Genomic DNA, 60948 nt, shown 5'->3' on the forward strand with positions numbered 1-60948 from the left:
CCCGGGGCTCCGCCGTGCCCCCGGGGCTGTGCCGTGCCCCCGGGGCTGTGCCGTGTCCCCGGGGCTGTGCCTTGTCCCCTGGGCTGTGCCGTGCCCCCGGGGCTGTGCCTTGTCCCCGGGGCTGTGCGGTGTCCCCGGGGCTGTGCCGTGCCCCCGGGGCTGTGCCGTGTCCCCGGGGCTGTGCCTTGTCCCCGGGGCTGTGCCGTGTCCCCGGGGCTCTGCCGTGCCCCCGGGGCTCTGCCGTGTCCCCGGGGCTGTGCCTTGTCCCCGGGGCTGTGCCTTGTCCCCTGGGCTGTGCCGTGCCCCCGGGGCTGTGCCGTGCTCCCGGGGCTGTGCCTTGTCCCCGGGGCTGTGCCGTGTCCCCGGGGCTGTGCCGTGCCCCCGGGGCTGTGCCTTGTCCCCTGGGCTGTGCCGTGGCCCCGGGGCTGTGCCGTGCTCCCGGGGCTGTGCCTTGTCCCCGGGGCTGTGCCGTGTCCCCGGGGCTGTGCCGTGCCCCCGGGGCTGTGCCTTGTCCCCTGGGCTGTGCCGTGCCCCCGGGGCTGTGCCGTGCTCCCGGGGCTGTGCCTTGTCCCCGGGGCTGTGCCGTGTCCCCGGGGCTGTGCCGTGTCCCCGGGGCTGTGCCTTGTCCCCTGGGCTGTGCGGTGTCCCCGGGGCTGTGCCGTGCCCCCGGGGCTGTGCCTTGTCCCCGGGGCTGTGCCTTGTCCCCTGGGCTGTGCGGTGTCCCCGGGGCTGTGCCGTGCCCCCGGGGCTGTGCCTTGTCCCCGGGGCTGTGCCTTGTCCCCTGGGCTGTGCCGTGCCCCCGGGGCTGTGCGGTGTCCCCGGGGCTGTGCCGTGCCCCCGGGGCTGTGCCTTGTCCCCGGGGCTGTGCCTTGTCCCCTGGGCTGTGCCGTGCCCCCGGGGCTGTGCCGTGCCCCCGGGGCTGTGCGGTGCCCCCGGGGCTGTGCCGTGTCCCCGGGGCTGTGCGGTGCCCCCGGGGCTGTGCCGTGCCCCCTGGGCTGTGCCGTGTCCCCGGGGCTGTGCCGTGCCCCCTGGGCTGTGCCGTGTCCCCGGGGCTGTGCCGTGCCCCCGGGGCTGTGCGGTGTCCCCGGGGCTGTGCCGTGCCCCCGGGGCTGTGCCGTGCCCCCGGGGCTCCGCCGTGCCCCCGGGGCTGCGCCGTCCCGCGGCCGCGGAACAGCCTGAGCTGGCGTGTGCGGGAGGCCAGGTTTATTGGCGGGGCAGGAGGCAGGGAAGCAGAGGACACAGAGGAAATGGCCACGGAGGCTCTGCTTCCGCGCAGGCGATCGGCGCTGGCAGGCAGCAGGCAGCGAGGGGAGGTTGCTGCGGCAGCCCCCGCGGCCGGCGCTCTCCCGGCTCCCCCGAGCCTGCAGGAGCTCATCCTCCGCCGCTCTGCTGCTTCAGCTCGAGAAATACTTCTGCAGCACCTTGGTCAGGAGCCCTGTCTCCTGCAAGAGAAGGCACAGGGGTGAGACGCTGGCTCCCTGCCTGCTGCCGGGGGGCAGGAGGTGAGGCACAGAACCGTTCGGGCTGCAAGAGACCTTTCAGTTCCAGCCCAACCCTGCAGCAGCACTGCCGGGTCCCCGGGTCCCTCAGCACCACACCACCTCCAGGCCTCTTAGAAGTATTTGCAGAGGGCTGGAGGCAGATCTTGTCCCCCAGAGCCAGGACCTAGCCAAAGGCTGCCTGCTCCAGCCTGCCATCACACTGATGACAACAGCACAAGGCCCACTGGTGGCACCTCAGGGACACCCCAACACACATCCTTCCCCCCTGACTGCGGGCTGCAAAGCCTCCTGCAGCCTCCTGCTGCATTTCAGAGCTGATTGCTTCTCCTCTTGAAAGGGCAAGGTGAGAGTGTGGATGTGAGGTGTGTGTGGGAAGGGATTCTCCCCCTCTGCTCCACTCTGCTGAGACCACAGCTGCAGCTCTGGGGCCAGCTCTGGAGCCTCTGTGCCAGGAAGGCTCTGGAGGGGCTGGAAGGTGTCCAGAGAAGGGCCAGGAGGAGGAGCAGAGGGCTGGAGCTGCTCTGCTCTGGAGACAGCCTGAGAGAGTTGGGGTTGTGCAGGCTGGAGAGGAGAAGGCTCCCAGAAGACCTTCTTGTGCCCTTCCAGGAGCTGCAGGGGGCTGCAGGAAAGCTGGGGAGGGACTTTGGAGGGTGTCAGGGAGGGATAGGGGTCTGGGACACCTCTGAGGGGGGCAGGAATCAGGCTTGGGGCAGGGAGGCAGCAATGGGCACTGGCAGCCCAGAAGCAGCCCAGCCGAGCTGCCCTTGGCCTTCTGGGCTGCCTGTGCCCATTGACAGAGGTGGAGGGAGAGGATCCAGAGGTGGAAGCCAGGCTGGATGTGGCTGTGAGCAACCTGCTGTGGTGTGAGGTGTCCCAGCCCATGGCAGGGGGGCTGGAGCTGGCTGAGCCTTGGGGTCCCTTCCAGCCCTGACAGTTACTCCATGACTCTGTGTGCAGCAGCTGACCCAGCCCCAACCCAAAGTGTCCCCCAGGCAGGCAGTGACTGCAAGCTAACTGCAACCCTCCAGCTGCTTCCTGGCAAAAAGAGTTTCAGTGCCCAGCCCCTGCCATGAAACACTCAGCCACCACCCATGGAGCTTTTTCTCCTGCCCACCAAGCTGCTGTGGAGCTCTGGCAGGGGCTGCTTTGCTGTGCTGTGGCAGTGGGGCCAGGTGGTGCCAGGGGACAGCAAACGGTGCCTGCCCCAGCGGTGGCACAGCCTCCCTGCCTCAGCTCTCCCCCTCTGGCTGCTGCCCTGGGGCTTGGATGTGGTGCCTCCAGGGTGCTTCCAGGGAGGCCTTGGGGCAGCAGGTGAGAAGGAAAAAGAAGCAGGAGCCTGGCTCCTGCCTCCCATCCTGTGCTCCAACAGCTGGAGCACAGCTGGCAGAGGCAAACGTCACCAGGCCTTCAGGAAGGAGAGCAGCCCGAGGGGGCAGAGGACGATGAAGCAGAGCAGGGAAGAGCTACAGAGGGACCTGAGGGGGGTGCTGAGTTCTTCCCAGAGGTCTCAGCTGGCCTGCAGGAGGGCTCTCCCCTCACCCCTGCAGCCACTGCACTCCACACACATGGTCTCACCCTGCCCACCTCCCGTGGCCAGGCTGCCACACAGCCAAGAAGATGCCAAGGGGGAAGCCGAGAGCCAGGCTGCTCCTGCCACAGGTGGTGCAAGAGGCAAAAGAGAAGCTCCTGTGTGCAGCCCTCTCCTGCTGGCTGGGACCTCTGCCACCACAGGCAGGGAGCAGCACCCCGGCCCCTGCTCTGCACCCTCCTGCCTGCTCCACTTGGAGGGGGGGGCAAGCAAAAGGACTAAGCCCTGGGGTTTAGGTAAGGCTCAGAGGAAGAGCCCCGAAAGGAAGAGCCCCTTGGGGAATGACCAGGAACACACTCAGGGAAGGCAAAGCCCAGGGAAAGCCAAGGTCTCTCGGTGCTTCTCCTGCCATGAAGCACAGCAGCAGCAGAGGAACAGGAGGAGAGCATTTCTGACCCTGCCTTGCTGGCCAGCTGCTTAGAAGCATGGAAGAGTCAGGCCTGGAAGGGCCCTCAAGGACCATCTGGTTGCAGCCCCTCTGCCATGGGCTCACACCAGAGCAGGTTGCTCATGGTCCCAAGACAGGGAGAGGCATCTCTGCTTTCCAAAGCAAGCTGAGGTGGCTGTGCCAGGAGCTGAGCAGGGCAGGACAGCAGCCCAGAGAGCAGAGCTACTGACCAGCTCCTCGGGCAGCCAAGGAGCCTGGCCCTGGCTGGCTGCTCAGCTCAGGTGTCCCAAAGGTGTCATGCTGAGGGAGGAAGCTGGCAGGGTGGCAGGAATTTGCCACTGGCACTGTGTCAGCCACAGAAGCCCTACAGAGGCAGCGCTCAGGGGCACCTGGGAGAGGCAGTCCTGCAGTGCCAGCCAGCAGCTGAGGCCAGCATGCCCTGGGGGGCAAGGTTGGGGGCAAGGGAGCAGGAATGCTGGAGTGGAGCCTACTGAGGTGCTCAGAGGTGGAGGACAGAACGCCCACCTGCCACCCAGCGAGGGCTCCACTGCCACCAGGAGGCTGGCTGGCACACCAGGGCACTGGCCAAGGAGAGGAGAGAGGCTTCAGGAGAAGGAGGTGAGGGGTAGGAGCCAGCTGCACCTCAGGCACCTAAGCTGTGACGCCACAGGTGGGCATCCCACAGCAGCTGAGTGGGACAGCAGCTGCAGCACCCTTCAGGAGGGGCTCATCCTGCTTAGACCTTTGCCTACTGCCTGCAGTGGCCAGAAGGGGCAAGCCCCCAGGGCAGCCTGTGTGAGGCTGCAGCCAGGCAGAGCCACAGGAGGGGCAGCTTTCCTGCCAGGCCTTGGGGGAGCTCCAAGGCAAAGGCCACAGCAGGGAGGCTGAGGCCCTGCTGCTGCACACTGGGATGCAGTGGAGCTCCTGCCTGCTCCCCCAGCCCTGCTGTGCAGGACCAGCCCATACCTCCCCTCTGCAAGGTGCCCCTTGGGAAGGGGAGAGCCTGAGCACAGTGACACAGCCCCAAGAAGTGGGCAGCAGCAGCCCAGACCCCTCTGCAGGACAGACTCCTTCCCCTTCCTGCACAGAGCTGCAGCCCTCCTGGCCCCTACAGCAGCCAGAGAGGAGGAAAGGGCTCTCTGTGCCTGCAGTGGCTGGCAAGGGGACATTGCCTCATAGCAGACACAGCTCCCAGCCACTCTCTCCTGTGTCTGGCTGAGGAGAGCTCAATCATTACCAAGCCCTTGGCTGGAGATCACCACTGCCCCAGCCCCACCACAGCATCCCCTGCCCGAGCCCTTGGCACAGCCACTGCCCAGCTAGGCATAAGCACAGGGACACTTCCCCTCTGCCCCTTCCTGGCTGATCTCAAGAAGCTGCTCAAGGGAGGCTGGAGAGGAGCAGGAGGGGGCTGCAGCAGTGCAGGTGCTGCCACCTCCAGCAAGGTGGCTGTGGCAGGTTGGCAGCTCCACACCCCCCCGCTGCCAGCATCTCCCTGCAGCTCAGCCAACATTCACCTGGTCACTGAGGTCATATTTGCCTTGGTCCTCGTTCAGGAGCCTCTCCTGCAGGAGGATTCTCAGGAGCTCCCTGGTGAGCAGCTCCATCATGTCCTCCAGCAAGGCTCTGAGAGAGGGCCCAAAGACCACCGCAGGCTCCTCGGGGGGCTCCAGGTGGGGGGAGCTGCTGACACTCTTCTTGCCCATGAAGTGCCCTGCAACACAAGGCCCCTGGGGGTCTGCTCCAGCGCCCTGCAGGGAGGCAGGGCTCTGGGCACTGCCCCTGCTGCTGCCCCACAGCAGCCTGAGTCACCAAGAGGCACCCAGCAGACCCAGCAGCCAGAGCAGCTGAGGGCAGCACAGCAAGGACAGAGCCCTGGGGTCCTCCTGCCACACTGTGCATGGGCACAGGCTGCCCGGGGGGGCACACAGGCTGCCCGGGGGGTGCTGGGAGCCCCAGCCCTGCAGACATTCAAAAGCATCCTGGCTGTGTCCCTGGGCAGCCTGCCCCAGCTGGAGCTGTCCCTGCTGAGAGCAGGGCTTGGACGAGATGACCTCTGGGGATCCCTTCCAACCCGATGCAAGGCCTGAGGCTGGGAAACTTCTCCCTCCTGCTGATGGGATCCTGGGATGAGGGGCTGGGATCTGAGGGTGAGGGGCTGGGATCCCCGGGGGGTGAGGGGCTGGGATCTCAAGTGGGGTGAGGGGCTGGGATCTCGGGAGCCCCGGAGATGGCTGCCTGCCTCCTGCACTGATCTTCCCTAAGGAGCCATGTGCCCGGTGGAGCGATGAAGGGCGCCGGGGGCTGCCCGCGGGCACAGGGGACAGAGGGAACGGCGGTGTGCGCCCAGTTCCGCACGGCTCCGCTCCGTGCAGCTCCGTTCGGCACCGCACGGCTCCGCACGGCTCCGCTCCGTGCAGCTCCGCTCGGCACCGCACGGCTCCGCTCCGTGCAGCTCCGCTCGGCACCGCACGGCTCCGCACGGCTCCGCTCCGTGCAGCTCCGCTCGGCTCTGCTCCGCGCAGCTCCGCACGGCTCCGCTCCGCTCCGTGCAGCTCCGCTCGGCTCCGCACGGTTCAGCTCCGCTCCGTGCAGCTCTGCTCGGCTCCGCACGGTTCAGCTCTGCTCCGTGCAGCTCCGCTCGGCATCGCACGGCTCCGCTCCGCTCCGCGCAGCTCCGCCCGGCATCGCACGGTTCAGCTCCGCTCCGTGCAGCTCCGCCCGGCATCGCACGGTTCAGCTCCGCTCCGTGCAGCTCCGCTCGGCATCGCACGGTTCAGCTCTGCTCCGTGCAGCTCCGCTCGGCACCGCACGGTTCAGCTCTGCTCCGTGCAGCTCCGCTCGGCACCGCACGGCTCCGCACGGCTCCGCTCCGCTCCGTGCAGCTCCGCAGGGCTCCGCACGGCTCCGCGCAGCCCGCCCACCGCCACCCCGCGCCCCGCCAGCGCCGCTGCCCCACCGGTACCTGTGGCCCAGAGGTTGCCGCGGGGGTGCACCTTGATCTTGGCCGCCTGGCTGCGGTGCTCGGCGAAGTCCAGGTGCACGGCGGGGCCGAGCGCGGCTCCGCACAGCAGCAGCAGCAGGCAGCGAGCCGCCGCCATCGCCGGCCCGCGGCACCCGCACCGCCACCGGCACCGCCACCGGCTGCGACCGAGACCGGCCCCGCGCCCGCCGCCGCCGCTTTATAGCCCGCGGGGAGGCGGCGCCGCCCGGCAGCCACCGCCCCCCGCCCGGAGCCAGGGCGGCAGCGGCAGGGATGGGACCGCAATGTGCCGAGACCCTCCCGCAGCGCCGGGGCAGCTCCGGACCCTCGGCACGGGCAGGGACCTGCTCCAGAGGAGGCCACCAGGAGGAGCAGAGGCTGCAGAGCCTCCCCTGTGGGGCCAGGCTGGGAGAGTTGGGGCTGTGCAGCCTGCAGAAGAGAAGGCTCCAGGCAGACCTCAGAGCAGCCTCCCAGCAGCTGAAGGGCTCCAGGAGAGCTGGGGTGGGACTGTGGACAATGGCTGGGAGGGACAGGCTGAGGGACAGGGCAGGAGATCAGCCTGGGGGCCACCTGCTTTCTCCAAGGGCCTCAGAAGGGAGGCAGAGTCATAGGGAATGATAGAACTGTTTGGGCTGGAGAAGGCCTCCAGGCTCAGCCGGTCCAAGCCTCAGCCCAACCCCACCATGGCCACCACACCATGGCCCCAGCTGCCATGGCCGCAGGGTTCTGGAGCACCTCCAGCCATGGGGACTCCACCACTTGTTCCAGTGCCTGACCAAGGGCAGAAGAGGCTCAGCACAGGCTGACAAACACCCAGCTCCTGGTGGGACCACCCACCTGGGGCCAAGCCAGAGCAGCCTGCAGCCACCCTCCACAGCCCCACACAGATAGAATGGCATGGCATGGCATGGCATGGCATGGCATAGAATAGAATAGAACAGAACAGAATAGAATAGAATAGATAGAATAAACCAGGCTGGAAGAGCCCTTCAAGATCATTGTGTCCAACCTATCATCCAACACCAGCTAATCAACTACCCCATGGCACCAAGCACCCCATTAGGTCTCCTCCTGGACACCCCCAGGGATGGGGACTCCACCACCACCCTGGCCAGCACATTCCCATGGGCAATCACTCTCTCTGTGTAGAACTTCCTCCTAACCTCCAGCCTAAACCTCCCCTGGCACAGCTTGAGACTGTGTCCTCTTGTTCTGGTGCTGGATGCCTGGGAGAAGAGACCAACCCCCTCCTGGCTACAACCTCCCTTCAGGGAGTTGTAGAGGGCAATGAGGTCTCCCCTGAGCCTCCTCTTCTCCAGGCTAAGCAACCCCAGCTCCCTCAGCCTCTCCTCACAGGGCTGTGCTCAAGGCCTCTCCCCAGCCTTGTTGCCCTTCTCTGGACACCTTCAAGTCTCTCAATGTCCTTCCTAAGCTGAGGGGCCCAGAACTGGACACAGCACTCAAGGTGTGGCCTAACCAGTGCAGAGTCCAGGAGCACAATGACTTCCCTGCTCCTGCTGGCCACACTGTTCCTGCTGCAGGCCAGGATGCCCTTGGCCCTCTTGGCTCCCTGGGCACACTGCAGGCTCATGTTCAGCCTACCATCGACCAGCACCCCCAGGTCCCTCTCTGCCTGGCTCCTCTCCAGCCACTCTGACCCCAGCCTGTAGCACTGCATGGGGTTGTTGTGGCCAAAGTGCAGAACCTGGCACTTGGATGTGTTCAATCTCCTGCCCTTGGCCTCTGCCCATCTGCCCAGCCTGTCCAGGTCCCTCTGCAGAGCCTCTCTGCCCTCCAGCAGATCAACTCCTGCCCCCAGCTTGGTGTCCTCTGCACATTTACTGCTGACTGATTCCCTCCCCTCATCCAGATCATCAATGAAGATGTTAAAGAGGCTGGGGCCCAGCACTGATCCCTGGGGCACACCACTGGTGCCTGGCTGCCAGCTGGCTGTGGCACCATTCACCACCACTCTCTGGGCTCAGCCTCCAGCCACTTCCTCACCCATCGCAGTGCGCTCCCATCCAAGCCAGGGGCTGACAAATCCACAGCCTGCAAGAGCTTGCCCCCCCAGAGCAGGCTGCAGGGCTCCCCAGGGGTGCACCTCTGGTTTCCTCAGCTGGAGGAGTCTCTTCTTTGCTCTCCCTCCCCCTGCAGCCCTTGCCCACGGCTGCTGCAGTGACATTTGGCAGCTGCGGCTGCCCCGGCCCCGGTGCTGCGGCTGAGGGCTCTGCACTCCGAGCCTGTGGCTTTAGAGATGGAGCTGAAATTGGTTTTTCCCCCTGGGCACCATTCTCTGGTCGAGGTGCATTTGAATTCCATCTTCTTTTATGGCCCTTTTTCTCTCCACAGTTGGCCTCCAGCCAGGCAAGCCCTGGGAGCAGCAGCAGCAGCAGCAGCCTTCGCTCTGCCTGCTTCGGCTGAGCGCTTCCAGAGCGTGCTGAGGGCAGGCCCTGCACAGCCCCTGGAGCTTCCTCCTGCCTCCTACCTTTGTTCCTTACCTTTCAGCAGATCATAGAACCACATAACTGAGCAGAGGGGCAGGATCCTCTCTTTCCACCTCTGGCAAGGGGCACTGGCAGCCCAGAAGCAGCCCAGCTGAGCTGCCCTTGGCCTTCTGGGCTGCCAGTGCCCATTGCCAGAGGTGGAGGGAGAGGATCCAGAGGTGGAAGAGGTGGAAGCCAGGCTGGCTGTGGCTGTGAGCAACCTGCTGTGGTGTGAGGTGTCCCTGCCCCTGGCAGGGGGCTGGAGCTGGCTGAGCTCTGAGGTCTCTTCCAGCCCAACCCCACTCTGTGATTCCCTGAATCTCATCCTGAAGTGGCCTGGGAGAGCCTCTGGGCTGCAGAGCTCCAGCAGCAGAGCTCAGGGCTCCCAGGCAGTGGGGGCAGGCAGCCTCAGGCTCAGAGCTGCTGCCTCTAATGACACCCAGAGCAAAGCCCTCAAATCTCCCTCTGTGCCACTGCTGCCAACAACCTTCTTGGTGCTGCCTCTCCCCCAAAGCCAGGTCAGCTTTAAAGCCCTGCCCTGGGGTCCTGTCTGGATGCTCCTGGCTCTTGTTTACAGACATCAAATCCCCCCTGGGCTGCTCCTCCTGCCCAGGCAGCAGCTGCTGCTCACAGCAGCCAGCATCTGAAATCCTCCACATCTCTCCTGCCAGTGCCACTCAAGCCCTAAATGAGTTCTGCTTCTCCCTGAGCTTTTCCACTCGCTGGACAGGGCACAAATAACTCAGAGAAGGAAAATCTTGTTGCCTGTTCCCAGCTCAGAAGCTTCCCCACCAGAATCACCTGGCAGGAAGGATGCCCCCCCTGGGCTGAGGGCCCTGGGGGCTGTGCAGGAATCACCCTGCAGCTCATTTGCTCCACACTGTCTCTGCTCCTGGCTCTCTGGAAAGCCTCTCAAGGTTCATTTCCACAGGGGAAGCAGGGGCTGGGAGAGAAAGGGATTGTCTGGAGGCTTGGCAGGGAGCCCTGGAAGTGCTTGGAAACTGTTCAACAGCAAAGGAGCAGAAGCAGCCCTGGGGTGAGAGCCAGGCAGAGGCAGCAGGAGGCAGAGCGGGGTCTGCCCTGCCCTGGGTCACACAGGGGCTGGTTCCAGCCCACATTCAGGGGAGCACAGAGTGGGTTGGAAGGGACTCCAGAGCTCAGCCAGCTCCAGCCCCTGCCATGGGCAGGGACACCTCCCACCAGCACAGGCTGCTCAGGGCCTCATCCAGCCTGGCCTGAAACACCTCCAGGCAGGAGGCAGCCACAGCCTCCCTGGGCAACCTGTGCCAGTGTCTCCCCAGCCTCACTGACAACAATCTCTTCCTCCTCTCCACTCTCAGTCTCCCCTCTCCCAGCTCAAAGCCATTGGCCCTCAGCCTGGCCCTCCCAGCCCTTCTCCACAGTCCCTCCCCAGCTCTCCTGGAGCCCTTCAGCTTCTGGGAGGCTGCTCTGAGCTCTGCCTGGAGCCTTCTCTTGCTCCTGCCTGTGGGGAGCCTGCACCCTGCCTCTCAGATGTGACTGAGCAGGAACCAAGCACTGGAACTGTCCCCCAGAAAACCTTCTCCCTTCAGTGCAGCTGTGGCAGGCAGAAACAGCCTTAGCCCTGGCAGCTTTTCTCCCCTTCCCTTGCTAAAGCCAACCTTCCAACACCCACACACATCACAGACAGACAGTGGTGACACAGAGCTCTCCTGGAGTCTCGAAGGCTGAGCTGGAGCTGCCCAGACAGCTTCACCTTTGAACAGAGAACAGATCTGACATGAAAGATCAAAGGCACATCAGCTTCAGAGAATCACAGAGTGGGGTTGGGGTGGAAGGGACCCCAGAGCTCAGCCAGCTCCAGCCCCTGCCAGGGGCAGGGACACCTCCCACCAGCACAGGCTGCTCAGGGCCTCATCCAGCCTGGCCTGAAACACCTCCAGGCAGGAGGCAGCCACAGCCTCCCTGGGCAACCTGTGCCAGAGTCTCCCCACCCTCACTCACAACAATTTCTTCCTCCTCTCCACTCTCAGTCTCCCCTCTCCCAGCTCAAAGCCATTGGCCCTCAGCCTGGCCCTCCCAGCCCTTCTCCACAGTCCCTCCCCAGCTCTCCTGGAGCCCTTCAGCTGCTGGGAGCCTGCTCTGAGCTCTGCCTGGAGCCTTCTCTTCTGCAGGCTGCACAGCCCCAACCCTCCCAGCCTGGCCCCACAGGGGAGGCTCTGCAGCCTCTGCTCCTCCTGGTGGCCTCCTCTGGAGCCTCTCCAGCAGCTCCAGGTCCTGCTTGTGCTGGAGGCCCCAGAGCTGGAGGCAGTGCTGCAGGTGGGCTCTGAGCAGAGCAGAGCAGAGGGGCAGAATCCCCTCCCCCCAGCCCAGGCTGCTCATGGCCTCCCCCAGCCTGCCCTGGAACACCCCCAGGGAAGGGTCACTCTCCAGCCTCACTCTGCCCTCCACAGCACCCAGCCCGGGCAGGGCTCCTGCTCACTGCTTTTCTGCTCAGCCAAGCAGAAGAGCTGTGCTGGGAGCAGAGCCAGCAGCAGCTCTCTGCCACCCTGCCACCTCCCCAGCTCCCCCCCCAGTGCAGGCTGCCTCCTGGCAGCCCTCCTCTGCCGGTGCCAGGAGAGGTGCTGCAGGCAGCAGGGAGCTGCTGGAGCTGTCAGCCACTCACTGCGGCTGCCTCTTCCCCCCCAGGCAGGGCCAGCACCGCTCCTCGGGGCTGCAGGTCCCACACAGACTCCTCCTCAGCTCCTCCCAGCTGAAAACAGGCAGGAGAGGCCACAGCTGGATCCCTTCTGGCAGTGCAGCCCCTGGCCCAGGAGAGCCCAGGGCAGAGCAGGGCAGGGAGGCTGCTGCAGGCTGCCCCCCAGCACCCTGCCAGCTCTGCAGCTCCTCGTGGAGCACAGCCTGAGAGCAGGGCTCAGGCAGCAAGCCTGGCCCCTCAGCACCAGCAGGATGGGCTCAGGATGGCTTCCCAGCACCTCCCAAGGATCATTTGGGTCCTCTCAGGCCCAGGCTCCCAGCAGCTGCTCTCTCAGCTCCACCCTTGCTGTGCAACCAAGAATCCTTTGTATGTCAGCCTTGGGGTGCTCCTAACTCAGGGCCAGAAGGGCTTCTGCAGGCTCAGGGCCCTGCAGAGTGCGGGGAGGGCAGCAGCAGCACTGCAGGGAGCTGCACACTGGGAGGTGGCCATCAGCAGGTGCCAGAGCAGCTCAGCTCAGAGCCTCCTGGGAGCCCAAGGTTTGTGCACCAAAGCAGCTGCAGCTGGAGGCAAAGCAAGGAGCAGAGCCTGAGCCTCAGCAGGGTCTGCAAAGGCAGCATCACAGAACCCTGCAAGGGTTTGGGCTGGGAGGGAGCTGCAGAGCTCACCCAGCCCAGCCCCTGCAGGGACATCCTCCCCTGCAGCAGGTTGCTCACAGCCCTCTCCAGCCTCCCCTTCAACATCTCCAGGGCTGGAGCCTCAGCCACCTCCCTGGGCAGCCTGCTGCAGTGTTCCAGCAGCCTCCTGGGGCACAACTTGTTCCTCACCTCCAATCTCACTCTGCTCTGCTCTCATTTCAGACCATTGCCCCTGGGCCTGGCCCTGCAGGCATTTGGGAGCCTTCTGCATCCTGCTTGGAGCCCTTCAGCTCCTGGGAGGCTGCTCTGAGGTCTGCCTGGAGCCTTCTTTTCCCCTCACTTCTTTTTCTGCCTGGCTGTGCCTCAGCAGAGTTGGTTTTAGTGCAGCAGTGTTGGCTTTGGTGTGCCAGGACCATGGTGCCAAGCCCAGATGCTGCTCTTCAGGTTCCATGTAAGCAGAAGCAGCAAACCCACTCCTGAGCCTTGTGCCAGGAGGCACAAACCTGTGAGGTCTGAGGGCAGCACTCTGAGGGATCTGCTGCTGCTTTCACTGTTGCCCTGCTGAGACCACACTGCAGGACTGTGTCCAGCTCTGGGCTCCCAGGGCCAGAGAGACAGAGACCTGCTGGAGAGAGTCCAAGGGAGGCTGTGAGGATGATGAAGGGACCTGGAACATCTCTGCTGGGAAGAGAGGCTGAGAGCCCTGGGGCTGGTTAGCCTGGAGAGAAGGCTGAGAGGGACCTGATCAATGTCTATCAAGAGCTGAGGGCTGGCTGGCAGGATGGAGGTGCCAGGCTCTGTTTGGTGGTGCCCAGGGGCAGGACAAGGAGCAATGGGCACAGGCTGGGACCCAGGAGGTTCCACCTCAGCATGAGGAGAAACTTCTTTGGGGTGAGGCTGCTGGAGACCTGGAGCAGGCTGCCCAGAGAGGTTGTGGAGTCTCCTGCTGTGGAGGCTCTCCAGACCCCCCCTGGCTGTGTTCCTGTGTGCCCTGCCCTGGGTACCCTGCCCTGGCAGGAGGCCCCTTCCGGCCCCTGGCACTCTGTGGTTTCACCCTGCAGGCAGCTGGGGAGGGAGCTCAGCCCCAAAGCACAGAACACTGCAGGGGTTTGGGTTGATTTTTAATACAAAAACAGACTAAAAAGGCTAAAATGTGACAAACCCTGCAGCCAACCTCCCCCCTGGGCAGCTCAAAGCACCCCAAGCCCAGGCAGAGCCCAGCTGGCCAGGAGCATTCAAAGGCAAGGTGTCCTCTTCTCCCTGCCCAGGCTTCCAGCCAGCAGCTGCCTCCAGCCTTCATCTGAAGCAGCTCCACAGCACCTCCAGCTCAGCCTGCAGGGCAAGAGGCTACTCTCGATGGACCAGCACAAAGAGACCCAGAAAGAAGAGGACTGCATACTGCAAGAGAGAAGAGGAGACAGAGCAGTGAGCTGAGGAGACCCAGGAGTGAGCAGGGGAGACCCAGGAGTGAGCAGGGGAGACACAGGAGAGAGCAGGGGAGACCCAGGAGTGAGCTGAGGAGACCCAGGAGTGAGCTGAGGAGACCCAGGAGTGAGCAGGGGAGACCCAGGAGTGAGCAGGGGAGACACAGGAGAGAGCAGGGGAGACCCAGCAGTGAGCAGCAGGGGCAGCAGCAGGGGCAGCAGCCAGCAGCAGGGGCAGCAGCAGGGGCAGCAGCAGGGGCAGCAGCAGGGGCAGCCAGCCCTGGGGCAGCAGCCAGCAGCAGGGGCAGCAGCAGGGGCATCAGCAGGGGCAGCAGCAGGGGCAGCAGCAGGGGCAGCAGCCAGCAGCAGGGGCAGCAGGAGGGGCAGCAGCAGGGGCAGCAGCCAGCAGCAGGGGCAGCAGGAGGGGCAGCAGCAGGGGCAGCAGCCAGCAGCAGGGGCAGCAGCCAGCCCTGGGGCAGCAGCCAGCAGCAGGGGCAGCAGCAGGGGCAGCAGCAGGGGCAGCAGCCAGCAGCAGGGGCAGCAGCAGGGGCAGCAGCCAGCCCTGGGGCAGCAGCCAGCAGCAGGGGCAGCAGCAGGGGCAGCAGCAGGGGCAGCAGCCAGCCCTGGGGCAGCAGCCAGCCCTGCCTGCACTCACAGCATCCCTAGGCAGCCAGGGGAGCTGGGTGGGGAGGAGCAAGCAGGAGCTGAAGCAGCTCTTACCTTGAACTTGGGGTAGTCATTCATCAGGATTGTCACTATTCCAATGTAGGGCACAAACCTGCAGGGACAAAGGCCTGGTCAGAGCAGCCTGGCAGGGTGGGCAGTGCTGGGGGCCTGGCAGGAGCCTCTCAGGCCTGCTGGGGACTGCTGCTCCTGGGCAGGGCAGCTGTGGCAGCAGAGGCCAGGGGCTGAGCAGCCCAGGAGCTGTGGCAGCAGAGGCCAGGGGCTGAGCAGCCCAGGAGCTGTGGCAGCAGGGGCCAGGGGCTGAGCAGCCCAGGAGCTGTGGCAGCAGGGGGCAGGGGCTGAGCAGCCCAGGAGCTGTGGCAGCAGGGGCCAGGGGCTGAGCAGCCCAGGAGCTGTGGCAGCAGGGGCCAGGGGCTGAGCAGCCCAGGAGCTGTGGCAGCAGGGGCCAGGGGCTGAGCAGCCCAGGAGCTGTGGCAGCAGGGGCCAGGGGCTGAGCAGCCCAGGAGCATGCTGTAGGCTCTGCCTCCTTCAGAGCAAAGGCTCTGAACCACCTCTGAAAGCTGCTCTCACCCATCCCAGCCCCATGGCCCAGCTGAGCCTGGGCTGCCCTGCACTGCTCCTCCTGCAGCAGCAGCCTGCAGCCATAGGAAGCCTTTGGTTGGAAAAGACCTTGAAGATCACCAGTCCAACCAGTCTCTGGCTCTGCCCAGGCTGGTGCTGAGCCATGGCCCTGAGCACCACAGCTCTGCCTCCTGGAAAGCCCTCCAGGATTCAGCCACCTCCCTGGGCAGCCTGGGGCAGGGCTTGGGAACCCTTGCAGTGAAGGAGTTTCTCCTCATGTCCAACCTAAACCTGCCCTGGGGCAGCTTGAGGCCATCTCCTCTCCTTCTATCACCTAGTCCTGGAGAGAAGAGACCAACCCCAAACCTGCCTCCCATCTCCTCTCAGGGAGCTGCAGAGAGCAATGAGGTCTCCCTCAGCCTCCTCTGCTCCACACCAACCCCCCCCCAGCTCCCTCAGCTGCTCCTCCCCAGCCCTCTTCTCCAGCCCCTTCCCCAGCTCTGCTGCCCTTCTCTGGCCCTGCTCCAGCATCTTATAGTCTCATAGTATCAGTCAGGGTTGGAAGGGACCACAAGGATCATCTAGTTCCAACCCCCCTGCCACGGGCAGGGACACCCCACACTAGATCAGGCTGGCCAGAGCCTCAGCCAGCCTGGGCTTAAACACCTCCAGGGATGGGGCCTCAACCCCCTCCCTGGACAACCCATTCCAGGGCTTCACCACTCTCATGGGGAAGAACTTCCTCCTCCCCTCCAGCCTGTATCTCCCCACCTCCAGCTTCATTCCATTCCCCCTAGTCCTATCCCTGCCTGAGATCCTGAGCAGTCCCTCCCCAGCCTTCCTGTAGCCCCCTTCAGATCCTGGAAGGCCACAATGAGGTCACCTGGGAGCCTTCTCTCCTCCAGACTGCACAGCCCCAACTCCCTCAGTCTGTCCTCACAGCAGAGTCCTCTCAATGTCCTCCTGGCAGCGAGGGCCCCAAAGCTGAGCCCAGGACTCAGGCTGCAGGTCCCCGCCGGGCAACCTCCCTCCGCCCACACCAAGAGCTGAGCTCCCTCCCCAGGCCCGGCCGGGCAGGTCACAAGAGCCCAGCAGGGAGGGCTGAAGAGGAGGGGGAAGATGGGCAGCTGGCAGCAGGGGAGGGCAGTGGAAGAGCTGCCTCCTCCCCAAGGCACTCACCCCCTGGCTCTCCCCACCACGTCCTTCTTCTCCAGCCAGTGCTGCCCGCGCTTGTAGAGCCCGCGGTCGTCCACGGCGTTGTTGTCTCCCTTGGTCAGGAACTTGATGTCTCCGCTTGGCCTGGCAAAGAGGGGGCAGGAGGGTGAGGCAGGGAGCTTCCCAGCAGCTGCTCTGCACCAGGGCTCTGCAGACTATCACAGAGATAGCAGAAACAGAATCACACAGTCACAGGATGGCAGGGCTTGGGGAGGGAGCTCCAGAGAGCGCCCAGGTGCAGCTGCCCCTGCTCCCTGTGCTGCTGGCCCAGCACCACACAGCTCCCCTCTGCTTCCTGCAGGCCAGGAGCAGCTCCCTGGTGCTGCTGATGAACATCTGGGATTAAGGCTGGAGATGAGGAAGAAATTGTTGTGAGTGAGGGTGGGGAGACACTGGCACAGGTTGCCCAGGGAGGCTGTGGCTGCCTCCTGCTTGGAGGTGCTGAGGGCCAGGCTGGATGAGGCCCTGAGCAGCCTGTGCTGGTGGGAGGTGTCCCATGAATATCTGGAGACCAAGTGCCCCCCAGATGCACATTTCTGCTCCTCCAGACTGGCTGAGAGCATGGAGGGCTGCTCCTGACCTCTCTTCTTGCCCCTTCTGTCAGCAGCCCAAGCAGCAGCCAGCTGAGCCTCTGGCATGCAGCAGGGCAGGGAGCAGGCAGCATTCACTTAGGAGAGGTCCTGAGCCATGCCCAAAGTGAGTGCAGGCTCTGATGGCAGCACACACACTGACCCTGGGGTGACAGCAGTGGCACCACAGGCAGCTCTTTGAGCCAGCAGAGCCTGCTGCAGCTGCTGGGCCCAGTGCCCCTCTCAGCAGGCTGCAGCTGGACCCTGCTGAGCAGGCAGCCCTGTCCCTGGGCCAGACAAAGGGGCTGCATGTCCCAGCAGCTGGGGCTGCCACAAGAGCCTGGTGACAGGGACCTTCTGCATCCCACCAACCTCAGCTGGCTCAAGCCATCCTCAAAAGCCCCCTGGAGAGAAGAGTCCAGAGGCTCAGCCTAGGAGGAGAGCTCTGAGTGCTGGCACAGCTCCAGCTCACTCACACTGCAGCAGGGGCAGCAGACCCCCCCCACCCCCCAGCTGCTGTCCTCTCAGAGGTGACCTCAAGAGCCAAGGAATGGGCTCCTGACTCAGTCTTCAGTCAAAGGCCTCATGGGGCTGGCTGGGACCCCCACACACTGCCTTGGAGCAACCACAGCTCCAGCCAAGGGAGCTGGGGTTGCTTAGCCTGGAGAAGAGGAGGCTCAGGGGAGACCTCATTGCCCTCTACAACTCCCTGAAGGGAGGTTGTAGCCAGGAGGGGGTTGGTCTCTTCTCCCAGGCAGCCAGCATCAGAACAAGAGGACACAGTCTCAAGCTGTGCCAGGAGAGGTTCAGACTGGAGGTGAGGAGAAAGTTCTTCCCAGAGAGAGTTGTTAGCCATTGGGATGTGCTGCCCAGGGAGGTGGTGGAGTCCCCATCCCTGGGGGTGTTCAGGATTTGATGGGGTGCTTGGTGCCATGGGTTAGTTGATTAGGTGGTGTTGGATGATAGGTTGGACACAATGATCTTGAAGCTCTCTTCCAACCTGGTTCTATCCCATCCCATCCCATCCCATCCCATCCCATCCCATCCCATCCCATCCCATTCCATTCAACAGCTTTGCAGGTTGCATTGGGCTGGAAGGGACCCCCAGAGATCATCTTGTCCAAGGCCTGCACTCAGCAGGTACAGCTCCAGCTGGAGCAGGCTGCCCAGGGACACAGCCAGGCTGAGCCTGAATGGCTGCAGGGACAGAGCCTCAAGCACCTCCCTGGGCAGCCTGTGCCAGTGTCTCCCCTCCCTCACTCTGCACAACTCCCTCTTGGGGTCCAACCTAACTCTGCCCTGCTCCAGTTCCAAACCACTGCCCCTGGCTCCTGTCCCCACAGCCCTCCTGAGCAGTCCCTGCCCAGCCTGCCTGCAGGTCCCCTGCAGATATGGAAGTGCAGCTCTGAGGTCTGCCTGGAGCCTTCTCTTCTCCAGGCTGAGCAGCTCCAGCTCTCCCAGCCCTCTAGAGGCTCACCTTGGTGGCCTCCTCTGGACCCTCTCCATCAGGTCCATGTCCCTCCTGCGCTGGGGGTGACCATCACAGACACACCCAGGGCCAGCTTCTGCCTGGCTGAACCTTCTCCGCTGCTCTGCGCAGCAGGTGGACACCTGCCACCGGCACCCTCCCCCCTGCCTCAGCCAAGACAAGCCCAACCCAGGCCAGCAGCTGCAGCAGCACCCCCAGAGCCCCCACCCACCTCTCATGGATCTTGAGGACACGGTGGACGATGGGAATCTCCCTGCCCTCTATCCTGAAGACCACGATCTCCCCCACGCGGATGGGGTCCTCGATGCGGTTGGTGAGGAAGAGGAGGTCTCCTCTGTGGAAGGCAGGCTCCATGCTGCCGCTGCAAGAGAGAAAGGAGCGGCTGAGCAGGGCCTCAGCCAGGCTGGGGAGGTCGTGGGCCTCTCAGAAATAAAGTCCCAATGAAGAGCAGCTAAGGAAACAACCCTGGGGAGCAGGCAGGTGCCTGACCTCTGCCAGCACCACACAACCATGGAAGGGGCTGAAGGGACACCAAAGCTCAGCCAGCTCCAAGCCCCTGCCAGGGGCAGGGACACCTCCACCAGCCCAGGCTGCTCAGGGCCTCATCCAGCCTGGGTTTGCAATCTAACAGTCAAACTTGCAAGCACCATGCAGCCTGCAGTCCAGCTGTGAGGGCCAGGGCCTCCTGCTTGCCCCCCCAGCACCACGAGTGGCTATCCCCTCAGCTCCAGCGGTGCTGGGGAGCTTCCCTGACTGCCCTGATCCTGTGCAGGCAGAGATCAGCCCTGTGAGCACAGCCTGCAGAGCCCTGGGGGTGCTGGGTGCTGAGCCAGCAGTGCCCTGATGCAGCCCAGCAGGCAGCTGTGTGCTGGGCTGCAGCCAGAGCAGTGTGGGCAGCAGGGCAGCAGAGGGGATCCTGCCCCTTGGCTCTGCTCAGACCTCCCCTCCAGTCCTGCCTCCAGCTCTGCTGTCCCCAGCAGGAGAAGGACACAGAGCTGTGGGGAGAGTCCAGAGGAGGCCACAGAGATGCTGCCAGGGCTGGAGCAGCTCTGCTGTGAGGCCAGGCTGAGGGAGCTGGGGGTGAGCAGCCTGGAGAGGAGAAGGCTCCAGGGACACCTCAGAGCTGCCTGCCAGGGCCTGAAGGGAGCCTGAAGGGAGCCTGCAGGAAGGCTGCAGAGAGACTTCTCCTGAGGGGGTCTGGAGCCAGGCCAAGGGGGAAGAGTTTGGAGCTGAGGCAGAGCAGGGTCAGACTGGAGGGGAGGAAGAAGCTCTTCAGTGTGAGGGTGCTGAGGCTCTGGCACAGGCTGCCCAGGGAGGCTGTGGCTGCCTCCTGCCTGGGGGTGTTCAAAGCCAGGCTGGATGAGGCCTTGAGCAGCCTGGGCTGGTTGAGAGGTGTCCCTGGGCATGGCAGGGGGTTGGGAGTGGATGATCTGTGAGGTCCCTCCCGAGCCCCCCCCGGCTCCTGCGCTCCCCCCGGCACAGGGCCGGGCACGCAGCAGGCGCTGCTGTGACTCATGGCTGCGCTCCCCCAGCTCAGCCCAGGCGCTGCCACCAACGTTGTTTTGCTCCTGTCTTGCAAATGGCATCTGTCACCCACTGTCACAAAACACAGAGCCTCCTGAATGCCAGGCAAACAATGCAGCACTGCACACAGGCCTGAACTTTCCTGCTGCCTGGACCGGGCTTTATCTGCCTGCCGCCGAGATGGCATCGCCGAGGAAGGGACCTGACCCCGGCGGCCCCTGGCCTGCTGGCTGGGGAGGGACAGCCTGAGGCACCTCCCCTGCTCTCCACACACTGCTGGAGCAGCAGAAGGGACAACACAGGCCCCATGCAGCGCCCACAGCAGCTCCCAGGGCTGCACGACTCCAGCCACAGGCAGGCGTCCCAGGCTGCGGCAGGGGCAGAGGCAGCACCTCCGGCGTGGTGCCGCCGTGAGGGCAGACTGCAAAGCCAAACACCTGCTGCAGCAGGTCCAGAGGAGGCCACCGAGAGGATCAGAGGGCTAGAGAGCCTCCCTGAGAGGGATCAGCAGGTCCATGTCTCTCTTGCACCGGGGGCTTTGCACTGCAGCCGCTCTTCTCCCTCCTGCTCCTCAGCACCACCTCTCTCACCTGCAGCCCAGCCAGCTGGCAGAGGTGGCAGCAAGGGCGAGATGCTGATTTCAGAGGCCTCCAGCCATGCTTCTCTACTTCCTCCTTCCTCCCCGGCCACCTGCCTTACCTCGGAGCTCCAAGCCGGGGAGCCTGTGGCCTGCCGGGGCTAGCACAGGAGCCTGCGGCTGCTCCAGCCCCCTGCGGCCCCTCCTGCAGCTGGGCTTGGCGGCCCCAGCACGGCCGGCAGCTTTCTGCGCTGTGCAGCACCCTGTGGTCTCTTCACCCGTGGGATCTCACCCTGTGGCGTCTCGTCCTTCACCCCGAGGGTCTCACCCCGCGGGATCTCGCTCCGTGGGATCTCACTCCGCGGGGTCCCACCCCGCGGGGTCTCACTCCGTGGGGTCTCACCCCGCGGGGTCTCTCCCCGTGCGCCCTCGCCCTGCCCGCCGGGGTCTCTCCCGGCCCCCTCTGCCGGCCGCACTCCCCGCGGGCCGCCCGCCGCTCCCGTGGGAGTTACCTCAGCACCACCACGATGGGGCTCTCGCTGCCCGTCACCACCATCAGCCCCTTCCAGATCATGAGCGCGGACGAGACGATCATGCCGAAGTTGAGCACCTGGTAGTAGAGCTGCGGGGGGACGCGGGCGGTCAGGCGCCGCGGGGCCCGGCCCCGCTCCCCCCCTCGCCGCGCCCCCCGCCGCCCCCCGCCTCGGTACCTGCCGCTTGTTCATCCGCCGAACATCGTCCAGAAAGTCCAGCGACAGCATCGCCGGCCACGACCGCGGCGGCTGCACCGCCCGCCCGGCCTCGCCGCTTCCGCCTCCGGCCTGGCGTCACCGCCGGTTCCGGCCCCGGCCCCGCATCCAGCCCGGCGTGGGGCGGCCGGCCGGCGCCCCTGGGGGCTCCCACCAAGAACGACGCCCAGGCCAGGCCCCCTTGGATGCTTTTATTGGCAATACTTGGAAGTAAACATCATAGCAAGGCACGGACGCCGCTGCGGGGGGGACAGCCGGGGGCGGCCCGGGGGTGCCCCTGCCGTCGGGACTCTACGGGGGCTACACCTAACGCACAGCCCGGCCGAGGACAGAGGCCGGGCTGGCCCCAGCCCGACGCGCCGGGACGGAGGAGCTGCGCGGCCCGAATGCACCCAGATAAATACATCTTTAATTAGTTTAAACAATCCTCATAGTAAACGAGAACGAGCAGGGTCCGGGCTCAACGTGGTAGAAAAACAGGGGGGAAAAAAACAACAAACCCCGAGGGGTACAGAGAGAAAAACCACAGCGAGGGGGCGCGGCGCAGGAGGCAGCGTGGCCGCGGCAGGAGCGGCTCCCGGGGGCCGGCGCTGAGCCACCCCGGGGCACAGCCACGCTGGGGAGCCAGCTCTCGCAGCACCGCGGTGCCCACCTCCGCCAGGGCCTCTCGGGGCTCCGCTCCCAGCGAGCCTCCCTGGCACCCACTTCAGCCAGGGTCGCTGGGGGCTGCGCGCCCTGCTCGGGCAGCCCCGGCCCCAAGTCAGTGCCACCAGGAGCGCCAGGATGGTTTCGCTCCGGCTGACACCACAGAGTGGGGGCGGGGGGAGATGTTTTCCCCGTCTGGGGATGATGCCAACCTGCCACCCCCCCTCTGCCCGAGCCCCCCACGGGGATGAGGCGCTGGGCTCCGGGCCCAGCTGCACGACTCCACCAGCACACCGCCGGTGAGTGCCCGAGGGGCACCAGGCCCTCCCGCTGCGCTCACCCCACAGGGCAGGAGCTACAAAAGGCTCCTGGGGGATGGGTCAAGTCCAGGAGGCTTCACCAAAGAGCCTTCTCCACAGCGGGGCTGGTCCCTGGGCACAGCTTACAAGCTTGAGCCCACCCTGGGTCCGTCCACGGGCAGCCCGGCAGGGCCAGCACCGCCCCGCCGGGGGCTTTGCTGAGCAGGAGGAGTTAAAATGAGTGAAACAAAGGCAGGGCAGGAGGAGGGAAAGGAGAAGCCATAAATAGGAGAAAGAAGGCGACAGGGAAGGCGAGGCTGGGGCTGAGGCAGCACACGGGAAGGAAGAGAGCTCATGGTAAGGAAACTGCAGCTGCAGAAAGTGCTCCTTGGTCTGGAGGAGTGGGCCAGGCTGCGGCGAGGATTCCTGCCCTGCCTTCCCTTTTCCCCTCTCTGCTCGGGCAGAGGCTGAGTGCTTGAGATGCGGGGGCAGGGTGGGGTGGGGGTGGTTTGGTTTGTCTGGGTGACGTCTCCCTTGCAAACAGAGGTTAATGGGAAGCCATGTCCAGCCCGAGGGACCCCCCCACAGTACTTCAAAGATCAGCCCCACCCTGCGTTTTGAGTAAAAACTTCCCAACAACAAAAAACCCCCACGGCCCCCAACCAGCCCCGGGGGGGATTAAGTCTGCAGAGCCTTCGAGTGATTGTTCTGCGAGGAGCCCTGGAGCCCCTCGGCGCCACACGTCTGCCTGTGCCCACAGAGAGCAGAGTCCCTCCTGCACTCCTGGCACTGCAGGCTGCCCTCTGCCGCAGCCTTCACCTCGCCGTTCTGCCCCTCGTGTCCGTTCGCGCTCCTCTCCCCCTGCAACATCAGCCTCGCTTCCTCCTCCTCCTCCTCCTCCTCTTCCTCCTCTTCCTCGTCGTCATCCTCCTCCTCCTCGTCCTCTCTGACTTTGTGCACGATGAAGAGGTGCCTGGCGAGGGAGCTGTGGGAGGTGTAGCAGAGGCCGCAGAGCGGGCACTGGGCGCTGCTGCCGTCGGCGCGGTGCTGGGCGATGTGCCGGCGGAACTCCGCGCCCAGCGCCGTGGCGAAGCCGCACTTGGCGCAGCGCCAGCGCCCCTTCAGTCTCTTGGCCGCCGGCGCCTCCGGGGCCGCGCCGCTGGCCGCCTCGGCCGGCTCCTCCCCCGCCGTCCTCTTTGGAGATTTGGCCTTGAAGGAAGAAGGAAGAGAGGGCGGTGAGGTGGTGGCTGCGGCCGAGCGGCAGCCAACACGGCTCTGGGAGCTCCTGCGCCCTGCCCTGCCCCCAAACCCCTCGCCCCAACGGGCAGGACCAACAGGCTGCCCTCTGACAGGAGATGGGAGAGCTGGGAAGGGCTGGCTGGGCAGAGACAGGATGGGGAAACAGGATGGGAACTCAGAATCATGGAATGGTTTGGGCTGGAAGGGCCCTGCAGAGGTCACCCAGCCCAGCCCCTGCAGGGACATCCTCCCCTGCAGCAGGTTGCTCACAGCCCTCTCCAGCCTCCCCTTCAACATCTCCAGGGCTGGAGCCTCAGCCACCTCCCTGGGCAGCCTGCTGCAGTGTTTCAGCAGCCTTCTGGGGCACAACTTGCTGCTCACAGCCAGTTGGTGTGGGAAGGAAGCAGGGGCAGCTGAGAGGCATGGGGATGGTCCTTAGCCCAGGGAAGGCTGCTCAGGATTTAACTCTGAACACTGAAGTCTCCACTCAGACTGTTTCTTCAGGGCATCTCCATACCTCATCCCCTCTGCCCTGCACAGCAAGCTCTTCCCCCCATGCCCTGCCCATGCCTCTCCCCAAGCTCTTCCTCCCCAGCTCACTTGCATGTGTCCCTTCCTGTGGTTTCACCACCTCCTGCTGCAGGAACATTGCATTCAGCACACAGCTTCTAGGCTGCCCTGTGCAGGCCCAGCTGGGGCCACGTGAAGCCACCACCCTCTGGCCCAGTGCAGCCAGGTGCCCTGCTTGGGGGCAGCAGCCAGCAGCTGGGGGAAGCAAGCAGGATCCATACAGAGGGGAGGCAGCCCTGGCTGGGAGTCCTTTGTGCCAGGCTGCAGGTGGACCACAGGCTGCAGAGTAGGGAAAGGTCAGGTCTGGTCTTGGAGAACAAAGGAGGCAGAGCAGCCAAGCCTCTGCTGCAGAGCAGGCCCAAAGAGCTGAACTGCCACACTGGGCACAGAAAGTCACAGTCCTGCTGAAGGGGAATTCAGTTCTTGGAGGTAACAGATCTGAGGAGGCTTTTAAAGCAGAAAACTTTCCTCCCTGTTGGGAAATAAGCCCAAGGGGCAAGGAGCAAACGTGGCCCAGGCCTGGGAGCGCAGCGGCAGGGAAGCCAAGGGCACCAACAGACCCAAGTGAGGCCTGGTCACAAGGCAGGCTGAAGAAAGGGCAGTAAGACACAGGGCCCTGGAGCTGCTGCAGCTCAGCTGCACCTTCAGTCCTGCTCCCCACACTGCCAGAGAGCAGCAAGCTGGATGGGGCTGAGGGAAGGGGAAGGGAAGCTGCCAGGTGGGTAGGAGGGTCTCGGTGCCACCCCCTGCACAGCTGCTGGCCAGGCAGTGGGAGGGTCGAAGGGGCTCTGTTACCTCTGCTGGGTCTCCCTCTGCAGCTTTTGCTTTGGCCATCTGGGACAGGTCTGGGTCCTTGATGCCGTGCATGAGGCTGATGTGATTCTCCAGCATGAAGGGCTGAGGAAAGGTCTGGTTTTCATCTGTGCAGTACCTGGCACAGAGAGAAAGGAAGGAAGCTGGTGGAAGGCTCAGCTGCTCACTGCCACCCTAAAAGCTCTCTGACTGCCAAAGCACGAGGTGGCACTGGGCACTGGTGATGGACTGTTAGGTTACCAACAGATGAGCAAATCGTTGTCCTCATGGCAGAACTCTGTCCCAGAGACAACCCAGAGCAGTGTGGAATTGCATTGAATGGGTTGGCTCAGAAGGGACCTTGCCATGCCCAGGGACACCTCTCAACTAGACTTGGTTACCCAAGGCCTCATCCAGCCTGGCCTGAGCACCTCCAGGCAGGAGGCAGCCACAGCCTCCCTGGGCAGCCTGTGCCAGAGCCTCAGCACCCTCACACTGAAGAGCTTCCTCAGCTCCAGTCTGACCCTGCTCTGCCTCAGCTCCAAACCCTTCCCCCTTGGCCTGGCTCCAGACCCCCTCAGGAGAAGTCTCTCTGCAGCCTTCCTGCAGGCTCCCTTCAGGCCCTGGCAGGCAGCTCTGAGGTGCCCCTGGAGCCTTCTCCTCTCCAGGCTGCTCACCCCCAGCTCCCTCAGCCTGGCCTCACAGCAGAGCTGCTCCAGCCCTGGCAGCCTCTCTGTGGCCTCCTCTGGACTCTCCCCACAGCTCTGTGTCCTTCTCCTGCTGGGGACAGCAGAGCTGGAGGCAGGACTGGAGGGGAGGTCTGAGCAGAGCAGAGCCAAGGGGCAGGATCCCCTCTGCTGCCCTGCTGCCCACACTGCTCTGGCTGCAGCCCAGCACACAGCTGCCTGCTGGGCTGCATCAGGGCACTGCTGGCTCAGCACCCAGCACCCCCAGGGCTCTGCAGGCTGTGCTCACAGGGCTGATCTCTGCCTGCACAGGATCATGGCAGTCAGGGAAGCTCCCCAGCACCGCTGGAGCTGAGGGGGTAGCCGCTCGTGGTGCTGGGGGGCAAGCAGGAGGCCTTGTCCCTCCCAGCTGGCTGCAGCCCAGGACAAGAGAGCAGAGCAGAGGCAGCCAGCCCCCGTGGAAGGGCTTGCAAGGCTGCAGCAGGGCCGGGCAGGGCTGCTGGGTACCCACCAGCAGGTGTAGAGCTTCCTGGCTGTGTCGTGGTTGTTGCGGACGTGGCGGCGCAGGCTGTTGGAGGCGTTGAAGGAGCACTCGCACTGCCGGCACGGGAACCGCTTCATGGCCTGCGGGGACAGCAGCGGCTGGGACCCGGGCCCGCCCCCGGCCCGCCCCCAGCCCTCCTCCAAAGGCCCTCCCCAGCTCTCCTGCAGCCCTTCAGCTCCTGCTCTGAGGTCTCCCTGGAGTCCTGCTCGTTATCCAGGTCCCTCTCTGCAGCCCTGCCCTGCAACCTCTCCTGCAGTCCCTCAGCTGACCTGCACCCAGCCCGCTTCAGGTCTTCTCAGACCTGTTCCATGACCACATACAAGCAGTGAACTTCCAACACCTGGCAAACTTCTGGCCAGCTCCAATGGGAAAAGCCAGCACTCTGCCCCTGTCCCCAGCTCCTCCTGGCACTCATCCAGGGAGACAATGCAGCCCTGCCCCTCTCAGGCTAGAAGGAAATCAGACCACAACCCTGATGTCCACAGCCTCTGCTGATGGGACTTGAGAAAGGTGACTTCAAGCAAGAAGCCCTGAAGTCAAAGCACTCAGAGATGCCTGCACAGCACAGCTTGGGCTGTGCTCTGCCAGCAGGGAGGAGCCTGACAGAAGGTGAGGGCAGCATGAGGCTCCAGCTGGGTGAGACCAGCAGAGACTCAGACTTGTGCCCACCACAGGTCTGAGCACTGCAGGGCTCTGCCCCTCTGCCCCCCGTTGGATGCTGTGGTATCTACCAACCAACACATCACACACAGCAACTCAGGGGCCTTCTGGAGCCCAGGCCAGGCCAGCAAGTGGGGAAGACAGCACCTTCCATCCACTGACATCAGCTGAGAGGAAGGCTGGCATCAGCTGGGGTGGGAGAAGCACCAGCAGAGAGAGGTTGCAGAGCACACAGTGAAGGACAGAAATGAGCTGACCACAACCTGCAGCACTGCTTTGTGATCTGGTCCTGAGCTGGCAAAGAGCTTCTCAGAGCCACTGAATGGGCTGGGAGGGAGCTGCAGAGGTCACCCAGCCCAGCCCCTGCAGGGACATCCTCCCCTGCAGCAGGTTGCTCACAGCCCTCTCCAGCCTCCCCTTCAACATCTCCAGGGCTGGAGCCTCAGCCACCTCCCTGGGCAGCCTGCTGCAGTGTTCCAGCAGCCTCCTGGGGCACAACTTGCTGCTCACAGCCAGTTGGTGTGGGAAGGAAGCAGAGGCAGCTGAGAGGCATGGGGATGGTCCTTAGCCCAGGGAAGGCTGCTCAGGATTTAACTCTGAACACTGAAGTCTCCACTCAGACTGTTTCTTCAGGGCATCTCCATACCTCATCCCCTCTGCCCTGCACAGCAAGCTCTTCCCCCCATGCCCTGCCCATGCCTCTCCCCAAGCTCTTCCTCCCCAGCTCACTTGCATGTGTCCCTTCCTGTGGTTTCACCACCTCCTGCTGCAGGAACATTGCATTCAGCACACAGCTTCTAGGCTGCCCTGTGCAGGCCCAGCTGGGGCCACGTGAAGCCACCACCCTCAATCTCACTCTGCTCTGCTCCCATTTCAAACCATTGCCCCTGGGCCTGGCCCTGCAGGCCTCTGGGAGCAGTCCCTCTGCAGCCTGCTTGGGGCCACTGTGAGGTCCTGGGGTTCATCCTGCCCCACACAGGGACAGTTCCAGACTCTGGCTGCCCAGAGCTCCCTCCCCAGGGGAAGTGCTGCAGCTGAGGCCTTACCCTGCCGTGGTTTCTCTTCATGTGGGACACGTAGGTTTCCCGGTCAGGGATCCACTGGGAGCATTCCTTGCAAGTCCAACCAGTTCTCAGCCTGGACTTGGCCTCAGAATTGTGTCCTTCCAGCCTCAACTCCTTCCTCAGCAGGGAGGAGTGGGAAGTCCTGTTGGCCCCTGCCAGCTCCTTTGGGGGGGTCTGCACCTGGTTCCTCGATGCCTTCTCAGATCTCTGTCGGAAGCTGGAGAGCTCCTCAGGGCTCTGGGGGACTCCATGGACAGCCTGGAGAACATCAGCAAGGGATCACAGCCCACAGTGAGATCCAACCCCCACCACAGGCCTTGGGTTAGAAAGCAGTATCCTTGATTGCCTCAGTCAGTGATTTGGGCCCCCAGGCAGGGTGCTGCTGGCCTGCTCCCACGCAGCTGCCCCTGCTCCCTGTGCTGCTGGCCCAGCACCACACAGCTTCCCTCTGCTTCCTGCAGGCCAGGAGCAGCTCCTTGGTGCTGCTGATGAACACCTGGGATTAAGGCTGGAGATGAGGAAGAAATTGTTGGCAGTGAGGCTGGGGAGACACTGGCACAGGTTGCCCAGGGAGGCTGTGGCTGCCTCCTGCCTGGAGGTATTTCAGGCCAGGCTGGATGAGGCCCTGAGCAGCCTGTGCTGGTGGGAGGTGTCCCTGCCCATGGCAGGGGCTGGAGCTGGATGATCACAGAGTGCCAGGGGCTGGAAGGGAGCTCCAGAGATCATCCAGGCCAACCCCTGCCAGGACAGGGCACCCAGGAGCACAGCCAGGGGGGGTTGGAGGCTCTGCACAGAAGGAGACTCCACAACCTCTCTGGGCAGCCTGCCCCAGGCCTCCAGCAGCCTCACTCCAAAGAAGTTTCTCCTCATGCTGAGGTGGAACCTCCTGGGTCCCAGCCTGTGCCCATTGCTCCTTGTCCTGCCCCTGGGCACCACCAAGCAGAGCCTGGCACCTCCATCCTGCCAGCCAGCCCTCAGCTCTTGATAGACATTGATCAGGTCCCTCTCAGCCTTCTCTCCAGGCTAACCAGCCCCAGGGCTCTCAGCCTCTCTTCCCAGCAGAGATGTTCCAAGTCCCTTCATCATCCTCACAGCCTCCCTTGGACTCTCTCCAGCAGGTCTCTGTCTCTCTGGCCCTGGGAGCCCAGAGCTGGACACAGTCCTGCAGTGTGGTCTCAGCAGGGCAGAGCAGAGGGGCAGCAGAACCTCCCCAGCCCTGCTGGCCACACTTTTCCTGCTGCACCCCAGGGTGCCCTTGGCCCTCTTGGCCACCAGGGCAGAACCTGCTGCCCACCAGGGCTCCAAGGCCTTTCTCCATGGAGCTTTAAGGTCCCTTCCAACCCACGCTATGGATCCCTGAGCTCTGTTTGAACAGGGGAGATGCACTGGCAGAGAAATGTTGATGGTCATCATTTCAGGAGCCTAAGCTCTGAAGCACACAGAGACTAGCTGAGCTTGATTCCATCTTTGCTGCTACCTTGGGGCCTCCCAAAGCTGCTTTGCCTTTGCTCAAGGGGTGGGAAGAGGCAGCTTGATTCCACTCCATATCATCTCTTGCTGTTTACACATTCACAGCTCCAAACTTTGCTCCTGACAAATAAAAGACAACAGAAAGCCAGCAAGCAGCCTCCTAAGCAGCAGCTCTCCAGGCTCTTAGGTTATTCCAGAGGCCAAAGTCCCCCCCAAAAGAGCTGTGGGAAAGCAAGGAGCAAGGAACCAGCAACCCAGCAAAGAAACCTCAAGAAACTCCCCTGGGAACAACCAGAGCTGATGCAGACAAAAGGCCAATTCCAGCTTTAATTGTGCTCACTACTGAAGCTTGCAACAGATGAAGGCCCCAGGGCCTCTGGAAGGCTCTCCTGGGTTAGACACCCAACAGGCTCCACCACACAAGGTCTGATCTGAGCAGCCTGAGTGCTCTGCACCTGATCCAGCTGAGGGCACTGCCAGCTCTGCAGGGTGGCACCAGCACCTCACCTCTGCCCCCAGCTGGGCACGTCCAGAGGGTTTGCTGAGCAAAGAGCACAGACCAGAGACGCAGCTTGCACTGGGAGGGACCCTCCAAGGTCACCTTGTCCAGCCCCCTGCACTCAGCTGGGACCCTTCTGGCTGTTGTCCTCTCAGAGGTGACCTCAAGAGCCACTTTTCACTCAAAGGCCTCATGGGGCTGGCTGGGAGCCCCCCCAGACTGGCTTGGAGCAACCACAGCTCCAGCCAGCAAACCAGCTTTGCAGGTTGCATTGGGCTGGAAGGGATCCCCAGAGGTCATCTTGTCCAACCCCTACTGGCAGCAGGGACAGCTCCAGCTGGAGCAGGCTGCCCAGGGACACAGCCAGGCTGAGCCTGAATGGCTGCAGGGACAGAGCCTCAAGCACCTCCCTGGGCAGCCTGTGCCAGTGTCTCCCCAGAACTCCCTCCTTGGGTCCAACCTAACTCTGCCCTGCTCCAGTTCCAAACCACTGCCCCTGGCTCCTGTCCCCACAGCCCTCCTGAGCAGTCCCTGCCCAGCCTGCCTGCAGGTCCCCTGCAGGTATGGAAATGCAGCTCTGAGGTCTGCCTGGAGTTTCCTCTCCGGGCTGAGCAGCCCCAGCTCTCCCAGGTGCCCACGGGCAGCTCCCCGGGGGTGGGATTGGAGGATGAGCCTCAGGCAAGTGGTGCTCCTCAAGTCCAGCCCGGGTCGAAGGCCTCTTTGAAGATGGCAGCCTGCCCCTCCCCTCCCCTTCTCCCCAGCTCTAAGCCAGGCAGAGGAGCAATCAGCAGCTCCACAGGAGCCCTGCCGCCGCCACCTCATTAGGGGCATGCAAAGCATCCCACATTTGCAAGTTAAAGGCTGGAGGAGAGAGCACAGCAGCAGCTTTGACAGGGTGCTTTTTCCTTCGGCCACTCAATCTTCTGCCTTTTTAAGTCTGAATGGAAACAAAATAAAGTCACTGATTAAAAGAAAATGTCACTTCGGGCTTCTCTTTCCTTAATCACAGGGAAATGAGGCTTGGCAAGCTGCTGCCTGAGAACGGCAGCAAGGAACCTTTGCAGGAGACTTCAGAGCAGATCCTGCACAGACAACCAGGAGAGCAGGGCTCAGACTCCCATGGGATCACACAGGCACAGAATGATTTGGGCTGGAAGGGACCCCAGAGCTCAGCCAGCTCCAGCCCCCTGCCATGGGCAGGGACCCCTCCCACCAGCACAGGCTGCTCAGGGCCTCAGCCAGCCTGGCCTGAAACACCTCCAGGCAGGAGGCAGCCACAGCCTCCCTGGGCAACCTGTGCCAGTGTCTCCCCAGCCTCACTGCCAAGGATTTCTTCCTCCTCTCCACTCTCAGTCTCCCCTCTCCCAGCTCAAAGCCATTGGCCCTCAGCCTGGCCCTCCCAGCCCTTCTCCACAGTCCCTCCCCAGCTCTCCTGGAGCCCCTGCAGGTACTGAGAGGCTGCTCTGAGGTCTGCCTGGAGCCTTCTCCTCTCCAGGCTGCACAGCCCCAACTCTCCCAGCCTGGCCCCACAGGGGAGGCTCTGCAGCCTCTGCTCATCCTGGTGGCCTCCTCTGGAGCCTCTCCAGGTCCTGCTTGTGCTGGGGGCCCCAGAGCAGCACTCAGTTGTGCTGGGGATGGTCACCAGCTAAGGCAAAATGCCCAGCTCATGTTGCCAGGGTGTGCTGCAAATCACTGCACTCCATTTTCCCCACGAAGAAATGGGGAAAAAAATGCCCTGGAGTGATGCAAACAGAGCTGAAGTCAACTCTCTGTGCAGTCAGAGGCCAGGCCCTGGGGGCAGTGAGGGGTGTGGGTCACCTACCTTTACATGCTGCATCAGCTGCTGTTTCTGCATGTAGACCAGCTGGCACTGAGGGCACTTGAACACCCCCACCAGCAGCTGCTTGGTGTTCTGCTGGAAGTGCTCTTGCAGCAGCTTCTTCTTGTTGAAGACTGTCTCACATGAGCATTTGTAGATCACCCTGCAGGAGTTCAGAAGAGCCAGCTCAGTGCCTCTACCACAGCTCCACAGGTTGCACTGGGGTGGGAGGGAGCCTCCAAGGGCATCCTGTCCAAGCCCTGCACCCAGCAGGGACAGCCCCAGCTGGAGCAGGCTGCCCAGGGGCACAGCCAGGCTGAGCCTGAATGGCTGCAGGGACAGAGCCTCAAGCACCTCCCTGGGCAGCCTGTGCCAGTGTCTCCCCTCCCTCACTCTGCACAACTCCCTCCTGGGGTCCAACCTAACTCTGCCCTGCTCCAGTTCCAAACCACTGCCCCTGCTCCTGTCCCCACAGCCCTCCTGAGCAGTCCCTGCCCAGCCTGCCTGCAGGTCCCCTGCAGGTACTGGAAGGTCTCCTCCTCCTTTCCAGTGCCAGATGCAGCAGTTACTCTGGAACCACAGAATGGTTTGGGACCTCAGAGGTCATCTCCCCCAACCCCCTGCCATGCCAGGGGACACCTCCCAACTAGACTTGGCTGCTAAAGGCTTCCTCCAGCCTGGCCTTGACAACACCCCAGGCAGGAGGCAGCCACAGCCTCCCTGGGCAGCCTGTGTCAGACTCTCCCCACCCTCCTACTGCAGAACTTCTTCCTCAGCTCCAGTCTGACCCTGCTCTGCCTCAGCTCCAAACCCTTCCCCCTTGGCCTGGCTCCAGACACCTTCAGGAGAAGTCCCTCTGCAGCCTCCCTGCAGGATCCCTTCAGCTATTGGAACCACCTGCCAAGAGGTGCCACTGTGGACCCTGCTGGAGGAGGTGGTGACAGTGAAGTTCTCTTCCTGGCTGCTCAGCTGTGCCCTGCAGAAGCTGCTGTGCTCCTCTGGCAGCCCAGGGGTGCAGGCAGCAGCTCCTGCCACGGCCAGCAGCAGGTCCCCACCATCAGAGTGCTTGGGGAGGTACCTCAGATGAGGACAGAAAGCAGAAATACAACAGAATTGGGAAGGAAAAGGGGAGTGCTGGAGCTGCCCAGCAAGGAGGAGCAGCAGCAGCAAGGCAGAGTACTCACTGAGTATTCCTGTGGGGCTCTGCGGGGTGCTGGCTGCCCATGTGGGCCACGGTGCTGTCGGCAGACTTGAAGGCCATGGGGCAAAAAGAACACTTGTGGAAGACCTCACAGTGCTTCTCCTGGATGTGCACCTTCAGCATGGCCAGGCTCATGAAGACAACCCCACAGTGGATGCACCTAGGTGAGGCAGGAGGAGAAAGCTGAGGCAGCAGCACAGCGCTGGGGAGGCCAGCACCAGGCCAGGGCTGGGCCCCATTCAGGGCCCCCAAGGGCACCATGGAAGAGTCAGGAAGGGATCAGACACAGCAAAGTACAACTGGAGGTTAGCAACAGGCACATGAGATCAGGGACTCACAGAGTGGGTTGGGGTGGAAGGGAGCTCAGAGCTCAGCCAGCTCCAGCCCCTGCCATGGGCAGGGACACCTCCCACCAGCACAGGCTGCTCAGGGCCTCATCCAGCCTGGCCTGAAACACCTCCAGGCAGGAGGCAGCCACAGCCTCCCTGGGCAACCTGTGCCAGTGTCTCCCCACCCTCACTCACAACAATCTCTTCCTCCTCTCCACTCTCAGTCTCCCCTCTCCCAGCTCAAAGCCATTGGCCCTCAGCCTGGCCCTCCCAGCCCTTCTCCACAGTCCCTCCCCAGCTCTCCTGGAGCCCTTCAGCTGCTGGGAGGCTGCTCTGAGCTCTGCCTGGAGCCTTCTCTTCTCCAGGCTGCACAGCCCCAACTCTCCCAGCCTGGCCCCACAGGGGAGGCTCTGCAGCCTCTGCTCATCCTGGTGGCCTCCTCTGGAGCCTCTCCAGCAGCTCCAGGTCCTGCTTGTGCTGGGGGCCCCAGAGCTGGAAGCAGTGCTGCAGGTGGGCTCTGAGCAGAGCAGAGCAGAGGGGCAGAATCCCCTCCCTGTGCTGCTGCTCTCCCTGCTCTGGCTGCAGCTCAGCTCTCAGCTGGCTCTGGGCTGCAGGTGGGGGCTGAGCAGAGCAGAGGGGCAGAATCCTCTCTCCCCAGCCCAGGTTGCTCAAGGCCTCCCCCAGCCTGACCTTGGAACACCTCCAGGGAAGGATCCCCCTCCCTGGGCTACCTGCTCCAGTGCTTGCAGGCCCTGCAGGACCCCAAGGGAGCAGCTCCTCTGGGCAGCCTGGGGTTAGGCCACCTGATGGCTGCCTTCTGGCCTTCATTGCGAGGCTGCTGCCTGCCTCTGGTGCTGCCCTGGCAGCTGGAGCTGAGCTCTGCAGCAGCTGGAAGAGCTCCAGGCCCCTATCAAAAGCAAACAAGCGGCTGGGCTCTGCTTCCCTCCCCAGAGTGTTTAGGAAACAAGCTGTGCTTTGAAGCTCCACTTCAAAAGAGCACCGTGCAGAAGCCAGCCTGCAGCAGCCAAACCCCAGACAGACACAGGAACTGCCTCAGCTCCCGGGAGGGCAGAGGTGCCAACGGCTGCTGCCAGCCCTGGGCGGGCACAGCTCTGCCTCCCAGCCCGACCCCCACCCCGGGGAGACAGGGAGGGCCACTTCCTAGGGCAGGACCACCAGGGACCCTGGCACTACAGCAGGATTAAACTCCCAAGCAGAAAGAGAAGCTCCAAAGCCATTCCTGAGAGCGAGGCCTGGCTGCTGCAGCCAGCAATGGCCACCAGGATTCCTACTGCTGCTCCCCAGCTGCTCCTCAAGAGAGGCAGCAGAGCAAACCCGGAGCAGGCTGCCCAGGGAGGTGGCTGAACCCCCAACCCCCAGCCCTGGAGGTGCCCCACAGACACAGGGATGTGGTGCTGAGGGATGTGGCTCAGCACCAGACAAGGCAGAGTTAGGCTCAGTCACAGAACCAGAGACCTGCTGGGGCTGGAGAAGGCCTCCAGGCTCAGCCAGGCCAAGCTCAGCCCAGCCCCACCATGGCCACCACACCATGGCCCCAGCTGCCATGGCCACAGGGCTCTGCAGCACCTCCAGCCCAGGGGGACTCCACCACCTCCCTGGGCAGCCTCTGCCAGCCCCTGACCACTCTGGCACCAAAGGAATTCTTCCTCCTCTCCAACCCAAGCCTCCCCTGGCACAACTCCAGGCCAGTTCCTCTCCTGCTCTCACCTGAGCCTAGGGAGCAGAGCCCAAGCCCAGCTCCCTGCAGCCTCCTCTCAGGGAGCTGCAGAGAGCAATGAGGTCTCCCTCAGCCTCCTCTGCTCCACACCAACCCCCCCCAGCTCCCTCAGCTGCTCCTCCCCAGCCCTCTTCCCCAGCCCCTTCCCCAGCTCTGCTGCCCTTCCCTGGCCCTGCTCCAGCCTCTCAGTGTCCTTCTTGGGCAAACAAGAGCTGCTTCTGCATCAAGCTGGGCTCTGGTGAGCACTTGAGTCAGGCTTAGGAATGAAACAAGCCCTGAGGCAGGGTCAGAGGGTGAGGAGTTCCTTGAACTGGCAGTAAAGGGAAGTGTAAACAACAGCCAGAGTGGAAGCAAGAACCCCAGCGGCAGAAGGCCCCAGCCTGATAAAGTCACCAATTAGCAGAACAAAGAGGCTGGAGGCTGTCAGAAGCTCCTGCAGGCTGGAGCTCTGCTATCAGAAGCCAGCAGGGGAAGCAGCAATTTGCAGGGGAAGCCTCCCAGATAGCTCAAGGGCAAGGAGGGGTGGCTGGAAGTCTGGGAAGGCATCCTGCCAGGGAAGATAAAGCTCCCAGGATGTTGGTTTTACCCTCTGCACATTCCCTGTACCATCCCTCCCAGCCCCGCAGCTCTCCAGGCAGCTGCAAGGTGCCTGGACAAGGTGGAGAGGTGACACAGGGCTGCCAGAGGAAAGGAGCCCTGGGGACAGGGTTGGTGACTGGGAAGTTTCAACTGCAGACTTTTCCTGTCTGCAGTGCAGCCACTGAGCCATGAGCAAAGCCCAACTAAGCCAAGGTCAGCCCCAGCTGACTGCTCTGGGGGGGGATCAGCAGGGGAGAGACAGCAGCAGGGCTCCACCAAAGCAGCCCCAAGCAGGCAGCAGCAGCTAAAGAGGAGCAGGGACAAAGTGAGGAGCAGCAAAGCCAGGCTGATCCTGGGAGGGATTGGAAAGAGCTCCTGGGCTCTGCAGCTCTGCCAGTAACAACAGGGGAGGGGGAGAAGTCAAGTTGCTATGTGAGCAGAGGGCAGAGTGATCCAAGCCAGGGCTCTGCAACTCCAAGGCCCCTCAGTCCTCAGCATCAGCCCTGCAGCAGAGACAGGCAGCAGAACAGGGGTGGCACAGCCACAACTTCACATCTGCTGGGGTCAGCCTTCACTGAAGAGCTTCAGCAGACAGCAATTAGAGAAGATGAATTCAGCTTCTAGAGAAACAGAACCACAGAGTGGGGAAGGCTTGGAAGGGACCCCCAGAGATCATCCAGGCCAACCCCTGCCAGGGCAGGGCACACAGGAACACAGCCGGGGGGGTCTGGAAAGCCTCCACAGCAGGAGACTCCACAACCTCTCTGGGCAGCCTGCTCCAGGCCTCCAGCAGCCTCACCCCAAAGAAGTTTCTCCTCATGCTGAGGTGGAACTTCCTGGGTCCCAGCCTGTGCCCATTGCTCCTTGTCCTGCCCCTGGGCACCACCAAGCAGAGCCTGGCACCTCCATCCTGCCAGCCAGCCCTCAGCTCTTGATAGACATTGATCAGGTCCCTCTCAGCCTTCTCTCCAGGCTAACCAGCCCCAGGGCTCTCAGCCTCTCTTCCCAGCAGAGATGTTCCAGGTCCCTTCATCATCCTCACAGCCTCCCTTGGACTCTCTCCAGCAGGTCTCTGCCTCTCTGGCCCTGGGGGCCCAGAGCAGATCTCTGAAGGCACCACAAAGACCTCACTAACCCAGCTGGAATGAAAACTGCTTCTCGAGGTACCAGGCCCCAGCTCTGCTCTGCACTGCAAGGCCCTCAGTGGAACCAGAGGCTCAAGGACTGGCATGGGATCACTGCCACAGGATCCAGCTCCCTGGCTGCTGTGCTGGCACAGCCCCACAGCAGGTCACTGACCAAGGCAGCAGTGGGCATGGGAACACTGCCCAAGCTGCCCAGGTGATGAAGCTGTGCCTGCCTTGGAGATTCTCAGGTGCCAGCAGGGCCCAAGGAACTGCCCCAGCCCCGTGGCTGGGTTCTGACAGCTGCTCCAGTTGTGTCTCTGCCTCTCAGGGACAGCATTCCCCATGGGTTTGGTTGGAAGAGACCTCAAAGCTCATCCAGTTCCAAGCCCCTGCCACGGGCAGGGAGACCTCCCACCAGCCCAGGCTGCTGAGAGCCTGATCCATCCTGGCCTGGAACAGCTCCTGGAAGGGGCATCCTGTCCTCATGGCTCACAGAAACAGCCCTGAAGCCTTAGCTGGTGGTTTCCCAACCAGCCAGGCTCTGCAGGCTCCCTGAATGCAGAGACCTTAAAGGAGGAGCTGCAGGAGCAGAGCTTGCCCTGTTCACTGCAAATGTCAAATGGAAGGGAAGAAAAGCACAATGGGAAGGAAGCTTTAAAGGTCACCCAGGCTCAGCTCCCAGGAACATCATCTCTGCCTTGAGAGCTGTCTGCAGCTGAAGAGATCTAAAGATGCTGATGTGGAAAGGCTGCCAGGGAAAGGTCCTGCCTGCTCCTAAAGCTCCCTCTGGAGAGTCCTGGAAGGGGTTGGGTAGGAAGGGAGCTCAGAGCTCAGCCAGCTCCAGCCCCTGCCAGGGGCAGGGACACCTCCCACCAGCACAGGCTGCTCAGGGCCTCATCCAGCCTGGCCTGAAACACCTCCAGGCAGGAGGCAGCCACAGCCTCCCTGGGCAACCTGTGCCAGTGTCTCCCCCCCGCTCACTGCCAAGGATTTCTTCCTCCTCTCCACTCTCAGTCTCCCCTCTCCCAGCTCAAAGCCATTGGCCCTCAGCCTGGCCCTCCCAGCCCTTCTCCACAGTCCCTCCCCAGCTCTCCTGCAGCCCTTCAGCTGCTGGGAGGCTGCTCTGAGGTCTGCCTGGAGTGCTGCAGCTCAGCACTCAGCTGGCTCTGGGCTGCCAGGGCCCAGTGCTGGCTCCTGGGGACTCTGTCACAGACACCAATGCACCCAGCCAGGACCTTGGGAGCCTTCCTTCATCTGCCCCAGCTCAGCAGAAGTGTTTGGAGTACTGTGGAAGCATCCAGGAAAGGAATCTGTGCCTCCTCCTTGGGGCTCACATCCCTCAGCACATTGCAGCTGACAGCAATGGGAGGGCAGACCTGAGAGTGACTCAGGGGGTTGAGAGCTGCAATTGTGCTGCAAGCATCAATGATGAGCTACCCTCTGCACCTGCAGCTCCACACAGGCACCTTGCAGCTTAGAGCTGCCTCAAGATGGCACAGAGAATCATTTGGGTGGGAAAAGCCTTCCCAGATCAGCCAGGCCAAGCCTCAGCCCAGCCCCACCATGGCCACCACACCATGGCCCCAGCTGCCATGGCCACAGGGTTCTGCAGCACCTCCAGCCAGGGGGACTCCACCACCTCCCTGGGCAGCCTCTGCCAGCCCCTGACCACTCTGGCACCAAAGGAATTCTTCCTCCTCTCCAACCCAAGCCTCCCCTGGCACAACTCCAGGCCAGTTCCTCTCCTGCTCTCACCTGAGCCTAGGGAGCAGAGCCCAAGCCCAGCTCCCTGCAGCCTCCTCTCAGGGAGCTGCAGAGAGCAATGAGGTCTCCCTCAGCCTCCTCTGCTCCACACCAACCCCCCCCAGCTCCCTCAGCTGCTCCTCCCCAGCCCTCTTCCCCAGCCCCTTCCCCAGCTCTGCTGCCCTTCTCTGGCCCTGCTCCAGCCTCTCAGTGTGCTGCTGGCAGTGAGGAGCCAGAGCTGCAGCCAGCACTCAAGGTGCAGCCTCAGCAGTGCCCAGCACAGGGCACAGTCCCTGCCCTGCTCCTGCTGCCCACCCCAGTGCTGCTCCAGGCCAGGCTGCTGGTGGCCTCCTTGCCCACCTGGGCACTGCTGGCTCCTCTCCAGCTGCTGGCACCCAGCACCCCCAGGGCCTTTCCTGCTGGGCACTCTGCCACTCTGCCCCAGGCCTGCAGCCTCCATGGGGCTGTTGTGCCCCAGGAGCAGGATCCAGCCCTTGGCCTTGTTGAACCTCACACAACTGACCCCAGGCCATGGATCCAGCCTGGGCAGGTCCCTGGGCAGAGCCTTCCTGCCCTCCAGCAGATCACCACAGTGCCACCCAACTGAGTGCCACCTGCAACCGACCCAGGCTGCCTTGATGCCCTCCCCCAGCCCACTGACACTACAGAGAGCAGGCAGCAGGATGGAGCCCTGGGGGAGCACCACTGGTGCCAGCCACCACCTAGAGCCCTCTAACAGCTGCTCAGACCTAGGAGGGTGCTGAGGCAGAGCCCAGGCTGTGCTGTGCCCTGTGCCCACACAGCTGCCCCCCTGGCCCAGCCGGGCCCCGTGCCCTGCGCTCCCCCAGGCACAGCTGGGCCCTGGGCCCTGAGCTCCCCCCTGGCCCAGCCGGGCCCCGTGCCCTGCGCTCCCCCAGGCACAGCCGGGCCCCGTGCCCTGAGCTCCCCCCAGGCACAGCCGGGCCCCGTGCCCTGCGCTCCCCCAGGCACAGCCGGGCCCCGTGCCCTGCGCTCCCCCAGGCACAGCCGGGCCCTGGGCCCTGAGCTCCCCCAGGCACAGCCGGGCCCCGTGCCCTGCCCCCCCCCGGCACAGCCGGGCCCCGTGCCCTGCGCTCCCCCAGGCACAGCCGGGCCCCGTGCCCTGCGCTCCCCCAGGCACAGCCGGGCCCTGGGCCCTGAGCTCCCCCCAGGCACAGCCGGGCCCCGGGCCCTGAGCTCCCCCCAGGCACAGCCAGGCTCTGTGTCCTGCCCCTGCTACAGCCAGGCCCCGGGCCCTGTCCCTGCCCCCCCCCCCGGCACAGCTGGGCCCCAGGCCCTGCGCTCCCCCTGTCCCAGCCAGGCCCCATGCCCTGCCCCTGCCCCCCTGGTACAGCTGGGCCCCGTACCCTGCCCCTGCCCCCCTGTCCCAGCCGTGCCCTGCCCCTGCTCCCCTCGCCCAGCCGTGCCCTGCCCTGCACTCCCCCTATCCCAGCCGTGCCCTGCGCTCCCCCTGTCCCAGCCGTGCCCTGCGCTCCCCCTGTCCCAGCCGTGCCCTGCCCTGTCCCAGCCGTGCCCTGCGCTCCCCCTGTCCCAGCCGTGCCCTGCCCTATCCCAGCCGTGCCCTGTGCTCCCCCTGCCCCAGCCGTGCCCTGCCCTGTCCCAGCCGTGCCCTGTGCTCCCCCTGCCCCAGCCGTGCCCTGCCCTATCCCAGCCGTGCCCTGTGCTCCCCCTGCCCCAGCCGTGCCCTGCCCTATCCCAGCCGTGCCCTGTGCTCCCCCTGCCCCAGCCGTGCCCTGCCCTGTCCCAGCCGTACCCTGCCCTGCCCCAGCCGTGCCCTGCGCTCCCCCTGTCCCAGCCGTACCCTGCCCTGCCCCAGCCGTGCCCTGCGCTCCCCCTGTCCCAGCCATGCCCTGCCCTACCCCAGCCGTGCCCTGTGCTCCCCCTGCCCCAGCCATGCCCTGCCCTATCCCAGCCGTGCCCTGCGCTCCCCCTGTCCCAGCCGTGCCCTGCCCTGTCCCAGCCATACCCTGCCCTGCCCCAGCCGTGCCCTGCGCTCCCCCTGTCCCAGCCATGCCCTGCCCTATCCCAGCCGTGCCCTGTGCTCCCCCTGCCCCAGCCATGCCCTGCCCTATCCCAGCCGTGCCCTGCGCTCCCCCTGTCCCAGCCGTGCCCTGCCCTGTCCCAGCCGTACCCTGCCCTGCCCCAGCCGTGCCCTGCGCTCCCCCTGTCCCAGCCGTACCCTGCCCTGCCCCAGCCGTGCCCTGCGCTCCCCCTGCCCCAGCCGTGCCCTGCCCTGCCCCAGCCGTGCCCTGCCCTGCCCCAGCCGTGCCCTGCGCTCCCCCTGTCCCAGCCGTACCCTGCCCTGCCCCAGCCGTGCCCTGCGCTCCCCCTGTCCCAGCCGTACCCTGCCCTGCCCCAGCCGTGCCCTGCGCTCCCCCTGTCCCAGCCGTGCCCTGCGCTATCCCAGCCGTGCCCTGTGCTCCCCCTGCCCCAGCCGTACCCTGCCCTGCCCCAGCCATGCCCTACGCTCCCCCTATCCCAGCCGTGCCCTGCCCTATCCCAGCCGTGCCCTGCGCTCCCCCTGTCCCAGCCGTGCCCTGCCCTATCCCAGCCGTGCCCTGCGCTCCCCCTGTCCCAGCCGTGCCCTGCCCTATCCCAGCCGTGCCCTGCGCTCCCCCTGCCCCAGCCGTGCCCTGCGCTCCCCCTGCCCCAGCCGTGCCCTGCGCTCCCCCTGCCCCAGCCGTGCCCTGCCCTATCCCAGCCGTGCCCTGCCCTGTCCCAGCCGTGCCCTGCCCTATCCCAGCCGTGCCCTGCGCTCCCCCTGCCCCAGCCGTGCCCTGCGCTCCCCCTGCCCCAGCCGTGCCCTGCCCTGTCCCAGCCGTGCCCTGCCCTGCCCCAGGCCCAGCCGTGCCCTGCCCTATCCCAGCCGTGCCCTGCCCTGCCCCAGGCCCAGCCGTGCCCTGCCCTGCCCCAGCCGTGCCCTGCGCTGCCCCTGCCCCAGCCGTGCCGTGCCGTGCCCGGCGGCGCGGCGCGGTACCCACCGGAGCGCCGGCTGGCGGGCGTAGTGCAGGCAGTTGTGTCGGACGTGGCGCTGCAGGTAGGCAGAGCGGCAGACGGCGCCGCACTCGGGGCAGCAGAACGGAGACTTGTGGGCGTGGATCCGCTGGTGGGCACAGAAACTGCAGGGGTTGGGCAGCACCATCTGGCACACCTGGCACGTCTGCGGGAACAAAGCTCTGCTGGTTAGCTGCTCCCGGCCCCGGGGGCACAGGCACGCGGTGGGGGACGGGGGCAAGGACCCCCGGGGACCATCCAGGCCAACCCCTGCCAGGGCAGGGCACCCAGGGCAGGGCACCCAGGAGCACAGCCAGGGGGGGTCTGGAGAGCCTCCACAGCAGGAGACTCCACAGCCTCTCTGGGCAGCCTGCCCCAGGCCTCCAGCAGCCTCACCCCAAAGAAGTTTCTCCTCATGCTGAGGTGGAACCTCCTGGGTCCCAGCCTCCCCCTGTGAGGAGAGGCTGAGGGAGCTGGGGTTGCTTAGCCTGGAGAAGAGGAGGCTCAGGGGAGACCTCATTGCCCTCTACAACTACCTGAAGGGAGGTTGTAGCCAGGAGGGGGTTGGGCTCTTCTCCCAGGCACCCAGCACCAGAACAAGAGGACACAGTCTCAAGCTGTGCCAGGGGAAGTTCAGGCTGGAGGTGAGGAGAAAGTTCTTCCCAGAGAGAGTTGTTAGCCATTGGGATGTGCTGCCCAGGGAGGTGGTGGAGTCCCCATCCCTGGAGGTGTTCAAGAGGGGATTGGATGTGGCCCTTGGTGCCATGGTCTAGCCATGAGGTCTGTGGGGACAGGTTGGACTTGATGATCTTTGAGGTCTCTTCCAACCTTGGTGACTCTGTGAGACTGTGACACAACCTCAGAGCTCCTCTGCAGCCTGCTCAGAACCCTTCTCCCTGCAGAGGCTGCCTCTCCAAAGGCCATTCAGTTTTGAGTTGCAGCCCAAAGCAAATTCAGTTTCGATTTCAGGTCCTTCAAGGGACAGTCTGGGGCCCAGCTCTTGCCTGCCCCTGCCCCCAGGGCAAGCCTGGCACCCAGCAAAGGCTCAGCAGCCTTTCCACTGCTGTGTGCTGCCCGTGCTGCAGCTGAGCCATGCCCAAGCCCAGCTGGCACTTGGGTGCTGCCGCCTGGGGAGGTGCAGCCCGCAGCAGGGAGCTCCTCTGGCCTCCCTCATGGAGTGAAAGGCTCAGGAAGGACCAAACACGGGGCAGAAAAGCTGGGGGGGTATGGGGGGGGAAGAGCAGTGAAGAAGCATCCAAAGCAGGGGTCACCCTCTGCAGGTCCTGCAGGAGCAGGAAGCTTGCCAAGGTCTGGGAAGAACCAGCAGGAGCCAGCAAGGCTGTGGCTCCATGAACTCCTCACATCTGGAGCTGCTGGGGAAGGCTCTGGAAGGGTTCCCAGGCTGCCAGCAGGCTCTGTGGGAGGGACACAAAGGCAGCCCCAGAGCCTCGGAGCGGAGAAGGCTTTGTGGAAGAGACAGGAGCTGGGGAGCAAACACAGCCAGGAGCCATGAGTCAGAGCAGAGCTGAGGGCCAGGAGCTGTCATCTGCAGCCAGCATGGCTGCTGGGCTTGGGAAACTGCAGCCCAGCCTGCCCCTGCCTGCCTCCCAGCCCAGCCGAGGGCTGCACCGCAGGCAGCAGCCACAGGCGGGGAAGGGAGAGCTGCCCTGCAGCTGCCTCACACAGCCTGGCTCTGGCACAGCCTGGCCCTTGGCACAGCCTGGCTCTGGCACAGCCTGGCTCTGGCACAGCCTGGCTCTGGCACAGCCTGGCCTTTGGCACAGCCCGGCCCCCGGCACAGCCCGGCCCTTGGCACAGCCCGGCCCCCGGCACAGCCCGGCCCTTGGCACAGCCCGGCCCCGGCACAGCCTGGCCCTTGGCACAGCCCGGCCCTTTTGGCACAGCCCGGCCCTTTTGGCACAGCCCGGCCCTTTTGGCACAGCCCGGCCCTTTTGGCACAGCCCGGCCCTTGGCACAGCCCGGCCCTTTTGGCACAGCCCGGCCCTTTTGGCACAGCCCGGCCCTTTTGGCACAGCCTGGCCCCCGGCACAGCCCGGCCCCCGGCACAGCCCGGCCCCCGGCACAGCCTGCAGAGTGTCAGGGGTGGAAGGGACGTCCAGAGAGCACCCAGCACAGCCCCTGCCACAGCTGCTGGCACAGCAGAGGGAAGCTTTGGCTTGGACAACTTAAGTGGTCAGAAGAAAGGAATCAGGAGTTGGTCCTTCGAGGGAGAAAGGTCCCCAGGAAGCTCTGCTGGCACCTGAGACCTTCAGAGCAGCCTCAAGGAGCATCAGAGAAAGGCAAACAAGCAGTGAAATGGCAAAGCCTCCCCTGCTGTGGGGACAGGCTGAGGGAGCTGGGGGTGTTCAGACTGGAGAGAAGGCTCCAGGCAGATCTCAGAGCAACCTGCCAGGACCTGAAGGGCCCCAAGCAGGCTGCAGAGGGCTCCCAAAGGCCTGCAGGGCCAGGCCCAGGGGCAATGGCTTCAAACCAGAGCAGAGGAGCACTCAGGGCTTCGCTGCCCTTGCTAGGCAGGGAAGAAACAGGCTCCCAGAGAGGCTGTGGAGTCTCCTCCTGTGGAGGCTTTCCAGACCCCCCCAGCTGTGTTCCTGTGTGGCCTGCCCTGGGTGACCCTGCCCTGGCAGGGGGTTGGACTGGATGACCTCTGGAGGTTCCTTCCAGCCCCTGACGTTCCTGGTTGTGTGGCTGCCTGCAAACAGCCTTCCAACACAGGCAGCTCCTGTGGAGGACTCCCTTCCCTCAGCTGACAAGCAAGAGCCAGCAAGCCCAGACAGCAGGAAGGATGGAAAGTGAAGCTAGGAAACAGGACCTTCCAAAGAGTCTGGGAATTGGCCATGTTTGGGGCAAAAAGAAACCCAGAGCAGCCTTCCAGCAGCTGAAGGGCTCCAGGCAGGCTGCAGAGGGCTCCCAAAGGCCTGCAGGGCCAGGCCCAGGGGCAGTGGTCTGAAATGAGAGCAGAGCAGAGTGAGATTGGAGGTGAGGAACAAGTTGTGCCCCAGGAGGCTGCTGGAACACTGCAGCAGGCTGCCCAGGGAGGTGGCTGAGGCTCCAGCCCTGGAGATCTTCAAGGGGAGGCTGGAGAGGGCTGTGAGCAACCTGCTGCAGGGGAGGATGTCCCTGCAGGGGCTGGGCTGGGTGACCTCTGCAGCTCCCTCCCAGCCCAACCCATTCTCCAAAACGCTGATCAGAAGCCAGCAGGCAGTGGCACAGCCTGGGGCTGAGCACAAACAGCAGCAGAAAGACCACCAGGAGCTCAGCAACCAGGGAATAAGGGATGGGGGGGGGAAGCTGGAAGAGAGCAGACTGAGACTGGAGAGGAGGAAGAAATTGTTGTGAGTGAGGGTGGGGAGACACTGGCACAGGTTGCCCAGGGAGGCTGTGGCTGCCTCCTGCCTGGAGGTGCTGAGGGCCAGGCTGGATGAGGCCCTGAGCAGCCTGTGCTGGTGGGAGGTGTCCCTGCCCCTGGCAGGGGCTGGAGCTGGCTGAGCTCTGAGCTCCCTTCCAACCCAACCCATTCTACTCTTGGAACTGTTTTTTTTCCCCTCTTTTTGCAGCTCTGCTCTGGAGGAGAAACTGCAGCTTGGTTCCAGCTGTCCTGGGTTTATCTCCCCCAGCTTTCCATGGCTTCCCCAGGCAGGCTGGCAGCAGTTTCAGACACTCATTAGCAGGATGTGCTCTGCACTTGGGTCATGTCTGTGTTTTTCCTACATTCCCAGAAGCTCCACTTTAATCAGGAGTTCCTCACTACCAGGCTGCTCTGATCCCTGCCTTGCCTGCCACCTTCCACTTGGGCTTCTCCTCCCCAGGTCCCAGGCAGCTCCCTCCCCCGCAGCTCAGCCCTGGCACAGCTCTGGGCTTGGTTCCATTTTCACCTCTGAGCTTCAGCAGAAGGGAAAAGAAACAAATAAAGACTGCAAGAGGTTGCCCAGGGCTGTGGTTGGGGTCTTACAGAGTCACTGATGCCTGGAATGGGTTGGGCTGGAAGGGAGCTCAGAGCTCAGCCAGCTCCAGCCCCTGCCATGGGCAGGGACACCTCCCACCAGCACAGGCTGCTCAGGGCCTCATCCAGCCTGGCCTGAAACACCTCCAGGCAGGAGGCAGCCACAGCCTCCCTGGGCAACCTGTGCCAGTGTCTCCCCAGCCTCACTCACAACAATCTCTTCCTCCTCTCCACTCTCAGTCTCCCCTCTCCCAGCTCAAAGCCATTGGCCCTCAGCCTGGCCCTCCCAGCCCTTCTCCACAGTCCCTCCCCAGCTCTCCTGCAGCCCTTCAGCTGCTGGGAGGCTGCTCTGAGCTCTGCCTGGAGCCTTCTCTTCTGCAGGCTGCACAGCCCCAACTCTCCCAGCCTGGCCCCACAGGGGAGGCTCTGCAGCCTCTGCTCATCCTGGTGGCCTCCTCTGGAGCCTCTCCAGCAGCTCAGCTGACCATGCCTGGGCTTAGCAGAGCTTCACAGATTGCTTGGACAAAGCCCTGGCACCACCAGCCCCACAGGCTGCCCTCTGCTTCCTTTCAAAGGCAGAAGAGCTCTTCCCCAGCTGCCATTCTGCAGGGCAGGGCAGAGGCCAGAGAGAGGCCTGAGGGGAGCTGGGAGGCCAGGCAGGAGACCCCTGGCTCTGCAGGAGAGCAGCTGCAGGCTGGCACAGCACAGGGGGGCTGCAGCAGGCTGCCCTGCTGCGCCTGGCTCTCCCCTGGGCGGCCTGGGGGCACTCCCAGCTCTCCTGGAGCCCCTTCAGGTACTTCACAGCAGCCTTTCCCTTTCTGCCTCACTGGGTGCCCTGCAGCAGCCTTCCCCCTGCAGTGTGGCTGCTCCTGTCTGCAGTGCTGGCAGCTCCTCTGTGCAGTGCTGGCCCTTGCCCAGCTCCCACTGGCAGGACCCTGCTGGGCCAGGCTGCAGCTGAGCTGCAGGCAGCTAGAGGGTTAGTGGTGACTTGGGTGATGCCAGCCAGGCAGGTGACAGCCCTGCTGCACCACATCCTACCTACAGCAGGAGAAGAGGCCAGCAGAGGCTCTCCTTTGCTGGCACTTTGCTGACCACATCCTGCCCAGGCCCTCCTGAACTGAGCAGGCTCCACTGCCCTGCCCTGCACCTGCAGTGAGAGGGGAAAAGCCCTGCAGCAGGAACTCAGGATCATGGCACCAGAGACTTGGCTGAGTTGAAAGAGACCTCCAAAGCTCAGCCAGGCCAAGCTCAGCCCAGCCCCACCATGGCCACCACACCATGGCCCCAGCTGCCATGGCCACAGGGCTCTGCAGCACCTCCAGCCAGGGGGACTCCACCACCTCCCTGGGCAGCCTCTGCCAGCCCCTGATCACTCTGGCACCAAAGGAATTCTTCCTCCTCTCCAGCCTAAGCCTCCCCTGGCACAACTCCAGGCCAGTTCCTCTCCTGCTCTCACCTGAGCCTAGGGAGCAGAGCCCAAGCCCAGCTCCCTGCAGCCTCCTCTCAGGGAGCTGCAGAGAGCAATGAGGTCTCCCTCAGCCTCCTCTGCTCCACACCAACCCCCCCCAGCTCCCTCAGCTGCTCCTCCCCAGCCCTCTTCCCCATCCCCTTCCCCAGCTCTGCTGCCCTTCTCTGGCCCTGCTCCAGCCTCTCAGTGTGCTGCTGGCAGTGAGGAGCCAGAGCTGCAGCCAGCACTCAAGGTGCAGCCTCAGCAGTGCCCAGCACAGGGCACAGTCCCTGCCCTGCTCCTGCTGCCCACCCCAGTGCTGCTCCAGGCCAGGCTGCTGGTGGCCTCCTTGCCCCCCTGGGCACTGCTGGCTCCTCTCCAGCTGCTGGCACCCAGCACCCCCAGGGCCTTTCCTGCTGGGCAGTCTCCCTGCTCATGGCAGGGGGCTGCAACTCAATGCTCCTTCAGGTCTCTTCCAACCAACCCAACCCATCCCAGGCTCTCTGCTCCCTGTGCTGCAGGAAGGGGCAGTTCAGTTCACTTCCCCAGATGAAGTCTGGCTGCCTGTGATGGCAAGCAGGCAGTGCTGGCCCTGCCCTGTTTCCTCCTGTGGGCCTCTTGAGGGGAGAGTGGGCACAAAGGACAACTGCCCCTCCTTGGGTGTCCTTCCCAGAAGCCCACCCCCACAGGAGCTGCCCAGCACCTCTCTGTGGTGCCACAAGCATCAGAGCCCTGTGGCTGCACACAGACCTCCTGCTCCCCCTTACTGCCCCACTGGACCCTGCTGAGGGCCACCCCCTCAGGCACCCTTTGCCCTCCCCAGCAGGGCTGAGCAGAGCCCCACCATGCCCCTGAGCTCTGCAGGCCCTGCTGCTGAGCTGCAGGATGCCCTTGGCAGCACCACTGCTGCCCACCTGCAAGAAGATCAGGGGAGCAGAAGCCTTCCTCTTGGTGCCAGAGGAGCAGCTTCAGCCTGCTCCCTGAGGCAGGCTCTGCCTCACCTCCAGCTGTCCTCTCCCCCTTGCTCTCAACCATCTCCTGACCCCAGCCTGCTCATCCTCCTCCTCCCCTGAGCTGCTCTCGGTGCCCAGGGGCTGCAGGCCCCCCAAGGTGAGGCAAGGGGGCAGGAGGAGAGAGGCTGGCACTGCTGCTCCCTGTGGCAGCACATCAGACATGGGTTTCAGCAGGCCATGAAGCCACTCCCCAGCTCCTCTTCCTCCCCAGCCCCTTCTCCTCACCATCCCCAGCTCTGCTGTGGCCTGAGCCTGCAGGCTCTTGCTCCCACCCTACCACTCATCTCTCTGTCTGTGCTACCAGCCTGGAGCTCCAGGCCCTCCATCAGCTTCCACAGAATGGGCTGGCAGGGACCTCAGAGATCATCTCCCCCAGCCCCCTGCCAGCTAGACTTGGTTACCCAAGGCCTCATCCAGCCTGGCCTTGAACAGCTCCCCAGAGCAGGGATCCACAGCCTCCCTGGGCAGCCTGTGCCAGAGCCTCAGCACCCTCACACTGAAGAGCTTCTTCCTCCCCTCCAGTCTGACCCTGCTCTGCCTCAGCTCCAAACCCTTCCCCCTTGGCCTGGCTCCAGACCCCCTCAGGAGAAGTCTCTCTGCAGCCTTCCTGCAGGCTCCCTTCAGGCCCTGGCAGGCAGCTCTGAGGTGCCCCTGGAGCCTTCTCCTCTCCAGGCTGCTCACCCCCAGCTCCCTCAGCCTGGCCTCACAGCAGAGCTGCTCCAGCCCTGGCAGCATCTCTGTGGCCTGCTCTGGACCCACTCCAACCATTCTATCATCCCAACACTCCATCCCTCAGCTTCTCCAGCCACATCCAAACCAGATCCACCCTTGCTGGTACCAAAGGACTTCATTCACCACCCTTGGTCTGGGAGCAGGAGAAAGCAGCACTTGAGGAGCCCCAGGGAACTTCTGCTGGGTTCCAACCCTCTTGCTCTCCAGATTAAACCATGAAGATGCAGGGGGTGGAAAAATGGAACACAGTGGGAGGAAAAAAGCCAGCAGAGATGTGGCTGCTGCCTGCTCCCTCAGTGATGGGAAGGCAGCAGCACAGCATGAGGCCCTACCAGCTCCTGGCAGGGGCTGACCACACACTCCCAGCACAGGCCTAAGAGGGGGAAGGATGAGGAGAAAGAAAAGGCAGCAATGAAACTGCTTTGAAACAACCCCAGGGTAGGTGGGGAGGCAAGAGGAAGGGTCACAGCTCACTGAGACCTTCCACTGGGCAAGGCAAGGGGGGCAGAGGGAAAGAGAGGCAGGCAGGGGGCTGGGACTGGAGGAGCTTTGAGGTCCTTTCACAGAAAGGTTTGGGCTGGAAGGGACCCCAGAGCTCAGCCAGCTCCAGCCCCCTGCCATGGGCAGGGACACCTCCCACCAGCACAGGCTGCTCAGGGCCTCATCCAGCCTGGCCTGAAACACCTCCAGGCAGGAGGCAGCCACAGCCTCCCTGGGCAACCTGTGCCAGTGTCTCCCCACCCTCACTGACAAGAGTTTCTTCCTCCTCTGCACTGTCTCCCCTCTCCCAGCTCAAAGCCATTGGCCCTCAGCCTGGCCCTCCCAGCCCTAGGACACAGTCCCTCCCCAGCTCTCCTGCAGCTCCTCAGGTGACATTTGGGTTTTTGTTGGAGGTCTCAGCCAGCTCAGTGGCTTTTGAATGGTCAAGTCCAGCAAAAGGCCCCAGCCAAGAGTGCCCCATGTCTGGGTGCCAGCAGGTGCCCAGCTGTGCCCAAGAGGCTCAGGAAGTCCTCTGAATCCTTGCAGCTGCTCCTGGGAGCTGAGCTGTCCCTGCCAGCCAACCAGCCCCAGACCAGGTCTGTTCCTCCCTTGTGCTGCAAACTCCTCCCAGAAGTGCCTCCTCTGGTGATCCCAAACCAGCCTCCAGCTCTCCCTGCAGGTCTGTCCTGGGCTGCCCTCCCATCTCTGTTGTCCCTCCATCCAAACAGCTCTTTCCTGTAGACATGGCAGCAGCTCCAGGGGGTCCTCTGCAGCCACCCTCCCTGCTTGCTAACTCTCCCCATGAGGAGAAGCTTCTGTGGGGTGAGGCTGCTGGAGCAGGCTGCCCAGAGAGGCTGTGGAGTCTCCTGCTGTGGAGAGCCTCCAACCCCCCTGGTTGTGCTCCTGTGTGCCCTGCCCTGGCAGGGGGCTGGCCTGGATGACCTCTGGGGGTCCCTCCCAACCTCTACCATTCTGTGAGTCCATGAACTCCTGAGGGTGTTCTGTTCCCTCAGCCCCCCCTGTCCCCTGCCCTTGCCTCAGGTTATCCCCAGGGCCCCTGCACAGCTGCATCACCTTGGCCCTTTGCAGTCCTCTTCTGACCAAGCGCTTGCCTCCTGCTTCCCACCTCCTTCATCCCATTCCTACTCAGGCTCCAAGACCCTCTGGGTCCCCTGGAAAGCATTCCCACTTTTCCAGGAGTTCTCACTCTCCTGGGGCAGTGAATTCTATCTGCAGTCACCTTCCAAGGTCCCTAACTTCAGGGCCACCCAAGGTCCTCAGCACAGACTTGAGCTGCAGAGGTGCCACAACCACAGACTTGTTTGGGTGGGAAAAGCCTTCCCAGGCTCAGCCAGGCCAAGCTCAGCCCAGCCCCACCATGGCCACCACACCATGGCCCCAGCTGCCATGGCCACAGGGCTCTGCAGCACCTCCAGCCAGGGGGACTCCACCACCTCCCTGGGCAGCCTCTGCCAGCCCCTGACCACTCTGGCACCAAAGGAATTCTTCCTCCTCTCCAACCTCAGCCTCCCCTGGCACAGCTCCAGGCCAGTTCCTCTCCTGCTCTCACCTGAGCCTAGGGAGCAGAGCCCAAGCCCAGCTCCCTGCAGCCTCCTCTCAGGGAGCTGCAGAGAGCAATGAGGTCTCCCTCAGCCTCCTCTGCTCCACACCAACCCCCCCCAGCTCCCTCAGCTGCTCCTCCCCAGCCCCTTCCCCAGCTCTGCTGCCCTTCTCTGGCCCTGCTCCAGCCTCTCAGTGTGCTGCTGGCAGTGAGGAGCCAGAGCTGCAGCCAGCACTCAAGGTGCAGCCTCAGCAGTGCCCAGCACAGGGCACAGTCCCTGCCCTGCTCCTGCTGCCCACCCCAGTGCTGCTCCAGGCCAGGCTGCTGGTGGCCTCCTTGCCCACCTGGGCACTGCTGGTTCCTCTCCAGCTGCTGGCACCCAGCACCAACTCTGATTGCCTTCAGAAGTGCAGCAGCTTTGCTGAACAGATGCTGTGGGAGCAGCATGGAGCAGCAGCAGGCAGGCTGGAGGACAGCAGAGTGGGGCAGGACTCCCAGAGCAATGCAGGCATCCCCCTGGGGCTGGGCAGGAGAAGAGCAAAGGGGAAGGAGATGGTTTTACAAGCTGCACCATCACCACTTCCCCCACCCCACACAGCCATGTCCCATGCAGCAGGCCCAGCCTGGAGCAAGAGGCCTCAACTCTGCTCTTGGTTGAGACCCAGAACAAAAGCTGGCAGGACCAGCTCAAAGCTCTCCTCTGAGCTGCCAGCCTCACCTCTGGGAAGCTCAGGGAGCAGAGCCTCCTGGAAGCTAGGCTGAGGCAGATGGAGGGCAGGGAGGTGATCTGAGACACTGCTTCACCAAGGGCAAGTCCTGCCTGACCAGCCCAGTGGCCTCCTGTGATGCAGTGCTGACCTCAGTGGCCAACAGATGCCATCCAGCTGGGCCTCAGGGAAGCCTCTGACCCAGCCCCACAGCACCCTGCCCTGGGGGCTGCAGAGATGCAGGCTGCATGGGGGGGATGGCATCCAAGGGGCACTGGTCAGTGGGGGAGGTCCAGATGGGTGCCAAGTGGTGTCCCTCAGGGGGCCACACTGGGACCAGTGCTGTGCAGTGGGACTGAGGTACCCTCAGCAAGGCTGCAGGGGACACCAAGCTGAGTGGAGCAGTGTGCCAGGGAGGCAGGATGGCATCCAGAGCCACCTGGACAAGATGGCTCTGGACCCAGGGGGAGACTCATGAGGTCCAACAAGAGCAAGTGCAGGGTTCTGTGTCTGGGTGAGGGCAACCCTTGACACCAATCCAGGCTGGAGGTGATGAGTGAGAGCAGCCCTGCAGGGAAGGACTTGTGGTGCTGGGGGGATAGAAGCTGGGCAGGAGCCAGCAATGGGCCCAAGGGCAGCCTGGGCTGCACCCAAAGCAGTGTGGCCAGAGCTGGAGAGAGAGGAACCTGCCCCTCTGCTCTGCTCAGAGCCCACCTGCAGCACTGCCTCCAGCTCTGGGGCCCCCAGCACAAGCAGGACCTGGAGCTGCTGGAGAGGCTCCAGAGGAGGCCACCAGGAGGAGCAGAGGCTGCAGAGCCTCCCCTGTGGGGCCAGGCTGGGAGAGTTGGGGCTGTGCAGCCTGCAGAAGAGAAGGCTCCAGGCAGAGCTCAGAGCAGCCTCCCAGCAGCTGAAGGGCTCCAGGAGAGCTGGGGAGGGACTGTGGAGAAGGGCTGGGAGGGCCAGGCTGAGGGCCAATGGCTTTGAGCTGGGAGAGGGGAGACTGAGAGTGCAGAGGAGGAAGAGATTGTTGTCAGTGAGGGTGGGGAGACTCTGGCAGAGGGAGGTGCTGGAGACATTCAGGGTCAGGCTTGATGGGCTCTCAGCACCCTGGTCAGGCTGGGGCTGTCCCTGCCCATGGCAGGGGGCTGGACTAGAGGACTTCTGGAGGGGCCTTCCAAGGCAGTGCATTCACAGAAGCACAGAACACATCCCTGTGCTGACAGAGCTCACAGAGCCTCTCCTGAGCCCGCTGATGATGTGGCCACCCCAACCCCTCCTGGCCACATCATTCCTCACAAGGCAAGAACCATTCCCCCAGGCCAAGAACCATCCCACCATCACCTGCTTGGCCTTTGCTGCTGCTGAGCAAAGAAGGAAGACAAGAAAGCAGCTGAGCAGGACCAGAGCAACCTCAGTGCTCCTGCAAGCCACCCCATGGAGGCACAACAGCCAGGGCAGAGACTCCTGATCCCCCCTCCCCACGTCTCCTGTCAGTATGAAGTCCTTGCTCATGGAGCTTGGGGAGCCTGTGCTGGCAGCCAGGCCAGCATGGAAAGCCTGCACTAGCCTGAAGAGCCAAGGAGAAAGGATTCCTCCTCCTGGCCAACCTGAGCCTGGCTTCTACTTGGACAAGATGGAGCACACCAGTTTGGTCATGGGACTCACAGAAGAGCTCCTCCTCTTCAGCAAGGGCAAGGCTAAGCTTGAGTTTCAAGGGGCATCTGAAGCCCTGGCTGCACCTGCAGGGAGGTCTGTGGAGGCAGTGGAGCCCCAGGCAGGAAGCCACAGCCCAGGCTCTCCTCTGGAGACACGGCCCCAGCATGGCCCCAACTTGCCCCTCTCCCACCCACAGGGCAAGAAGAGCCCAAAGCAGCCTTCCACCCCCACACTGCACTGCTCCCCTCCCACCAGCCAGCCCCCTAGGGCCCCCTGCCACTGCACTGCTGCCCTCAGCCAGCCCCCAGCCCCCTCCCAGTGCTAACCATAAAGCCAGCACCTGAGGCTCCAAGCGTTCCGTGGCAGGGTCTGGCACAGGCTCTGGGACAGGTGAAGTTCTCCTGTGTCAGACTTCTCCCAGCCATGCTTGGAGCACAAAAACCTGCTCCAGATAAAGTCCTGCTGGTCCTCCCCTACAGCACTCTTGCATGCCTCTTTCAAGTGATCTTTGATCTCTAACACCTTCCTGTGATGCTCAGGGATCTCCAGGGTCTCCTTCCCACCCTCGTCACGATGCCATAAGAGGGCAAGCAACCAACACCCTTCATGTGCACCCAGCTGGGCTTAGCCACATCCAAACCACAGAGATCAGGGCTTGGAAGGGAGCTCCAGAGATCATCCAGCCCAGCCCCCTGCCAGAGCAGGGGCACCCAGGGCAGGGCACACAGGAGCACAGCCAGGGGGGGTTGGAAGCTCTCCAGAGGAGACTCCACAACCTCTCTGGGCAGCCTGCTCCAGGCCTCAGCACCTTCACACTCACAAAGTTTTCCCTTCTGTTCCTCTGCTCCAGCTTGCCCCCAGGGCCCCCTGTGCTGTCCTTGGCCATCCCTGAGCAGAGCCTGGCTCCAGCCCTGCACATCTTTAGCCCCAGCAGTGAGGGCAGCCCTCAGGCTGCTCTGCTCCCAGCTCCCAGCCCCAGCTCCCTCAGCCTGGCGCCACAGGAGATGTTCCACTGCCTGCAGCAGCTCTGTGCCTCAGGGCTGGACTCTCTCCAGCAGTTCCCTGAGGTCCTTCTTGAGCTGAGGGGCCCAGAACTGGACACAATATCCCAGCTGTGGCCTCAGCAGGGCAGAGCAGAGGGGCAGGAGAACCTCTCTGGCCCTGTTAACCACAGCCCTTCTAATGCACCCCAGGAGGCCCTTGGCTGCCTTGGCACATCCCCACATCCTCCCCACGAGCACTCCTGCAGGCAGAGTCTCACAGTGTCACCAAGATTGGAAGAGACCTCAAAGATCACCAAGTCCAACCTGTCACCACAGACCTCATGGCTAGACCATGGCACCAAGGGCCACATCCAATCCCCTCTTGAACACCCACAGGGATGGGGACTCCACCACCTCCCTGGGCAGCACATCCCAATGGCTAACAACTCTCTCAGGGAAGAACTTTCTCCTCACCTCCAGCCTAAACCTCCCCTGGCACAGCTTGAGACTGTGTCCTCTTGTTCTGGTGCTGGTTGCCTGGGAGAAGAGACCAACCCCCTCCTGGCTACAACCTCCCTGCAGGGAGTTGTAGAGGGCAATGAGGTCTCCCCTGAGCCTCCTCTTCTGCAGGCTAAGCAACCCCAGCTCCCTCAGCCTCTCCTCACAGGGCTGTGCTCAAGGCCTCTCCCCAGCCTTGTTGCCCTTCTCTGGACACCTTCAAGTCTCTCAATGTCCTTCCTAAGCTGAGGGGCCCAGAACTGGACACAGCACTCAAGGTGTGGCCTAACCAGTGCAGAGTCCAGGGGCACAATGACCTCCCTGCTCCTGCTGGCCACACTGTTCCTGATGCAGGCCAGGATGCCCTTGGCCTTCTTGGCCCCCTGGGCACACTGCTGGCTCATGTTCAGGCAGCTGTCACTCAGCACCCCCAGGTCCCTCTCTGTTTGGCAGCTCTCAGCCACTCTGACCCCACACCAGCCACCGCCACCAGCTCCACTCTCCCCTCAGGGGACAATGAGGTGTTTAAGCCCAGGCTGGCTGAGGCTCTGGCCAGCCTGATCCAGTGTGGGGTGTCCCTGCCCATGGCAGGGGGGCTGGAACTAGATGATCCTTGGGGTCCCTCCCAACCCCGACTGATGCTATGACACTGTGCTAGGATACAATCTTTCAGCTGACAGATGTAAGCCACAGGATCCAGGGGACAACTCACCAGCCTCTCGCTGTCTTCCGAGGCCCTCTGGTAATGAGCTGCCAGAGCGGCAGCATCCTGGGCCTGCTTGTTGCACTCCGAGCACTTCAGCACGAGGCGGACCAGCCGCAGCGGGTCGGGGTAGAGGGGCAGGGCCGGCTGGGCGGCCCCCGCCGCGGCGCCCGGGGGAGAGGCCGAGGGCAGAGTCTGGGCGGCCGGCGGGGCGGAGGAGCTGGTGGGGGAAGGGGAGAACATTTGGTCGGCGGCGATGGGCCGGAGCAGCAGCTGGGAGCACTGCATGACCAGCCCCTTGCTCTTGTGGTCGCGGGCGTGCTTGAGCAGGCTGCAGCGGTTGAAGAAGAGCAGCGTGGAGGAGCACTGTGTGCAGAGCACCTCGATGTGCACGCTGCGCCGGCCGTAGTGCTGCGCCAGGCTGCTCTCCAGGGCGAAGGCGTCGCCGCACTCCAGGCAGCTGTACCCCGCGGCGGGCAGGCTGATGCTGGCGCCCGGCGGCGGGCTCAGGTCCGGGCTGTACACCGGCACCGGGTTGGCGCCGTGCAGCACCCTGCTGAAGGCCTCCGCGGCCGCCGGCGCGGCCTTCTTCACCTGGTGCACCAGCGGCACCGACATCTGCGGCGCCCCCGGCTGGCCGCGCCGCGGCGCCCCCGACTTGGCCGTGACCGAGGCCGCCACGCTGTGGGGCACCAGGTTGAGGTTGGCCAAATGGACGGCTTTGGGCAGCAGGCCGGAGCCGGCGGCACCGGAGGGCTGCGACCCCGCACCCTGCTGCTGCTGCTGCTGCCTCTTGACGCCCACTCTGATGGCGCCGCCGCCACCGCCGCAGCCGGGCAGGGGGGACAGGGCCACGGTGCAGGTGCTGGTGACGGCCAGGTCCGCTCTCAGCCCGTCGGGGCAGGGGCTCACCACGCCGGGCAGCTGGCCGGCCGCGGCGGCCCCGCCCCTGGCCGAGGCCCTGCCGGCCTCGCTCTCCATGGCGGCGCTGGTGTCGGGGGACGGGAAGGACTTGCTGAACTCCTCGGCGGAGGAGGTCTCCGCCGGGGACTCCTCGGAGGACTTGCCCAGCTCGTCGCTTTCGGGCAGGATTCTGGTCACCGTCCTTTTGATCTCACCAGAAGACGTCTTGATGGTCTTGATCCTGACTTTGGGGATGGCCGGCGGCGAGCCGGCGGCCATGGAGGGAGAGCCCTTCCCGCTGCTGTCGCTGCAGACGCTGCGAGGGCTCTCGGGCTGTTTGCTGGCCTTCCTCACCACCTCTAAGGGGCTCCTGGGGCTCTTTGGCGACTTGGGCATTTTGGGGCTTCCCTTCGTCCCGTCTTTGAAGGGCCCGGGGTCCTTGGCAGGGCTCGGCTGCTCGCCCTTGGGGACGCAGGCCACCTTCTTGGCCTGGAGAGCCACCAAGGCTGCCACGCAGGAGGACAGCTTGGAATGAGTGGGCTTCAAGCGCTGGCGCGGCGGCACCGCCAGGGCCACGTTCAGCTCGGGGGCAGAGCCCTTGCCGTCCCCCAGGCTGTTGTGAGGGCGCTCTCCGAACACCAGGCCCTCTCCGAGGAAGCTGCCGGTGTCCACCAAGTCCTTGCCCGGCTCCGCGAACCTCTCCGCCGCTCGGTCTTGCTCCCCCAGGCCGGCTTCCAGCCTGCTCCCGAGCTGGCAGGGCAGCTGCACCTTCTGCTCCTTCTTGCAGTAGTGGTCAAACATGCTCAGCTCAGGCTCTGGGACCTTCCTCAGCTGATCCAGCACCGAAGCTCCTGTGGCTATGTACATGGAAGGGGGAGGGAAATAGGGAGTCTGGGCGTGCTTGGGTTTGTCCCCCGCGCTGCTCTCTTTGAACGAGTCCTCGGGCTCCGGGCTGGAGATGGGGCTGAACTGACTGAAGGTGGGCAAAGGCTCCGCCTTGGCCTGCTCCAGCTTCTCCGAGTAGCACCTGGAGCTGTCCCCATTGATGAATGCCGACTCGAACTTGCCGTAGGAGTGCACCAGGGCGTGAGCCTCGGGCGGCAGGTCGGGGCCGCGGAAGCCGTTGTGCAGCAGCGCGGGGCCCAGGTGGTTGCCCTCCTTCTCGGGCTCGAAGGCCTCCTGGCGGCTGGTGTTCTTCACTATCACGCTCACCACCGGCGCGTCGGGGGGAGGCAGCGCCTGCGACAGGGCCGCGCTCTCCTCCACGCACAGCCCCGAGGCCTTCAGCTGGCCCTCGCCCTCCTCCCCGGCCGAGGGAATGGCCTCCTTGGCGTCGAGGCTGGTGGGGTCGGGGATGTCGAAAGCGGCCAGGAGGTCATCGAAGTCTGGGGTCTTCATGTCCCCCATGGTGAAAGCTGTGATTAGAGGCAAAGCAAACCCATGAATGTGTGCCAGGGACAAACCCCGCCACAAAGCCCTGCTGTGACAAAAGCCAGCCCTGCCCAGGCTGCAGGGCACAAAGGCTGCGGCCACCTGTGCCACACGCTGCTGCCACGGCTGTCCCCACACAAACACGTGAAGCCAGCTCCCAACACACAGCCTTCAACACAACAGAGCCCTTCAACAGGGCGGGGGGGGAAGGGCCCTCGTGGGGAGCCCCAGGAGGCTCAGCAAGGCTGAGCAGGGTCCTGCACCTAGGTCAGGGTGACCCTCGACACAAATCCAGGCTGGGGATGATGAGATGGAGAGCAGCCCTGCAGAGAAGGACTTGGGGTGCTGGTAGGTGAGAAGCTGGAGAGGAGCCAGCAATGGGCATCCAAAGCAGTGTGGCCAGAGATGGAGAGAGAGGATCCTGCCCCTCTGCTCTGCTCAGACCTCACCTGCAGGGCTGTGTCTAGATATGGGACCCCCAGCACAGGAAGAACCTGGAGCTGCTGGAGAGAGTCCAGAGGAGGCTACCAAGATGACCAGAGGATGGAGAACCTCCCCTGTGGGGACAGGCTGAGGGGACTTGGGGTGTTCAGCCTAGAGAGAAGAAGGCTCCAGGCAGACCTCAGAACAACCTGCCAGGACCTGAAGGGCTCCAGGCAGGCTGCAGAGGGACTGCTCCCAAAGGCCTGCAGGGCCAGGCCCAGGGGCAATGGTCTGAAATGAGAGCAGAGCAGAGTGAGATTGGAGGTGAGGAACAAGTTGTGCCCCAGGAGGCTGCTGGAACACTGCAGCAGGCTGCCCAGGGCGGTGGCTGAGGCTCCAGCCCTGGAGATCTTCAAGGGGAGGCTGGAGAGGGCTGTGAGCAACCTGCTGCAGGGAAGGATGTCCCTGCAGGGCCTGGGCTGGGTGACCTCTGCAGCTCCCTTCCAACCCAAACCATTCCACAGCTGTGCCTGAAGGATCAGTTCAGGTCCCATCCTGCTCAAGCTGGCAGGGGCAGGTGACAGCAGCTGTTCACTCCTGCCCTGCCACCCAACCCTCCCTCTTTAGGCTGGGCTGTGGGCAGAGCTGCTCCTGGTGCTGCAAGCACAGTGGTGGCAAACAGCCTCTCTTCATCCCAGGGCCCCCAGGAGCTGTGTGTGCTTCCAACACAGCCTTTTAAGCAGCACCAAGCTCCTGCAGGAGCTACCTTCTCAAGCTGTCAGAGGCAGCACTGCTCCAACAGCAGCCACTGTCACGAGTCTCAACTGAAAACAGCCAGGAGTGCCTTGGGACAGGGCTTCTCCCTGTGCAACAGCCATTGCTGATCACTCAAGAAATGATCACAGCTGAAGAACTCAGCCCTCCCCAAAGGAAAAAGGACATGGAACTGTTGGAGCAAGCCCAGAGGAGGCCACAAAGATGACCCAAGGGCTGGAGCACCTCTGCCATGAGGCCAGGCTGAGGGAGCTGGGGGTTTTCAGCCTGGAGAAGGCTGGGGAGACACTGGCTGCCTCCTGCCTGGAGGTGTTCAAGGCCAGGTTGGATGAGGCCTTGAGCAAGCTGTGCTGGTGGGAGGCGTCCCTGCCCATGGCAGGGGCTTGCAGTAGATGATCTCTGAGGTCCCTTCCAACCTGAGCCATTCTAGGACTCTGGGGAGGAAAAAAGGCAGGAGCAGACAGGTGGCTCAAGAGGGACAGACCAGGCCTGAAGTGAGGTGAGCTCTACCCAGAGCGATTTAAGCCCTGGAGGCCTTCACTCAACATTTCAGTGCAGCAGCTCAGAACATGGCAAAGCAAGCAGGGCTCCTCTGAACCAGGGACCAAGAGCCAGGCAGTGCTCCCAGCCAGCCCTCCACAAGGGCAGTGGAGACTCTTGCCACTGAGACCTGTGACAGCAGTGACCAAACCTCTCTGGGCAGCCTGCTGTGGTGCTCTGCCACCCTCACAGGCAAGTAGCTTCTCCCCATGCTTAGATGGAACGGTCTATGTTCAAGTTCATGCCCACTGCCTCAGCTGTCACTCTCAAAGAAGAGCCTTCTGCAGTTTATTTAGACAGCAAGAGAGAGAGAGGGTGGCAAGAACCCAGGAGGAGGAGGAGGAGGAGCTGGGAGAGGAAGCTCCAGAGAGCAGAATCCTGGGACAAGGTGGAGGGAGAGCAATCAGCCTCCAAAGGGCACCATTCTCAAGCTGCTTTCTCTGTTGACAGCTGGGCTTCAGAGTTTGTCAAAGGTCACAGCAAAGCCAAACAAAAGCAAAACTCTGCTGCCAGGGTGCTGCTCTGGGGACAAGGCACTGGGCCAGGACACATCCCTCCAGCGTGGGACAAGAGGACACAGACTGATGGAATGGGTTGGGCTGGAAGGGGCCTCAAAGCTCAGCCAGCTCCAGCCCCTGCCATGGGCAGGGACACCTCCCACCAGCACAGGCTGCTCAGGGCCTCAGCCAGCCTGGCCTGAAACACCTCCAGGGAGAGGGCATCCAGAGTGTCCCTGGGCAACCTGTGCCAGTGTCTCCCCCCCCGTCACTGCCAACAATTTCTTCCTCATCTCCAGTCCAGATCTGCCCTGTTCAAGCTTCAATCCATTCCCTCTCCCAGCCCTTGTCAGAAGTCCCTGGCTGGCTCCTTTGGCTTGTGTTTTTCTCTTGTTTTCCTGATTTAGCCTCATCCATTTCTGCTTTCAGAGAACAGAAAAACATTAAAGGGAATTGTGTCACAGGCTCCTGCAAACTGGCTTCTGAGGACAGCTAACAACAAAGCCTTCCATCCCTCCAGTGCAAAGGTCTTGCCTTAACCCAGCCTTGGAACCTGCTTTCCCTCTCCACTTGCCCTGTGAGCAGCCTGCTCCAGCTGGGGGAGTCCCTGCTGCCTGCAGAGGGGTTGGACAAGATGAGCTGTGACAGTCCCTTCCAACCCCATGCATTCAGTGAGAACGGGGACTGAGAGCTGCAAAGCTGTACAAGAGGCCAATGAAATGAGCCCAGGAGGAGGATTTGAGGAGCAGAATGCATGAAACTCAAAGGCAGAGGTGTGTGGAATGGGTTGGGTTGGAAGGGACCTCAAAGCTCAGCCAGCTCCAACCCCCTGCCACAGGCAGGGACACCTCCCACCAGCTCAAGGCCTCATCCAGCCTGGGCTTGGGCACCTCCAGGGAGGGGACAGCCACAACCCGTGCCAGCGTCCCACCAGCGAGGGGGCATCCAGAACCTCACTACAGCACGTTTCTCCAGGAGGCAGGGAGCCTCCAAGGCGCTGAAGAGCCCCTGAGATCCCACCCAAGGCAGCACGGGAAACCTGAGGACCTTCTGCAGCAGTGCAGCTCCCACGCTCTGCAGCTGGCCAGAGGTCCTGCAGGAGCAGCAGCCCCCACACACGCCCCACCACACCAACCTGTCACCAGCAGTGCTACTCCTGGGGGCTGTGGGAGACGGGCAGCAGCTCCTCTGCAGCTTCCACAGCAGCACCCACCATGCTGTTAGAGAGGGAGGTCCCAAAGTGCCACCTGGAAGGAAGGCATGGAAAACACCATCACAGCAGGCTGCAACGGGCCAGGGACCCAGGGGCACCGCAGCGCTGCCAAGCAGCTGCCGGGGGCTGCTCTGGGCAGGGTTCAAGAGGCTCTCCCGGAGGGGCTGAGGGCAGGGGCAGGCTGGCAGGGGGACGCTCCGGGAAGGATGTCAGCAGCAGGGGCTGAGAGAGAGCGGCAGGACCGGCAGCGGCCGCCCCGGGGCTGTCAAGGCCGCGGGCAGGCTACGAGACCGGGCAAACCGCAGCTGGCAGAGGATTAAAGCGGAGGCTGCAGGCGG

At 63.7% G+C, this 60948-nt stretch overlaps 3 protein-coding genes across 3 annotated transcripts; all 3 read right to left on the reverse strand.

Moving 5' to 3' along the window:
* Positions 1 to 1394: 1394 nt before the first annotated feature.
* Positions 1395 to 6627, reverse strand: NMB (neuromedin B). Its single transcript, XM_054168778.1, has 3 exons — positions 6444 to 6627; positions 4996 to 5192; positions 1395 to 1442 (listed from the first exon to the last, which is right to left on the reverse strand). The coding sequence occupies exons 1-3, from the start codon at positions 6577 to 6579 to the stop codon at positions 1395 to 1397; spliced, it is 381 nt and encodes a 126-aa protein (XP_054024753.1). The 5' UTR covers positions 6580 to 6627.
* Positions 6628 to 13411: 6784 nt separating this feature from the next.
* SEC11A (SEC11 homolog A, signal peptidase complex subunit) lies at positions 13412 to 21108 on the reverse strand. Its single transcript, XM_054169097.1, has 6 exons — positions 21013 to 21108; positions 20815 to 20924; positions 18413 to 18562; positions 16108 to 16227; positions 14404 to 14461; positions 13412 to 13657 (listed from the first exon to the last, which is right to left on the reverse strand). The coding sequence occupies exons 1-6, from the start codon at positions 21061 to 21063 to the stop codon at positions 13607 to 13609; spliced, it is 540 nt and encodes a 179-aa protein (XP_054025072.1). The 5' UTR covers positions 21064 to 21108; the 3' UTR covers positions 13412 to 13606.
* A 768-nt stretch (positions 21109 to 21876) lies between these two features.
* On the reverse strand, positions 21877 to 60610 carry ZNF592 (zinc finger protein 592). The gene is made up of 9 exons (XM_054169096.1): positions 60533 to 60610; positions 54839 to 57147; positions 41076 to 41254; positions 32523 to 32699; positions 31342 to 31501; positions 27533 to 27808; positions 25794 to 25906; positions 24600 to 24735; positions 21877 to 23204 (listed from the first exon to the last, which is right to left on the reverse strand). The coding sequence occupies exons 2-9, from the start codon at positions 57137 to 57139 to the stop codon at positions 22674 to 22676; spliced, it is 3873 nt and encodes a 1290-aa protein (XP_054025071.1). The 5' UTR covers positions 57140 to 57147; positions 60533 to 60610; the 3' UTR covers positions 21877 to 22673.
* Positions 60611 to 60948: the final 338 nt, after the last annotated feature.

Source organism: Dryobates pubescens, chromosome 17 (assembly GCF_014839835.1).
Source record: "Dryobates pubescens isolate bDryPub1 chromosome 17, bDryPub1.pri, whole genome shotgun sequence".
Taxonomy (NCBI): domain Eukaryota; kingdom Metazoa; phylum Chordata; class Aves; order Piciformes; family Picidae; genus Dryobates; species Dryobates pubescens.

Excerpts from the sequence above, each read along its gene's own strand:
- NMB (XM_054168778.1), bottom strand. The coding sequence starts at position 6,579 with ATGGCGGCGGCTCGCTGCCTGCTGCTGCTGCTGTGCGGAGCCGCGCTC. Across the intron at positions 5,193-6,443 it reads CGGCAACCTCTGGGCCACAG|GGCACTTCATGGGCAAGAAG; the intron begins GTACCGGTGGGG and ends CTTGTGTTGCAG. Across the intron at positions 1,443-4,995 it reads AATATGACCTCAGTGACCAG|GAGACAGGGCTCCTGACCAA; the intron begins GTGAATGTTGGC and ends CTTCTCTTGCAG.
- SEC11A (XM_054169097.1), bottom strand. The coding sequence starts at position 21,063 with ATGCTGTCGCTGGACTTTCTGGACGATGTTCGGCGGATGAACAAGCGG. Across the intron at positions 18,563-20,814 it reads CCCATCGTGGTGGTGCTGAG|CGGCAGCATGGAGCCTGCCT; the intron begins GTAACTCCCACG and ends TCTCTCTTGCAG. Across the intron at positions 13,658-14,403 it reads ATGACTACCCCAAGTTCAAG|TATGCAGTCCTCTTCTTTCT; the intron begins GTAAGAGCTGCT and ends TCTCTCTTGCAG.
- ZNF592 (XM_054169096.1), bottom strand. The coding sequence starts at position 57,139 with ATGGGGGACATGAAGACCCCAGACTTCGATGACCTCCTGGCCGCTTTC. Across the intron at positions 27,809-31,341 it reads AGCTGATGCAGCATGTAAAG|GCTGTCCATGGAGTCCCCCA; the intron begins GTAGGTGACCCA and ends GATGTTCTCCAG. Across the intron at positions 23,205-24,599 it reads CAGAGGGAGACCCAGCAGAG|GCCAAATCTCCAAAGAGGAC; the intron begins GTAACAGAGCCC and ends TCTTCCTTCAAG.